At 43.7% G+C, this 70,086-nt stretch overlaps 4 protein-coding genes across 5 annotated transcripts; 2 read left to right on the top strand and 2 right to left on the bottom strand.

The window, feature by feature from the left end:
• Positions 1-13,672: 13,672 nt before the first annotated feature.
• RARRES1 (retinoic acid receptor responder 1) lies at positions 13,673-24,537 on the top strand (the record flags this gene model as incomplete). The annotated part of the gene is made up of 7 exons (XM_080349680.1): positions 13,673-13,827; positions 14,873-15,290; positions 21,739-21,801; positions 22,675-22,849; positions 23,506-23,642; positions 24,222-24,284; positions 24,379-24,537. The coding sequence occupies 7 exons, from the start codon at positions 13,673-13,675 to the stop codon at positions 24,535-24,537; spliced, it is 1,170 nt and encodes a 389-aa protein (XP_080205806.1).
• Positions 24,538-27,762: 3,225 nt separating this feature from the next.
• Positions 27,763-50,208, bottom strand: GFM1 (G elongation factor mitochondrial 1). 2 transcript variants are annotated; one of them, XM_080349427.1, is made up of 18 exons: positions 50,151-50,208; positions 49,225-49,377; positions 48,432-48,564; positions 48,004-48,208; positions 47,169-47,285; positions 46,598-46,748; positions 43,739-43,893; positions 43,048-43,132; positions 42,102-42,239; positions 41,337-41,438; positions 40,766-40,822; positions 40,218-40,355; positions 39,183-39,265; positions 31,991-32,153; positions 30,125-30,269; positions 29,518-29,678; positions 28,811-28,864; positions 27,763-28,035 (listed from the first exon to the last, which is right to left on the bottom strand). In XM_080349427.1, the coding sequence occupies exons 1-18, from the start codon at positions 50,199-50,201 to the stop codon at positions 27,904-27,906; spliced, it is 2,223 nt and encodes a 740-aa protein (XP_080205553.1). In that variant the 5' UTR covers positions 50,202-50,208; the 3' UTR covers positions 27,763-27,903. The 2 variants fall into 2 exon arrangements, with proteins under 2 accessions (XP_080205553.1, XP_080205554.1); XM_080349428.1 differs by lacking the exon at positions 50,151-50,208 and adding an exon at positions 50,017-50,070.
• LXN (latexin) lies at positions 33,690-39,013 on the top strand (the record flags this gene model as incomplete). Its single annotated transcript, XM_080349358.1, has 6 exons — positions 33,690-33,818; positions 34,521-34,583; positions 35,175-35,349; positions 35,763-35,899; positions 37,981-38,043; positions 38,876-39,013. 6 exons carry the CDS (start codon positions 33,690-33,692, stop codon positions 39,011-39,013), a joined length of 705 nt encoding a protein of 234 aa, XP_080205484.1.
• A 3,336-nt stretch (positions 50,209-53,544) lies between the features above and the next one.
• On the bottom strand, positions 53,545-67,240 carry MLF1 (myeloid leukemia factor 1; the record flags this gene model as incomplete). Its single annotated transcript, XM_080350071.1, has 9 exons — positions 66,647-67,240; positions 65,614-65,712; positions 61,876-62,038; positions 58,969-59,013; positions 57,082-57,171; positions 56,078-56,206; positions 54,828-54,987; positions 54,135-54,267; positions 53,545-53,641 (listed from the first exon to the last, which is right to left on the bottom strand). The coding sequence occupies exons 1-9, from the start codon at positions 66,784-66,786 to the stop codon at positions 53,545-53,547; spliced, it is 1,056 nt and encodes a 351-aa protein (XP_080206197.1). The 5' UTR covers positions 66,787-67,240.
• Positions 67,241-70,086: the final 2,846 nt, after the last annotated feature.

Genomic DNA, 70,086 nt, shown 5'->3' with positions numbered 1-70,086 from the left:
ACTGGCCGTGGACGTCTCCCACGGGCTCTGTTTGATGATACGCTGTTCAGATGTGCAGACACCCTGCCGAGCTAGAACAAGATGTTTGTTTTTTTGAAACAGAGCCCAAGACTCTAAAGAGAAACCCCAGAGTTTGGGTGAACACCAGCTCCCCGCTCAGAGTTCCCCTGCACAGCCAACGCTTCGCTCACACAGATCTAACCAGGCTCTGCATGGGGACCGGAGAGTCACAGAACCACAGAATCACAGAATCCCAGAATGTCAGGGGTTGGAAGGGACCTGGAAAGCTCATCCAGTGCAATCCCCCCATGGAGGAGGAACACCCAGATGAGGTTACACAGGAAGGTGTCCAGGCGGGTTGGAATGTCTGCAGAGGAGACTCCACAACCCCCTGGGCAGCCTGGGCCAGGCTCTGCCACCCTCACCAAGAGGAAGTTTCTTCTCAAATTTAAGTGGAACCTCCTGTGTTCCAGTTTGAACCCATTACCCCTTGTCCTATCATTGGTTGTCACTGAGAAGAGCCTGGCTCCATCCTCCTGACACTCACCCTTTATATATTTGCAAACATTAATGAGGTCCCCCCTCAGTGTCCTCTTGTCCAGCTCCAGAGCCCCAGCTCCCTCAGCCTTTCCTCACACGGGAGATGCTCCACTCCCTGCAGCATCTTGGTGGCTGCGCTGGACTCTCTGCAGCAGTTCCCTGTCCTGCTGGAACTGAGGGGCCACAACTGGACACAAGATTCCAGGTGTGGTCTCCCCAGGGCAGAGCAGAGGGGCAGGAGAACCTCTCTGACCTACTGACCACCCCCTTCTAACCCATCCCAGGTACCATTGGCTTCCTGGCCACAAGGGCCCAGTGCTGGCTCATGGTCATCCTGTTGTCTACCAGGACCCCCAGGTCCCTTTCTGCTACGCTGCTCTCTAATAGGTCATTCAGTCTTAGTTCAGAAGAAATAAAAATACAAAATTTTCTTCTTTTCTCTTATCTGGAAAGCAAATGCTTTTTTTTTTTTCTGGAAGCTTGAGCAGTCAGCTCATGTGCTGTATCTACAATGAGAGCCGCAGCCACACAGCATTCAAATACAACAAAGCAGGGAACTGCGGGGACGCTTCTGTTCCAAATATTGAACAACAAATGCCAAGCAACCTGTACAATTATAGGGAATGTAAAATGGAAAGAGAAAACTAAACTCAGGAAAGGGAATAGATAAAAATCGGGCTTTTGAGAATGACGCCAAGTAATAACATCCCATGCTGGCCCCCGTACAAGATCTGGGGAGTTTGCTTCCCTTGGCAAACTCTAGAAAATCACAGTTTTTCCAGCTTATAGTTACACTCTAAACAATAAGTGCTTTGGGGCTCAAGATCTCCAATTAAATGCCCTGCTATCCAATTTACATATAACCTGCTGGTGAACAAGAACTGACTCTTAATTTCTTTGGGGAATGTGTCCCTTGGAGTGGCTCCAGGAGTGGGTAACGACTCTGTTATTTTGGATGGATTTTCTGTGCTGCCTGGGAGCATTTGTATCACCACAAAAAGAGAAGAAACAAACAATTAGTGCTTTTATAACGTCTTAAAATCTGATTATTCCAGGGAATTAGAGAGTCAGTGTATCCATTGGAGTTAGAGGGGTGGAACAAGGAGTGTCATTAACAGTAGCATTGTCCTGGGTCATTCCTCAGACCAGAACAGCACGTATATACTTCCCAAATATGACATTTTTCTCCAAGAATTCAGTCCTGGATCCTGAAGGGCACCTCAGTGTGACTGAGGACCTAGACCTGTACGTCTGAATAAGATGTAGATGTTTTACTGTTTAGATTTAGATGATTTAGTCAACAAATCTCACAGCTACTCATGCTGAGCAAAAATGTACCTTTGACAGTCAGGGGTTCAAAATCTGCACCACTTAGGAGCCGAAAAGTCCCATTTTCCAAAGGGAGTTCACATCCACCAAAGTCACACTGCAAACTAATCAGAATTCCCCATCCTTGTATAAATTTTTGCCTAGAACCTGTATTTTCAAGTCTTTTCTTGTTGCTATGCCCAGCTCTGCTTTTCTTGCTGAGCACTGACCGAATTCCACTCGCTACATTATTATGCTCAAGCAGATCTGTTGTGATTATTAAAAATATCACACGTGCCAAAATATTTTGACTGAGAAAGTGAAAAACATTCCCAGCACCCCAAGCTCCCTATCTGCTGTACGTCTTGCAAAGAATTGGCCCAAAATAAAATCACATTGGTGGGATGGAGAGCTGATCCCTGGGCAGCAGCGACGCTGTAGACAACACGTGCACGACACACAGCACTTGGGCACAGGTGAGGTGACACTTACTTACTTGCTGCTGAAAATTACTTTGCCCCACAGGAAAAGAAAGCAAAGGGAGGAACACTGCACTCATCATAACAATAATCCTGTGAGGAGGAGGCTGCAAAGAGGCTTTAGGTGCACGGCTTAGCAGCAAACAGCCTCTGGGTTTAGGCTTCCACACTTTGCTTTTTCACGAATGTAAATAACAGCAAAATAAAACAGCTCAATAGAAGCTTTCACTCAAGCGTAACTCTTTATATTCCATAAAGGACCCTCCTGCCTCCATCCCTATTTGTCCCAACATTATTTCAGCTTCTAGTCCAGTTTTTCTGAGTCCCGGCTCCCATTTTACTGCTGTTTCTGCTCAACAAGCAAAATTAAGTATTTTTACTAGTTTTTTATACTGACACCTGAAAGAGCAGCGCAGCACATTCCCAATATTTATCCCCTGTGAATATTTCCCATGGACAGCTTTGCGCCCTGCGTCCCACATAGGAAAAGTGATTTTCCTCCAAGAATGAAGCGCTGGGATTTTCAAGGAGATAATATCCCGGATGTTATGCCCCAGAGATAACATTTCAATAAACCAGCCCTGGCGTGGCCCTGGAAGGCGTCCAGCGGTGGCGTGTAGCCCAGCAACCTGCCCCAAACAGCTAGCGCTTCCAGGAAATGGAAATGAAACGCAGCGATTTTAAACAACCCTTTCACAGGTCCCACGGGACTGGGAAGAACCAGGGGATGAATCACTGCTCACAACACGTCTTCAAGGAAGTCAACATTAAAAAAAAAAAATCACTGCCCTCCAAATGGCATAATTGGCTCCTTGGGGACCAAGGGGGACCCTTTGCTGGAGCTACAACCGTGTTTCAGCCTAAAATGGTGCCACCCCCATTTTGCTGGACACAGGAACTGGTTTAGTCAGAGCGTGGGCAGGGGGGTCTGTAAGAGAAGAAACAGCGTCCGGCAGTGGACGGTTTTGCTGACACAGCACAATGTGTTGAATCTGTAAGAATATCTTTGTGCTGTTGCGACGCCTTTCTCATTTATGCGTACACTGGGTGCTCAGCAAATAGATTTAGCAACCAGGCATTGTTAAACTCAGTTATGTTCCTCCTTCCAGACTTATTTTGTATGCGAACTGTTAATATCTGCCACAGTAACCTTGCAGTTTCTCTGACTTAGCACTAAGTTTTGACCCCAAAGTGGCAGTTTGAGGTTGAAAATGCTCTTTTCTTAGGATAAGCCACAGAGCTCAACGATGGTTCACCAAAAGTCCAGCTCCCAAACAGCGACTCACTCCTGGGGCTTGTCAGATTCTCTTGCACTCCCACCCGAGGAGCTGCTGGTTGTTCTCATTACCTCTCAGCTCAGGGATAGCAACAAACTCAGGGGCAAAATCGAGGATTTCATGTCTGTGCTCCATTTTCTGATCAATAACTGCAAAGCTGCTTCAGACCCTGGACACACACTGGCTTCATAAACATCTTGGGTTTAGTCGGAGAGAAGTCTATGCAGCCTGCTTCAGAAAATGGAAAAATATCCAACATCTTTTTCAATTCTCTGTTCTTAATTAATTAGATAGATTGATCAGGGAAAACTGAATTGCTTCCAGTGTCAGCAAGACTGTCCTGAACTAGACTGTCCTAAACGCGCTCCCTCTTTGCTTTCCTGGAAGAAGGAAACACATCGAAATTACCCAACAAACAAAAAAACATTTTCCTAACACCTCACAGAATAAGTAGCAAGTATTATATTCTAATACTCAAGGTGGATTATAAATGTCTCAATAGGTTAGATAGTACCTTTGCTTTCATATCTAAAATTTTCTTCTCAAGCTTTCTGATGACCCTGTGATTGAAAGCCAGCTTTTAGAAAAGGCCGTTGTCACACTAAATCCTCACAGCACAAACCTCAGGAATGAAACAGAGAGGGATTGTATTGGCAGGTGTGATAGCACAGAGACTAACAAAGAATATCAACAGATAGAGCTGCCTCCAGACTTGACCATTTATACCTGTAGCACCTCGTATAGAAATGTATGTATGTCTGCAAATGTGCACAAACATGCAGCCCACGCCAGAGTCACACGAATTGTGGACCAAGATCAGGTGCTGTATCATAAGTTAAGGTTTTTATAACTTCTACCCTGACAAAACCATGTTTTTTCCTGTGATAAACAGTGAACGTTATTCTCAGGAGGGTCGGTCAGTGAGACAGGGGCTACGTGACTTCCCCAACTCCATTCTGTGATTTTTGGTGCTGATCTTCCACCCTCTCATATTTTCTTAACATAACAGCAGATTTCTGTTTCCTTCTCTAGCGCAGTTAAGCCCTTCTCCAATTTCATCGATGCCACGTCGTGATACAGGCTCCTATTTTCAGGTACCTTCAGTATTTGCATAAGAAAATGTTCTTTGCTCACTTCTCCTGAGCAGTTGGATAATTCCTGCCAAAAATCTGTTTGAGTTAAAAGCAGGTGCCTGTGACTCGTTTGCTGGGATTGCCAGGCATTTCCTCTTTGGATCAATGTGCTGCCTTCAGACCTGAAATCTTTATATCAAAACCTTCTCCATTTTAAGTGTCTTGTTAAGAAACATGTTTTTATGCCCGAACTCAACTTACTCTGCCCCTTCCAAAATGCTGCGTTCACTACGCATGTGCAAAGCGGCTTATAAGAAACAAGAAAACTAGGAAAAAAAAAACCTCATTAAAAATAAATACCTAAATCATAACAGCTGCATAATCTCAGCAAAAACTAATCTACTCCAGTAGATTTTAGTTGAAAGGTTGCATCCAGAAAAAAAATACACACCAGAAGGTGGTAAGTGTGTCTAGTTTGTAACATTACTCCTGAAAAACAGCTAGAGGCATTTCCTTCTAGTTTTGTATGCAGTGTGTTTCTTCATGCCTTTTTATTCCTAGTTCCTCAGTTATGGTAAAATGTGCAGGATTGAGATTTCGCGCTGCCACTACAACCAGACCCCGAGCAGTTCTTTTTAAACAAGGTCGCACCTCACCAAGTTAATGCTACAAACCCACATCATTACCCTGGGCTCCACCTAGGAGGCCGAATGAAAGCTCTGATGAGTAATCGAGGTTGCATCTCCAATCTTCTGCACTGACAAATATTCCGAGTGCAAAATGGGGATTGCACGTGTGCCTGTGAGAAAACGCTGGTTAAAAGCACCATCCTCCCTGCTCTGCCATCTCCGCTGATGTATCACTGAGCAAAACTACGTTGCTCTCACAAGGGTTTTCTAAAATCCCCTGGCGTCTCCTCTCTGGCCACAAACACGTTTTGCCTTGTCTGTGCTTTCTCTGAGCAAACTTGCAGCCGCAGTTCACACAGGGCCAAGCGCTGTGCTTGCTGAAAATGCTCAGCTCCTATTAAAGCACGCTCTTTTTCTCCATCTCTGTCTGCATTTTGTATGTTATGGTGAAGTTACAACAGTTAAAAATACATGTTTAATCTTCTGAAGAAAACCTCTAGGTACCTTGCAGTCAACTTCTCAGTTTAAATCGTGACTCTGCTACATCAAGTTACTTTGGAAAACACTTTCACTTTGACTCAGGTCAGTACAAAGGTCCAGTTATTAAAATTAAAAGTGATCTATGTCTGTACAGAAGCCAATATATAGCAGATTTCTTGAAACTAACCTCACGTTTCCCTAAAATGTGAAGAGGAAAAATCCAAGAAGTCTACATTCAGCAGTGTTTTTATTGAAAGTGAGCATTAGCATTATTTAACCGAGCATTTATTAGAAATTAAACCAGAAGATGCTACTGAGAGAAACCTGCTGTTAAAAGTGAGCATGTCTCTGTCAGAAGCAGCAACTTATGAATGCATTTAAAAAGTGTATCTTAGTCCTGTTGTGATGAGATTTCATTGCGCCCTTAGATTGTTACCACTAGAATATCTATGTTGTTAATATTGACAGCAGTTACCTTATCGTAGAGGCTCATGGAACCAAGAGCCAGTAGAGACAAGCCAGAGGTTTTGCCAGGGGGAGGAAAAGGACTCGGAGGCAACGAGAGGTCATCAGCGTTTCCCATGATTGTGCTTCAAAGACGCGCAGCGTTCGCTCCCCTGCTATTGTTTTTACGTTCACCTTTCCAAGCAAGGTCAGCCAGGACTATTTTTAAAAAGTCAAAACAAAATGTCAATATGAGTTTGCGCTTTTTGCAAGGAAAACTCTGCAATAATCTTGATGTCTGACACAGAAAAAAAGTTCTCCCCCCTTTTTCTTGCATACAGTAATTTCCCTTAAATCTTCTCGATTTGTTTAGACAGGACCAAGAATGGAATACTACCCTCAATTAAAAATTCTTTCAAAGGGAAAGGGTGGATGCAGAGACTCAGGAAGGAAATCTTAAACGCAATATTCACAATAGTATTTCAGTGATGTGTGTTACACCTCTGTCTATATATATGTATATATTTGCTTCATACACATGTAGCAATATGTTCTGGTTGTGAACATTTTACAGATCTGAGGCCCACTTTGACCTGATAGAAGTTTATAGCACCAGGCTCTTAAACTGGCAGCACATCATTTCATCTGACATGTCGACACAAATACTTGAGCATGTTACAATATCACCTAATAACAACTATATCGGGAAGAATAGAATTCCATCATTGTGAATGCATTTTTTCTTTTAAAAAAATGATTAAAGCCACCCTGAACGCTGTAACGCAAACCACACATCTCATGCCAACTTTGATTCAGTACAGACACTCTGACATTAAAACCTTAACTCCCCCTTCAGAGGAAAACAGCAGTTTTGTTTGATGCATCGCATACGACTTCTGACCAGATCTTGCCCTATCCCAGGTTTTCAATGCAAATATATTAATGTCAGCAGGAGAACCAGAGATCTTCCAAAAGAAAATGTCAAATTTGCATCTGTAAAATAAAAATATATTAATCTGGTTTCTGCCAAAAATTGCATTTTCTTAAAGACTTGGGAGGGTATCAAACCCAAATCCCTGACATTTCAGTTTGATTTAGTGAAGTGGCAGAAGAAGCTTAGCTAATGAGGTAGATATATTTCGTGGGTGATAACACAGTGCTAGAAAGGTTGGTCACCAGGTAAAAAATGATCTGCTCTACAAAGTGCAGGAGAAGGCTGGTGACTGCTCAATGCCACTACATCTAGATTGAGATATGAAAAGCAACCAACCAACAACAAAACCAACCAACTAACACACCTGGACAACAAAAAACAGGTTTGTGGTTTCTGTAGTTTGTGCTGGAGCTGGGCATAAACTTCTGATCTGTGCTAATATGCCAATCATTTCCAGGCAAAGTGATTTAATATCACATCAGTATAAATTCTTAGGTCTTGACCTATCAATCTGCTGATGTGTAAAATCAGACATGAGGGTGTAGATTTCAAAAAAAAATCTGAAAAAATATAGCAAACATTTGAATATACCAAAGGCTTATTCTCCCAGACCAGAACCGCTGTTTTGACTGTGCATGACATTAAACATTTCCTATTTTCGTTTGCCCTATTGTTCATAGGTCTCTTAATATAAAGAAAAAATGCTAAACAACAGTGTCTATTTCAGCATTTTTGACCAAACGCCTAAACCCCGTTTTTACTATGGCTTGTAGCGAGGGGTGAGGATAAAAGCGGTGAGTTTCCTCCCTGTTGTAGCGCGATGCGTTGGGGCAGCGTTCAGCTCACGGCAGCGGTGGTTGCCAGATTACACAAACTCACTTCAATTTCACAGCAACGCAAGCTGAAGAACTTTCTCCTTGTAGTCTCTCCAACTGGAATGAATGCCACTGAAAATTACTGTTTAGTGCTCCTTTGCTTCACAAATTGTTTGGGTTTTTTTTTTCCTTCAGCTTTGAACGGTTGAAAGTCTTTAAGTCAGTCTTATTATGGGATCAAAGCTGGCACTGAGATCATAGCTTTCGGTTGTCACTTGGATTTTTTTCAGCATAAACAATGTTTCAATGGCTATAATGCTCATGAAAAGTCCCACATTGGCCACGCTGAAATCTGCGCTTTGTAAGCGATGTTATTTCTCCATATTTTCTTTAATCCTTAAACCTAACAGAGAGATTTTAGTTTTGACTCCACCATCTTCCTGCTGATTAAGCCCAGCTACGCAATGTGGAGAAATAGACATAATAGTTCTTATACATTTACGTGAGGAAACAAGTATGTATTTGTCAAAACAGTATGACTAATCCAGAAAAAAGATCATTTTCTCAGAAGTTCTGGGAACATACGGTGATGCAGAAAAGAACAAAGAAGGAATTATTCTAATCAGAACCGAGCAAGTGAGATTATCATGAGATGGAGCAAAGATAAGAAAACTATCATTGACTAAGGAGACACGTGCTGAGAAAACAAACCATTCATTAGTATGTAAAGGAGGTAATATCTATATGAATTAAAGAACTAGAGGCAATTGCTCTAATGATTTTATTCCACATTCATCTAATGCTCAGAGTAAATCTGGGTAATATCTACAACAACCAAATATGACGCTTGCAATAGGAAGTAAAAAATCATAGTATGGATTTTGATTTGTTCTCTGAGATGGTTTTAGAAGGTCCTGAAGACTAATCTGCCTTGATTGCTATCAGAGTGGTCAACCTGCCTCAGGGCTGGATCATCTGGTGTTAGAGGAAACCCTGCAGAACAGTAAAATTAGCGGCCTGGAGATCGTCACCACACCACTTTATAGGCATGGGCTGAAATTGGGTAATATATCTACCGACATAAATATAGATTGGAGTATTTAGCTCCGAGCAGATCTTAAAATACAAAATTCACTATGTGAAGATAAAATGCCACACATAAATCAGTCTCTGAAATGTCTCCCTCCAACACAACTTCTTAACAGAGAATTAAGGATAAATTCTACCTATTTTCCAGTGTAAATAACATCCCCAGCTCATGAAGGAAACCCTTCAATGAGGAATATTTTTTGTTTGTGTTTCATCTTTTGTATGAGAGATGCCACAAATTATATTTTTAAAAAAATAGGATCACCTTTTCTGTCTGTTGAGGAGTGAGAGTGTAGGACCAGTCCCTGGCTTCTCCCAGTGTTTTGCCCCTTTTGGTTTTCACCAAAGGAGCCAAGGACCCAAATCTCCTGTCCACGGCTCCTGCGCAGAGCAGACCCTGGAAACAGTTCCTGCAAAGGACAGAGAGAACAACGGTCACCAAAAATAAGGGGACAAATGGGAGGATATAGCGAGCAAGACACAGAAAATGTGTTTCCTCTCAACTGTTACTTCTGCTGCATCCTTTCAAACACGTCACCTCGCGAGAAAGACAGTTTGTGAGACAATGCTTTGGAATTTAGCATAGGAATTCACTCATTTGTCCCCACCTTTGTTAAAACAGTAACAGAATTGTGCAAATACTTAATGCCTTGTTTAAACATTGTGCAACTGAACAGTTCAAAAGTTATTGTTCTGTTGTAATAGTCAGTTAACAGAGACATACATTGAATCTTTATAAAACCATTGTAAAATAGCCAGTATTACAAGGGGCTTTTTATTGCCATCAGCTATGAGTAACTGTTAGCATCCAACAAATGAAAATAGTTTGTGTGTAGGGTGACAGGTTGTGACTTTGCATCCATCCAGGTCTGCCAGCAGGAATTTAATATAAACAGTGCTTTAGAGGCTTCATTTTAGAGCCTGGTTTTCTGGAGATCCAGAGCACTGTCCAGACGTCTCTGGAGAGGTGGCACAGCTGTGAGAGCTGTGCAAAGGAAGGAAAAACTCTGCCCAAATACCGTGGCTCTGCCCAACCTTTCGGCTGAGTTCCTCTGTGACAGCCATCAGAGTACAAAATACTCACATACGCCTGTATTCCCAGCAGCTTTTCATCTTTAAATGGCTGCTTTAATATCTATTTATTTTTAAAAAGGCCTGAGTATGTGTCCAAGATATATTTGTTATAGTTTTACAAGGCAGAATTGTGATTTCAGTTTATTAACAGGTATTATTTATCGCTTGTGCTTGTTTTGGGCTCTGTAGTGATTATGTCTCACTGGGCATGTAAAGGATTTGTTTGCTGGGGCCAGTCTATAAACTACGATTTCTCTGTTCCATACCTGTTCCGTAATCAAAAGAAAATTACCCAAATAGGTTAGCAAAATGTTACGTGTCTCCTTTTAATGTTAGAATAACAGTGCTAAAAATCTGCAATGCTTTACTCCTTCTGGTTACAATATACAGCCTTTCACTGTTCTTGGGTTGAGGTCATTTCATATATATTCCAATTTTCTAGCAAAATATCATTTCCAATTCCATTATTTAGTTATTCAATTCAGCCATCTGCTATAAACCTGTCTCATTTCTCAAGCCCAGCAACCCCCAAGCAAAGTCCATCCCAAGAAATACCCACCGAACCTTTCAGGCTGTTGGCTTTTCTGCCAGACTCCAGAAGTGCTGGCACCGCAACGCGTGTGAGTGGCATCAGTCCTGTACATTTGACAAAGATTAAGAAGCTGAAAATAGCTGTAAATGCAGAAAATCTTAGCTTTGTGACTATTCCCCAAGGTAGAAGACTAAATGTGGTCCTGTTATGAAATAAACCCTCAAGAAAACCATGAAGAATCAATGTAGCGTGTTGTGTTAGTCCCTTCAAACGGTTAAAGATGCAGCCCGGTGACAGGCAGTTTTGTGCTGAATTCCCCAGGTACGTACGATACCACGATTAAAGAGAGAGGATCCAAATGACACATGCCTTGTGCCACCAGAATTGCTGTTAGCACATCTCCACTGCTTGACAATAAAAGACGATCCTATAAATGCTCACGTGCTCGACAATTTCTGTGCTTCTCAGATTCAGTGGGTTCACAAAGGGCTTTTTCTGCGGTTAAATGTTTGACACTGTAAAAGATACTGATTTGATACACTAAAGCTATAGCAGATTGAGAGAAATGCCACGTGGCTTCAAACATCTTAGGGAAAGAGAGTGGAATGGGAGATTAAAGGTGATTTCCATCAGCAAACATCGCTTCTGAGCTGGAGGAGTCTCCAAGCAACAAGAGCAGAAGTCCTGAGGGACGGTTCACTGGAAGAGCTGCCCAACAGCACGGGAGCGGTGAAAAGAGAGCTCTCAAGCTTGGTCCTGACCGTTTCACTTTGAGAGAATGTTGGCGTGCATTTTAAAAGCAATATGAAAATATACAGAGTAAAGGGAACAGGTGGCATCAACCACTCTGCAGGTTTTTGGGGTTACCAGACTTTCTTGACTGACACAGATATCGCAGCCCCTTACATGTCAGGTGCTATTCCTGTACTGACCAAAATAACTTGAATTTAAGTGATGGCTTTCAAGTCTTTTCGCTTTTCTTAATTTCCTGGCTCTAACAATTCTGGTCAAAACCAAACCCAGAAGTCTAACAGGAGACCAAGTCAAAGGCCTTGAAGGTAATTCACGTCACAGCAAGTACTTATTGGCTTCAACTGCTTTCTCTCTCCTTGTTTATTTTATTAGTTCCCTATGGAACTATTACAGCTACACAGCAAACTTCCCCATAGGCCAATCAACACATATTACCCACAGGTTTTTAGAAAACTTGTCTATTGTACCCTCAAAACATGGGCAAATTAATTTTGGCTTCAATGTAGCCCGTCCTTTCGTAAAAATGCAATGTGTCATAGATTTTGAGCACTAACACCTGCAAGAAACACAGCCTGCATTGAGTTACATATATCAAATCCACGGGGAAAATTTTGTTACCTGGGTGTGCAAGAACAGCATCTGTCGCTGCTGACACTGAATACGTTTGCCTTCAAAAAAACTCAAACTTATCCATAAGCAGAAAGATTTAAAATTAGTCAGAAGCCTTCAACAGCAAATTTCCCTGAAAAAGTGAGCCACACTAAAAATAACACACGTATTTTTATGCCTATGCTTAACCATAGGCAAGGTCAGCCCAGCAATGCATTAGGAGATCACCTATTCAAAGCTTGGTTTATCCAGCATTAGGAGATCATCTATTCAAAGCTTGGTTTATCCAGCAAAAAATGTGGAGACTAATTACACAGAAAATAAGCTCTTGTGATTAATTATTGGGAATAATTCTTGATAGGGATGGGGGAAGCCATAAACAATTCACTTAAAATCAAGTAACAGAGCTTGTTTTTAACTCCAGCAAGATGTTGAAGTTAGAACTGGAGAAGTTGCAAGAAAGAATAAACTGAAGTTTGTCCAAATTCATTGTATTATATTACAGACATCTGTTAGCGATTATGAGCCAGTGAGGTCTGTTGTAAAATGCTTACAAAGGATATAGAAATAGTCTTCAAATATGAAACAAATTAGGAATAACTGGCCTCTAAACAAGCATTTGATGTATGAAAAAAAAGATGGTAAGCAAATGAAAACCTCAGAATGCTTTTTGGAGCAGCTGCCTGAAACAACCCTCATTTCCATTTCTAAAGGGTCCAAGTCAGATTTGACACACGCGTGATGCAAACCACAATAACATGGGAAATTTGCCATAATGTACAGTTTGCTAAAGAAGAACAGAGAAGGAAGAGTGAGAGAGGCTTATTAACATGTACCTTGCACCACCATTGCCCTCTGAATCTGGACTAAGTTAACTGGAATGAGAGGTAAAAACTAAAATTTATATGTCACTTCAAGTTAGATCACTCGCTTCGGTCCCTTTTCTTCAGATGTTACACGCTGTAGAGCTTCATTTTCACTGTCACCAAAAAGTCTGAAGCAAACAAGCAAGCATGGCTTGAGGCCAGTCTGCTGGAGGATGCACTTACAGGTTTTAAGGGCCACATAAAACGCAAACTTAAAATAAATGCTGGGGAAGCAGCAAATGCCTGTGTCTGTACATATTCAGCAACATTCCCCCAGCCCTGACCCGGAGCTGTTCAGCATTTAAGCTTTTATTTTCCCAAGTCAAAATGCTTTGTAAATTCAGAGTCATGTTTGATCAACAGCAAATTATACCAGCATCATCTCTGCAGTGATTTAGGAGAAGCACCATGGAAATTCCTTCTTCTCCCTGCTTTGTGCTGCAAGTTCTCTGCCCTTGTCACACTGACGCTCGGGTCTGGGTTACTCACAACCTCTTTGTTGCGCTCAGGAGGAAGGAAACAACCATATCACTGAGAGTGATGCTGACTGAGAAAGCAGGAAAAGGAGGAGAATTTTGTAGGGAAAAGGAAGGACATAGAAAGTTACAGATGGGGCCAAAGCCTCATGGCTCAATACTTTGACAGCTGGGGTTTGCAGGCTTTTCCAGCACGAGCAACAAAGTGCCAGATTTACAAGCTCTTACCTCTTCTTAAGCTCTTACCTCTCATTCAAGCCTCTGAAATCCCACAAAACCTAAGGCTTTAAAACCATGTCAAACTTCTACCATGGCTGGTCCTTCCTCCTCTCTCAGGGCATCCTCAGCCCTCGATATGAGCGGAGAGAACAAGCAGCATCAGGAAACAACGGGCACCGCTTGGATCTCCGATGTCAGCTGCGAATCACGCTTTGTATTTCATTTGAAAAGTAACATTGGAGCTGTCATCGCAGCAAGGATAAATGAGAAAAGACTGGATGTTGGTTTCTTCAGCTAAACAGAAAATATTAGAGACAAACATGGCAAGTGTCCCAATAAGGAAAAAATTAGCCTGCTCCCTCTGCAAAATTTTATGAACCCTTCCCCGCAACAAATATATGAAAAATGTCGTCATCCTCTAATAGGCAGCTGTGTGACTACAGATATGATATTAAATAAAGCGATGCATTGTAAAACCGAGAGAGATGTTAAATTAATCTAAATTTAACCTTTCTATATGGGATATAACTCAGGTACAGCTGAGAAGTTTGGCCCCTAAATTAGATAAAAGAAACTTAATTTGCTTCATGAGTTACTGACAGTGTCAAAAGGCTGAAGGGAAAAAAAACCCGAACCACATAGCTGCACGCTTACTCTTGGACGCTGAACTTACTGAAATGTCTGAATTTAGTAACACTTTACCACCTTCTAGTACGATTGGTATACGAGAACAATTTTTTAAAAGTATTTTCTTTGCTAATACAAGTGCTGGAGGAAACTGCCACACAGGTTACAAAGGCAGAAAGCTGAATAACGTCAAAGAAAGGGAGATCGAGGGGGAATCTGAGGGGAGCTGAGGGGACTTAAGCTCTTTGAGGCAAAAGCACTACCTTCATTTTGAATTCCATACAGCATTTTTCACCTTATCAACAAATCATGTAGTAATACATGTAATTGTTCTGTCCTTGTTTAAAATGTATCTATGTAGCACCTAGAAACCCCTGGAGTTGGATACAGCTGGCAGTAAACACGAAAGTGTAGAATGAAAGACATGGTTGCAGTGCAGCTGGCTACCTGGGCTCATAATAAAGTGAAATATAACTTGGTAGCATTTGAATAGTTCCAATCACAGGGAGAGAAAAACATTCTGTTCACTATGATTTACTTAGACTGGAAAAAAAAAAGATGATTGAAGAAGGAATAAAAAACCCCACAAAAATAGAAGAAGGGACTTAAGTCCCCTCAGCGCCCCTCATGTCCCCGGGCTCCCCTCAGGCTCCCCAGCCGGGCTGAAGCAGGTGGGAGGGCTGAGGAGAAGGGGAGTAGCCGAGCAGAGCGGAGTTTCCCTCAGCGCTTCCCGGCACTGACAGCGGGCGGAGGGCGGGAGGCAGCGGGCCGGGCCCCCCCTATTAGTACCGGCCCTCGGCGGAGCCCGCCTCAGAGCGGAGCCCGCCTGGATCCCCCGCCGTCTCCCAGCGCCATGCAGGGGGTCAAACCCGCCGCCTTCCTCCCGCTCCTCCTCCGCCTCAGCGCGCTGCTGCTGCCGCCGCCGGCGGGCGCGGAGCGGGAGCTGAGCCCGGGCAGCCCGGCGGCCGCGGGGGCGGCGCGGGTGGCTCTGCACCACCTCAACTTCCAGGCGGGCTCCCCCGGAGCGCTGCGGGCGCTGGGGCAGGTCCGCAAGGCCACGCTGAAGGTAGGGGGAGAGGCCGACCGGGGGAAGCGGGGCGGCTGCGGAGGAGCGCGGGGCGGTGAGGGGGGTGCTCCCCAGGCGCGGTCTTTAAAGGGACGCTGGGAGAAGTACGGTTAATAAGTGTTATAATAAAAGAGCGGGGGAGTGAGTGGTGCGGGACTGAGCCACCCTGAGGGCAGCACCAGACCGCGCTGGGCACCAAGCGCCTTCCCGCCTCCCTCAGGGGCTCCTGCTCCACTGTCCTCCCCTCAGGGGGCACCGGGGCCCTTCAGCGGCTGCTGTCAACCCACCCCTTCCCTCATAGGGCACCCGGGTCCCCTCAGGGACCCACTGTCCCTCCCTCAGGGGGTACCCAGGTCCCCTCAGGAGGCCACTGTCCCTGCTCTCAGAAGGCATCTGGGTCCCTTCAGTGAGCCACTGTCCTTTCCCTCAGGGGGTACCCAGGTCCCCTCAGGAGGCCACTTTTCCTCCTCTCAGAGGGCACCTGGGTCCCCTCAGGAAGGAGCACGGATCCACCTCAAAACATCATTAACTTACTAATAATTTAAACGTGTGTTGGTCGAGGTTGGTCCTGGCACCCTGAGCTGGAATCACGAGCAGCATAGAGCAGACTGGGGAAAGGGGAAACAAGCACGTGGCAGGCACACGATGGAAAGAAAACGGTTTGATAAGTAATTGCTTTTGGAGCAACCATCATCTACTCAGTGTGAGTAGGAATGGAAAAGACTTTGTCTGGAGACTGAGAGCTTCAACTAAAGGTGATGCAGTTCCCTTCAGAAGACGTACCTTTATCTTCCAAAAAATGTGCCAAGGTGACAGAAAGAGGCAGGACTCCTAGATGGGAGCAGCAAAAACTTCTGGGGAACATTTGCCCAAGGCTGTAGATCCTGGAAGGAAAGCTCTCCCTTCCTGGAGAGCTGAGGGTCCAGGCTATGGCAAAGGATGGGATTTAAATCAAGCCTCCTTAGCCTAGTCTGTCTAGGCTGGTGCTGGGCAGCTCCCTAAAGCAAGGGCTGGTTGTTTGGGATCCCAGTCTGAAGCACCAAGTGCAGCACTGGATTCCACTGGATCCCTTTCATGGCTGTGGCATCTGCAAAGGAGATCTTACCGCATTTGTCCTCCAGCACCTGCACAGCAGGTTCAATCCAGGCCCTCACTCCTGAAATTAAGAATAAGATTGTACAGTGTAAAATCTTCCCCTTCAAAAAAGAAGTTCCAACCCACCCTGAAGTGCTTAGGATGCACTATTGTGGTCCTTACAACACTGAACTTGAGCTTCAATCTTTCACATATATCCCAGTTGACAGTGGTTCTAAACCAATTTGAAGCCTGTTTGAGTTTCACAGAGTATTTAACAGACCAGAACAACTTCCAATTAAAAGTGACAAAACACTAACTATTGTATAAAACTTCAGAATTTGTGTATTACTTTGTGTAATGCAAGGCTGAAGGATGGTGTTGGCTGTGCTACCTGCTGGGGAATGCAAACACGATGTCCTGCTATAGATTTACCTGAGCCCACACCCTTTAGGAACTGCTCTCACCATCATTCCCTAACACGTCAGTAAATATCCAGTGTGAGAGGTGCTGAGGATGGATGTGCTAGTGCAGCCTCTCATTCCTCCTATGGAATTGCTGCAGACATCTCGCACAGAAATTTACTGTGATATTTGATACTCCTCTAGAAACCTACAAGCGCTCTTTTTATATTTACTGTGTAGTGTGCACATTTATATATATATATTTCCATATACAAACTCTTGTGCCTCTTTTAAGAACAACTGGCCCCTGGCAGCAGCCCATGCTGCTGGAAGCCCGTGCTGCGCTTGCTTATTAAAAGGGACATATCAGAAATAAGAGGTCGGTATAGATCCTCTTTGCAACCCCAGCGTAAATGAGTATTTGCAAGGTAGTTTTGGGGAGGAAAAGTGATTTTTTCCACCTGCCTATTAATATAGGAAAGAAAAATATTGGTTCATTACAGAGAAGTGAAATGCCTCGTTATTTCCTCGCAGCACTTGATGCTGTAGGAGGTTGCTGTAACCCCCTTCTGCAGTTTATTTACCCTTTTTCTTTGCACACACTGTGAAAACAAGAGAAGAAATGTGCTGAGTATGGTCACTTCCTTCTTTCCTGTCCTCCACTGTAAAAAAAATGGAAAGAATTTCCTAGAAGGAATGTGCCTTATTATATGAATGCAGGAAACCAAAATGTTTGAGTTCTGGGGTTGTTTGTTTGGTGGGGGTTTTTTTGGTTTTTAATTTTTATTTATTTATTTATTTTTAAGGAGACTAGTTTCCTATTGGTCAGTGTATTACCCGATCTAGTAAAAATAGGATAATTTTATCACGCAATTTAATCATGAGCATTGTATTTAAAAAGTAACATTATTAGCCCACTAGCCCATGAAACTGTAATAATTAGAAACAGGACTGAAGACTGTCACCAGTACAGTAACTCTGTTAGATGTGAAAGATTTTTCAAGTTCACGTAAAATGAGACATCAGTGCTTTTCTCTCCTAGCAACAAATCCCAGAGATAAGCGAAACATATAATAACTCCTACCTTGCCATTGGCCGCAGTTTTCTTTTCATCGTCCCTTCTCATTGATGTGGGTTTTTCTCTTAAGTGAATATCTTCTAGGAAATGGCAGCATGCACCTCATGGAATTGTTGACAGCTGCACTTTAAAACACATGTTTGAGGAGAGCAGCGTCAGTGTGAGCCAGCTGAAGATCCTAGAATTCAAGAGAGAAACATTCAAAACACTGCTGTAGCAGTTTCCTGTGCCCAGCTGCCCTGGAAAGCACAGCTGAGTGGTAGGGAGGTGAACTCTACAGGTAAAACTAGGTAATCTGTTGGTTAAGCTGCAGCTTTTGCTTAAATCAGACAACAAAATGCCATTTTACAGGTGGACATTTCACAAGCTCACCTTGACGCCAAACAGTGCCGTATCAGGACTGCGGTCTTAATATTAGAAGTCAGGTAAAAGATTTCTACTTGTTTCCAACAGTCAGGACCCCACGTTAGGGTGGGGAAGGTAAAATCAGTGAAAATCTAGGGAAAGGCAGAGAAAACAGCTGCCTCTGCTGGATTTTTCCCCCTGCCTGGGCAGCCCGAGAGCTCACCTGGCTGCTGGCGGGTGTCCAGAAGCCACGGGCCACCTGAGCTGGCTTGTGGGGACAGTGGCAGGGCCACACAGTGGGGATCCCCCCAGGGACCCCTCTCTCAGTACCACCTTCTCCCTGCCTGGTGATCAGCTCAGCTCCCTGATCCAGCCACCGAAAACTGGTCCCCGTGCCAGAGAGGAGTTCGAGCAGCGTAAAGCAATTGCGAAACCACCTCCTTCGGGACCTGGAATGAAACTGCTCTTAAATTGTTATCCTGGCCTTCGCAGCACTAAGAATTTGTCATGAAAGCTGTATTAATTTTGAGCCCTGAAATAAAACCATCCCGTGACCCAGATAATCAGTGGAAAAATGAATTACTCACTTGTTTTCTTCTCTTTTGGACTCATTTATCTCTGGCTGCTTACAGCCAGCCATCGCTGGGCGATGTCAACTATTCCTGAGCTCTTATTCAACTTGCACTATGTGATGGTTTACAGTGAGGCATCTTGGCATAGAAAACTGGAAATAAAAGCGATGTTTTTCTTAGAAACTAGAAATCCTTCTGTAAAAGTTAAAATTATTTAATGCCAAATGTACCCTCTCCCTGGTGAGATCAGAGAAGTCCCTGGTACACGTACCTAGACTGAATATATATTTTAGCCATGTAGCACCACTGGAAAGCCTTGTAGGTGAGTACTACAGCTATGGTGGGGCTGTTGCAAATTAAGAGAGAATATCTACTTCAAACACCACATAAGCACAGAATTATGTATTTTTTTAAAGCAAGTACTTACCAGCTCATTAATCATGAAGTTTTTCTATATCCTTCTACTGAGAAGAATCAGAGGCTGAATAATAAGTTCAAAATAAGTCCCAGTTTCTTTTGTTTTCTTCATTAGTGCTCAATATCAAACAAATGCAATGAAACCACTGAGATATTTTGTCAGAATCTGATTACTCTTCTCAAAGTTACCACAGCTATAAAAATGATTATTTTTTTTCTTTAGCAGACAGAAGCAGTGACACCAATGCAAGAACAAATGATATTGGAAGACTAGCTGAACATATTTTAAATGGCTGAAGATGCTGGCCAGAAAAGATTTGGTTTAAGTATAAAAAAGCTTTGGTTACAGAGTGTCAGACACTGAAGCTGTGATGGGAGGGGACGCTCAGGCTGCTGCACTGTGCCCCTTGAGGAAAAGGTTCGGCAGGAACCTGCGTCACTGGGCTTAAAAAATACCCATAACTGATCAAATGAATGTTGGAGACAACAGCGGTAACACCTCCTGGGTACCTTTACAATAATTAGAAACTTCAACTTAACTGCACTGATTATCACGAGAGATTAGACCCTTCCTCCAGCACCACCAATCACTGATTCTTTTGTAAACATATATTTCAGAAAGCTACTTTTTACCATTTTGCTATGGTAAGAGTGTCATAGTCTCAGTCATGTTGAGGACGCTGTAGCCAAGGCACAAAATGGGGGCAGCAGAGAAGGGGAGAATGAGGAGGCAGAGTATATATTATTAAAGCCTGAACTCATCCTCTCTCCATCTCCTCCATTCCCTTCATGGTGTGATCTGGGTCCAGCTCCACACTTGCATCATTGTAAAACTTCCAGAGGGGATTTTCTAGAAGTCGAGCAAGTGACTAAGCCAATTTGTCCTCTTATCTGCAGCGAAAAACTCTGTGTATGTACCAAAGGCAGGTGCTGGGCTGATGACCTTGCCCAGGGAACGAAACTTTGCTGACATTCTGCTATTTCCTGGAAGAAAGCACGAGAGGAACACAAAGACCCAGGTTTAGAGGAATAAAACACATGCGCACTTGCTTTGGGTTCTAATCTTCAAAACGATGCTGACAGCCAAAATCGCCCTCCTGCTTGGCTGAAGAGTATTGTATTTAAAAACCAAGTCTACTAAATCAGTGCTGTGGCTGGAATACAGCAGTTTGACTTAAATCTGTATTTGTAAAGGCAGCTTGCATTCCCCAGTACCATGCATTTTCTACACACTACCTCACACGTGCCATGCAAAGAAAACACTGTGTAATGATGTATCCTACACCAGTAGCAAATGGAAGCAAGAAGAGGTTTATGGGAAGGGAGAATCCCTCTCATTAACCACATGACATAAGCAAACGAACAAGCTTTCCGACACAGAAGTGCTTAAGTTAAAATATAGCATATAAAAGGTCTTATTTTCTTTCATTTATTTCTGGCTGATTTAATCAAAGGAAAGGCTTGGAAATGTACCAAACAGCTAAATGACAAAAACTCTATCATTTTATGAGGAATTAGTTGAATAAACACAAAGTTTTCCACACTATTTGTAACTTGGACTCCCTTCTCAAAAGAAATATAAACATTTCAAAAGTTAATATAAAAGCTGGTAGGAAAATAAGAGACTGAGTGATGAAGTAAAGAGCAGATCATGCAAATACTTTTTATGAGGCTCCACTCTAGCACTATTAAATGAGACATTAATCCTGTTTCAGGGCAATTAATACTTTTTTATGGCCAACATTAAAAGCTAGTTTCTATCTCAGCATGTGTGGGGCTGGGACACTGTGATATCCCACACCAAGAATACAATTCCTTACCTGAACCATTGCTTTTGGTAATATGAAAATAAATCCAAAACAAAGTGGAAAAAGGTCCCAGAAAATGACCTATTTCAAAGGTTTGCATTTCTAAGGCTTTTCTGATGTTTTGTGCTCCAAGAGCTGCTACTGGCTGCTTCCCACCAGCAAGAAATATTCTGTTATTTTTCCGTAACAAGGTAGATCTGGGACAGCTGGTTGGACAACGCAATGAGTGGTATTTTCAGGGTGAAAGAGAGCAGACAGATCAGAATCCCGCTCTACATGTTGTGTAGCAAAATCAGTCTCCTTCCAGTCATGAGGGAAAACAAAACGAGCGAGGTTACCAACCCTGAGATGAAATTAGCCTGTCTAATTCCTGTCCAACTGTGGAGCAGTCAGTGAGTTTTGATTCATTTATATATTCAAGGGCACCCCGATAGCCTGTGCAAAAAATAACCTCCTTGGAAGCCGAACATGGATTTGTAACTTTATTCTTTTTCAAGTTACTCAGTATCAATGTGTCCTGTGAAGGACTTTGAGCTGTATTTTCCTTCTTGCATAGCTCTGCCAGGAAAGGCTTTAAAGCATCCCTTAATCTAAAGGTTATTTATTGTCCTTAAGAGCCTTGGTGCTTGCCGCTGGGATCATCTGGGTGCGTCTCCTCTGATCCACGAGGCCTGAGTTTGCTCCTCAGCGCTCATGATCCAGCACGTAAAGCTGTAGTAACACTGACGGCTGAACCCTTTTCTCTTCCAGAGCATCCCAGACTCTGGCCACAAGTATTACCTGCAGTTCACTACCGAAGACTACAGAACCGGGGTGAGTTTATGGTCCCCTATGTTTATTTCTGAGACTGTGAGTTAATTTAATTTCAGCATCTTCAAAACTGTCATAATTGGATCTTTCGCAATGGAAAGACCTTTACGCTTCTACCTGCCCATCCCGCCCGGGACATGATTTGTTTTTAGCATCACCCAAGTATTTAATCTAATCAGGTCCCTGCTCCGTCAAGGCCCAATGGGTCCGAGCGCCGGAGCCACCGCGTCACCCCGTGCCCGAGGACTGGCTGGTTCAACCCACATCGGGCAACTAAGCGCCCGAGGGAAACTTTTCAATGCCCCAAACTCAGTGCAACGGTACGGTCCTGGTTATCCACTCGGAGCTCCTGCCGGGTCCACACACCCGAATGAGAACGAAGAGATGACAGTTGTGTATTCTTTTTAATTATAACCCCCCCATTCATTCCACCAGACAGCTGTCATCAGCAATTTTCCTGCAAGCAGCTGCTTTTCCATTACACACACATTTTATGAAATTCAGATTATTTTCAGAATTTAATATGAAGCATTAGATTATTTTTGGTTTAAGGCTGAAGTATCATACAGTGAAAGTCCCTGTTGTCAATTGAGAACTCCCATATTTTCAAGATGACTTAGTGCATTTCTGCTACACTTCAATTAAAACTTCTGTTTAATGACTTTAGCCATATGGTTTTAACCTATTTACTTTTCTGGAAAAAAACCCTATCCTTCTAAAGATTTTCTCGAGCCCTGTACAGCTTCATAGAAAGCATCCCATAAAGACATGTATGTACTCCACGTATATACTTCACAAAGAGCTTTTTAAAGAATGTGTTGCTGGTAAATAAAAAGTCTTGATTAAAGATAACAGTCTTAAATTCTCCAACGACAGGAAAATGCTGGGAGCTGCCTTGCTACGGTGTTGTACCCGAAGACAAAGTCTCCTCCTGTCGTCAACATCAAGTGCACGGACACCAAAGACCAGAAGCAAATCCAAGAAGAGGACAACAGACTTTACCAAAAAATTAGGCGCCAAACCAAACCGATAATTGGAAACAATATTCCAGGTATACTCCAAACAACTCTATTTCATTTTATCTCAAAGAGCCCAGGTACTTCTAAGAGCACAAGCAAATGTACACGCATTTTTAAAAGTAGATACATATATTTACCGTAGCAGCTTAAAACCATAGAGCTAGCTATCAAAACAGCTCCACACGGACAGCAATTCTCAGGGAGAAAAAAACCCGATCTATTTAGTAACAACGGTAGGCAGTGCCACGTTGTGAAGGTGATTTGGGTTTAAAGCCCAGGCAATTTTATATTCAATAAACACAAAACGTCCTCAAAGCAACAACTGCCGTAACCCACACACCCTCCCCAGCCACGGGTGGAAATTCGCAAGGGATGACTCACGGGATTTTTCCATCCTGCAAACAGAGCGCCACACTCCCTTGTTTCCTTGAGGATATTTTGCGGATGTTTTCCTCATGGGTATTGGGTTTCTTACCTCGCCGTGGGGACCCTGTGAACAGCGTCTCTGGGCAATTCCAGTTCTGTCACACTTGCAGGTATCATTCTCCGTTCCAAGGCTGTAACTCAACTGAGGGAAGAGTCACTTTCAGGAATAGCTCCACCAGGAAAAAACACTTGGTTGTTTGTCATTTTTCTACTAAACAGCCACAATTAATCATTTTCATATTATTCCTTTTCTCTCTTGCAGACAGCTACGGAAATATCGAACCGGCCCTGGAGCCCGTGTGGGCTTTGGCTGTTGCCGGCAGCAGTTACATGATGTGGGAAAAGTCGGCGGAGAACCTGGGTTACTTTATGGCACAAGTCAAGTCTGCGAAGCAGTGGGTGAGTGCAGTGGAAATTACACCTCTGATCCCAGAGGCCAACAGAGTCTGCTGAGCAGCAGAGAATAAAAGAGCCATAAACAGCTTACACTCTCTGTAATGGGTGCAATTCTCCCAAAATCCCAGACTCAAAGGTACCATCAGTCTGGTACCTGCCGTACGCTCTCTGGGGAATGTATCCCACACCTGGAACATGAGTTCCCAAAGCTTTGGTTCTCTCCGTGCTCGATATACTGTGTTCGTTTTTTATTCCCAACTTATTTAGAATGAAATTTCTCTGCAAGAGGAATTAATAGTCAGGTAAGATTCCTAAATTTGAGGGTTAACTCTATTAATTAGTATGTGAGCCAGCCTAGTTAGATTGGCAGGGAAGTCAGAGCGCAGAGCCACGCCACAGTTAGCGCCTTCCAGCTTTTTATGCAGGAAGAACTCCTAATTCTCCACATAGAAAACCCATCTGACTGCACAACCATCTCCAGCCCTGCTCAGCTAAATCCAGTCCAGTACATCACCGCAGACTCTACACTTCAACAATAGAACTTGTGTTCTTGATTCTTTTTTCTCTTTGCTACATATCCAGATAAGGAAAGATGATTTTATCGAGTTCGACTACACTGTCCTGCTCCACGAAATTCCAACACAGGTAAGAAAGCGTATGCGTTATAACAGCTCCTTTCATCAACAGAGAAACAGTATAAAGATCATAAATGACGTGTATTTTTATATCTGTTCTCCAGGAAATTGTCTCGTGTCACATGCGCCTCACTTGGCTTCCTGGTCACCCTCTGAAAGTGAAATATTTCTGTTCTTCAGAGAATCAGAGGCTCGAAGATGGATCTGGAATGGAATCTGGATCAGCTGCTGGCATTTTGGATGAAAGGGGAGCAAATTTTTAAGAGAGACTGTCAGCTTTATGTATATGGATTAAATGAGAAAATCCTTGTGTTAATAGACCCGGAATTGTGATAATTTTTCTATACAAGTCGCACAACGGTGAATTTGAACGCTTTCACTTGTCTGTTTTGTTCCAAAACTAATTCCTCTGACTTCTTAAACTGCAAGACTCGTATGTTCTATAGTTCTACCAAAAACTTCGCTACTACATGTATACACTGATCAACATACACAACTTGATTTTATGTCACTAAACTTAGAGTAACTTAGTTTGTAAACAAAGTTAATATATTTGGATAAAAAATCTTGAGAAAAGTATGAATCTGTCACCAAGAAATATTTGTCTACTAATTTTTGGGGGAAGTTGATACACGCTGGTTTTTAACTTACACCTCTAATAAAACAAATACCATGGCGCAGGGTCGGGTTTTCTTTCACGACGCTGCTGTTTGACCCCAACTTTCCATCTTCTCTCAGTTTCTGGCCCTTCAAAGGACGCGGACGAGCGGAGGCAGCAACACATCTCCCGCAAGGCAGCGGTCGCCGGCAGCCGCCCGGCCCTGGTCCCGCTGACGTGCCGCCGGTCCCCGCAGCGTGAGATTACCTTGCAAAATAAGATTTTCTCTCCTATTTCTGAAAGGCAACTCGGAAAATATTGACAGAGGGGGAAAACAAATGTGTTTTCTTGTCTCTGCTAGCAGCGCGGAACACTGCAAGGTTTGTCAGAGGGAACTCAGGATGTTGTCTTTGTCTATTTGCAGTTGTTGCTGTTTTACCTGGAAGGAAAACAGAACAGCAGGCAGGAGGGCTCTGTGCAGATGAATTTCCACGTGTGTGTCTGGCGGGGAACAGCCGTGCCAGGTACCATCACACAGCTCCTCTGTTCACCGCCGCCGGCCTAAACACCTCCAAGGCTGGTCGCAACAACACCTTTTTGTCCTTTCCCACCCAGTTCTCCATTTGTATTTACAGCAGAGCCGCTGTCATGCCTTTGTTCACTGACATCGTGCCAAACTCTCTCGCATTTCCCTTTTCTCTTTCCCCATTAGCAAGATTTCTGCCGGGGTAAATTAACTCAATAATCGCCCCTTCCTCAGGAAAACAGGCGATGGTCTCTGCACCCTGGGGTGCTTTTGTTAACTCGTGATATATCGCGCTATCATTAATCTGTAACCAGGAACAATCATTAAGGTATTCAACATGAAAACTTTAATTGGGGGATATTTGGGCTGGCTGATCTGTTAACCCCCCAAATTAAGGCGTTTTACACAAGTGTATTGGTCTTTTTGCTGACTGAAGCTTTTTATATCAGCAACGTAACAGGCATTACAATAAATTCAGTGAAGCAGCATTTCACATGCCCTTGGTGTTTTATTTTGTGCTGGTAAAACATTTCTCATCATCAAAAGCATGAAATCAGAGCTTATAATGCCAATGTTGCTTTAAAAATTGGTGATGAGAATATATTTTTAGAATTAAACCAAGAAAATAGCATGGATTTTGCACTTTGGGGTCTACTTTAGCAATGCATTTAATCACAGGTTTAGTTTCCTTACCCTGTTTTTGTCACCGCTCTCCCGACCTAGAACGGAGGATCAGGCGCTTCCAACTGGCCAGGTCGGTGTAACTTGGACTCTCAACGAGCAACATAAATTTACACCAGTTGAAAAACTGCCCAACAATAACTTCTGGACAAGCAACAAACCTGTTGGAATTCACAGGCTGAATTTCCACTAACTTCTTTAGGGTCAAAACTTCAGAACCTAAGATGACACAGATTTGACTCAGAATTCTTGGTTACCTCAATGTGGTCATTGTCAAGTTGAGGCTCAGATGGATTCATAGTGAATCATACACACTAAATAAACCCCGTGCGGAGCGGAGCTGCAAGAGGTTGTGTAGACAAGAGCTGAACGATTCTCTTCCATCTTTGCTGCTAGGAAGCGTTCGAACAGCCGGCTAAGATTTGATTAAAGAAAAAAGAACCAAAACAACACACACAAACAAGCAAAATCCAAGGTGTCCCTACACTAATAAAGCCGTAAATGTAAATACAATAATAACCACCCCTTTCCTTTCTTGCATTCATAGTGCTTTTGCAAGACATCTTTGGATTTTGGTAACCGTGCTGTGTTTGCTTGTCTAAGAAATTCTCCAAAAGTCAGCGAACCCGCGGGGCTTTTCTTGCAATGGGTATTGCAAGAAAAACAAAGCCACGAATGTCAGGGACTCAAGAAGGATTTGGCTCAAAGCAGCGTGGTGCCTGTGTTTAGTTGGCCTTTACGCGCCCCTGACAAATCTCTGGCACTGCACTTTTTCCAAGGTTGCAGTAATTCTCCCCGTCGCCGTGTGAAGGCTGAGAAGGGTCTGTCTGCATCTGCTAAACATCAACCACGGGCCTGCGCCAGGAATGCGGCTGCGTTTGAACTGCAACTTCAGGCTCTGCTTACTGGAAATCTGCAAAAACGCTGCTGAGCTGAGCAGGGAGAGGCAGCACGCAAAGAAAATTCAGCGTGGATTTCTGGTAGTGATTAAAAAGAAAGCGATCACAGTATCGTCTCTTTCTCAACTACCCATACCACCCGTGTTTTATCTCTCTTCCGTGAACGAACAAGATCTATTCAATCGATTCCCCAAGCTGAGCATCATCAGCAACACACCCTCTTGATTTTAAGATCCTGAGAAAAGGAACCTTCTGTTTGGTTTAACAAGGAGCCAAGAAAACAAGCCCATTATAAACCCATATTGTTCACAGGTCTGGAAAGACTGAACTACATACATTATCAACTCTTCCTAAACGCCTCGTGCCACCAGCAATACGAAAGTTGCACGGACAGACTTTGCGCAGCTCGTCGGGATTTTGGGGCTCCTGGTGTTGTTTCTGAAGGATGTGGAGGACGAAGCGACGCGAGTTCTCTGGTCTGGATGCATTAAGTGCAGGAGCCGGGCCTGGAGCACGGATGGGAAAACTGCTCAGAACAGGATGGGGACCCATCTCCAGTGCCCGGCCCGTGAGTCTCCTAAATGAACATGTTTAAACTTTCAAACCCAGAGAAACAGTAACCAGCCCAGTCACAAAATAATGGTGTATCAAGTAAAAACAAAATCGAAAATTATTTTAATACAAATGAGTTAAGACAAATTTCAAGACAAATTATCACCAGTGTTTTAACTTTTATATATTTTGTTGCTGAGCAGCATTTACACATGATCGATTCCATTGTAACCTCCTGGTGGCATCTGAGAATACCACAAAGGAAGGATATTATGATGAAGTGACAAGTCCAAGTCCCAGCCAGCCCCGATTGCTTCTGTCACTTTCAGAGTAGACTGTGAAAAACTGTTCAATGTGCTCAACGGGAAAAAAATCAGCTCTTGGCTTTGCCCTTTTTCGCAGGAAGTCGCCCCGTTGCTTCGAGGTATTTGTTAATTATTTCTTCTTGAGTGCTGGGCGAGCACGGCTGATATTTACAGTATTCCATTGTATATTCACCCTTTCCCTGTAGAGTTGGAGAAAGAACAGTCAAGGTGAGGATGCTAAATGTGTCATAGCGTTTAGCAGCAGCACATACCCTCGTCTGTGAAATAAGATGCAATAATCATTTATGAGGCAGGAGACAAACACGGTGCACTGGGGAGATGAGACAAAACCACACAAGCCGTGTCCGAACCCTGCTCTTTGACGCAAGCCCACGGTTCCCACCTCACAAGTGTGACAATTCTGCTTAAAACCTGAAAATGACGACGGTATTAGCGCCAACCCATTTACGTGCTCACAGAACACGGCACGAGATGTGGAACAGCAAATTTTATGTAACACACAAACTCGCTCGATTCAAATTCCTTCCAGGAGCACATAACTACAGACACATATATTATTAAATATAATATCTTCATAATGTGAACGCTGCTGTCAAAAATCTTCTCTACTTGCAGACGTTTGGAACGTACAGAGTACACCTCAGTTTTCCAGCCTGGGAATTTAATACCTTCACTGATACCTGTTCACTTTGGATTACTTACGATTTTGAATCTCTACCCTCTTCAAAGCATAAAAGACCTTTCTGGGCAGAAATGACACACCTAATAACAGCAATGTTAATTAAAACTCAATTTAGGTAACAGTAAAAATTCTAACGTTATTTTCCTGTCCCACATTTGTTTTGATTTTTAGCACTTTTACTGCTGTGTATGTTATGTACGAGATGATGCAAATTAGCACAATTGATTTACACAAATAACTGTGTTGTAGCAGAAAGTACCGAGCGTACTCACCTCTGTGCAAGACCGCAGCTCGGTGGCGTATCCAAACATGTCATTCAGCGGCACCTGCAATCCAAGCAAACTATTCTTGTAAAAACAACATCTTTTGCCATCAACTTCAGGTTATCATCCAATTAATCTCAATTACAATCTAAAGAGTCAGTAAAATCTGGTGCTCTTTGTAATCACCACTGATCTAATGATCTAGTTTTTTAAAGTACCTCTCGTTACAACTAATTCACATTCACAACGTGTTTTTAGGAGGAAACACCAAAGTTTGAATATCCCATCATCAGGCAAGAGATCGTAATACTTGAAATATCTCAAGATTGCAACGCTAGACACAATTTGATGCAGAGAATAAATATGTTTTTAGAATGGACATAGAAAAAGGGACATTGAAGACAAGTCATGTGCATTTATCTGCAATTATTGCGGGTGGCAAAAAGCTCTTTCCCCTGTAGTGCTGCACTGCTGGCCCATCGAAGAAACCTCAGTTCTGGTCCTTCCTCTGCCACTGTGTGATTTTGGGCTTCTCTGGAGCAAGATGGATTTATACCAGATTTATTAAAGCTGCATAATATGCTGCCACAGGTTGGAAATTAACGTTGTGCTTATCCACAGGAAAATCTGGCTACAAGTTTACACATACCAGTCGATAAGTAGAACAGTGAAGGAGTCAAAAGACAACGCAGGAAAAGGTCAGAAAGAACACAAACCTCGGCGTAGAGAGTGAAGTAACCTTCGGTGCCGTCCTGCCCCGTGATCACGCCGTGCCGGCGATTAATCCCAGCGATCACCGCTCCCTGGAACTCCGTGGGCGCCATCACCTCCACCGCCATGATGGGCTCCAGGAGACGCACGGCCGCGTTCTCCATCGCTGCAGAAAAAAACTTAACTAAAGAATCAAAGGACAAGCCCGGCGGAATTCAGGATGCCCCTACGCAAAGCACAGAAGTGTCTGATGGTTAATGCTACATGTTTCTTACGTCACTGGGGCAAAAAAATAATCAATTATGTGGAATTCCAGCTCCCCAGCCTGGTATTGCTGAGATCGTAACGCTGGGAGGCACAGGATGATAGAATGTTCTTTCCATACCTGTGTAAGGGTGAAGCTGTTGGTGTTTCTTTATTCTAGGAAATATTATTAATGTGACTAAAAGAATTATCGTGCCTCCTCCAAATTTCTCTTGTATTTATTCTGCTCCACACAACCGCCCAAACTTTAAATGGCAACAAACCAAGCTACAGAGAGGAGGTGGTTAAATTCAGCTCCAACACTAATGCATCCAGCACGACCACACATTTGAACGATGGGATTTCTACCTTGCTTGAGGGCTCCTTCTCCTGCTCTGATGAAGGAGATCTCGTTGGAGTCCACCATGTGATGAGCACCATCCTCCAGGACGAACCGCACCCCGGAGATCCTGTGCCCCGACACAAACCCCTTTTCACACGCGTCTCGGAATCCCTGGCAAATCACAGCTCCAAGTTAGCAGGTTTTAGACCAAAATCACAGTATTACAGTATCACAGTATGTTTGGGATTGGAAGGGACGTCAAAAGATCATCGAGTCCAATTCCCCCATGGAGCAGGAACACCCAGATGAGGTTACACAGGAAGGTGTCCAGGCGGGTTGGAATGTCTGCACAGAAGGAGACTCCACAACCCCCCTGGGCAGCCTGGGCCAGTGTCTGTCACCCTCACTGAGAAGAAGTTTCTTCTCAAATTTAAGTGGAACCTCTTGTGTTCCAGCTTGATCCCATTACCCCTTGTCCTATCATTGTTTGCCACCGAGAAGAGCCTGGCTCCATCCTCATGGCACTCACCCTTTATATATTTATAAACATTAATAAGGTCACCCCTCAGTCTCCTCTTCTCCAAACTAAAGAGCCCCAGCTCCCTCAGCCTTTCCTCACACGGGAGATGCTCCACTCCCTTAATTATCTTTGTTGCCCTGCGCTGGACTCTCTCCAGCAGTTCCCTGTCCTGCTGGAACTGAGGGGCCACAACTGGACACAAGATTCCAGGTGTGGTCTCCCCAGGGCAGAGCAGAGGGGCAGGAGAACCTCTCTGACCTACTGACCACCCCCTTCTAACCCACCCCAGGTACCATTGGCTTCCTGGCCACAAGGGCCCAGTGCTGGCTCATGGTCACCCTGCTGTCCCCAGGACCCCTAGAAGCTTAAAAAGACAACCAGCATTAACAACAGCCTATAAAGGACACAAAACTTAAAAAACCCAAACCGATAACAACAAAAACCCTTTCACAATTATTAGCAGCAATCCCTCATCTACCCAGTGGACCTTCTTGCTTGATAAGATGATGGAAGAACATAACAGTGGGGAAAACTTTTCATTCCCAAGCGTTTGAAAACTTTGTACTATCATTCTTTGGCACCGCAGTTTGATCCTGGTATTTTTTTAAGAACAGAAATCATGAAACAAGCTCAGAAAAAGAAATGCCCTCAGGATTTTCTTCACTAAGGGTCTGCACAGCCAAAACCTGAGAGAATGATCTCTGTGCAAAGAACCACTCTCAGCACTAGACTGAAGAACGAGATTATTTGAAGACTGCATGCTTTTTCCAGGATTTGGCAAAAATCTTGATATGTTGCATCATAGAATAATGAAGGAATTATTTTAGGTTGATCCACTATTGTAAGAATTCAAAGATCGTGGTAGGTACTAAAAATAATAGGTGATAAATCATATGGTTACAGAGAGACAGACACAGGAATCCCACAGAAGAGATTAAAAAGAAAGAATATTTAGTAATTTATGCAGGCAATCCAGCTTAATTACAGTTTCCTACACCAAAAAAAAAGTTACATATTTCAGGGTTAGAGACGAGAGCCACAATTAAAAGCAGAAAAGGGGCAATTAAGAAGCAGAGGCAGCAGCGGGAGGCCTGTCCGGCCACAGCAGCGGGCAGCCCACCCTCTGCCCCGCTGCACGAATGGAACACGCACGCACACCAAGGGAAACAAACAGCAGCTTCATCACTAAGCGGAAAACTGCGGAATGTCGGGTATTAAGCAAAGCCCCACAAATTTGGTTCTGCTTCCCCCGAAGCAATGGGAAAAGCCTCCTCGCCTCGGGCAGGGCAGTCACAGCGAATGCTGGTGGTACAGGAGGAAAACAAGAATTGGTATTTCTTGTATCATATGCATACAAAAACATGCTTCGTACCTTTTCAACAGCAGGCACGAATTGTTTTGGAATATTTGTGCCAACGGTTCTGTCTTCAAATTCCAATTTTGTGTAGTCCTCCGGATCCAGGGGCTCAAGGACGCCGATGACTTTACCATACTGTCCCGCTCCGCCCGTCTGCTTCTTGTGTGTATATTCAAACCTACAAACAGACAAACCCATTACTCATTACACAAACTGTACTGTAACCACAGTGCTCTAAGGAAAACGTTCCCAACCTGCATTTTGCTTTATTCCATTCGGCTATGTGTAACCAAAATGTCTAAATGCCAGGGCAGCAGCTGAAACATCTGAGGACATTTAATGCCTGAAGAAGCAGCATCACGATTCTTCGCCTTGCAAATGGGAAGCCGAGGGATCGCGATGAGTTAAACTGCTCAAAAAACAACCGCAAAATCAAGCGGCAAGCAAAACTAATAAAGCCTGCTTACCTTTGGGCTGAATACTGAATAGCAGCGTTTTTGTTGCTGTTTTCTGCAAACACCTACAGTTTCCACCCACAAAGTACTTCCATGTTAAGTGTAGACCCTGCGCAAGGGGATAATTAGGGGGAAAGCTTGTGAATATGAACTATTATAAGCTTTTTTAAGTGAAACTGAAGGGATCTGAGGTCTCTGAAACACAGAGGTCTCTCCGGGCTGGGGAACAGGAGGCTGAAGGGAGGGAGAGCTGATCGCTCTGGAGCTGGAAGAGAGGAGGTTGGAGCCAGGGGAATTGGGCTCTGCTCCCCACGAACAAGCGATGGGATGAGGGGCAACGGCCTCAAGTTGCACCAAAGGAGGTTTCGACTGGATATTGGAATAATTCCTTCATTAAAAAGGGCTGTGGGGCATTGGAACAGGCTGCCCAGGGCAGTGCTGGAGTCACCATCCCTGGAGGGTTGAGCAGAGATGAGGTTCTCAGGGACATGGGGCAGTGCCAGGGGTGGGGAACGGTCGGACTCCGTGATCACAGAATCGACTGGGTTGGAAAAGACCTCAGAGATCATCGAGTCCAACCCTTGGTCCAACTCTAGTCTGTTTACTAGATCATGGCACTAAGTGCCATGTCCAAGCTCACTTTAAAAACCTCCGGGGCCGGTGAGTCCAGCACCTCCCTGGGCAGCCATTCCAATGCCTGACCACTCTCTCTGTAAATAATTTCTTCCTAATCTCCAGCCTAAATGTCCCCTGGCAGAGTTGAAGCCCATGGCCCCTTGTCCTATTGCTGATGCCTGGGAGAAGAGCCCAATCCCCACCTGGCTAGAACTGCCCTTCAGGTAGTTCTAGAGAGTGCTGAGCTCAGCTCTAAGCCTCCTCTTCTCCAGACTAACCAAGCCCAGCTCCCTCAGCCTCTCCCCATAGGGCTTGTGCTCAAGTCCCTTCCCCAGTCTTGTTGCTCTTCTCTGGACCCTCCAGCCCTTCAATCTCTTTCCTGAGCTGAGGGGCCCAGAACTGAAAACAACACTCCAGGTGTGGCCTCCCCAGTGCAGAGCACAGGGGAAGGATCCTGAGGGTCTTTTCCAACCTAAACGATTCTACACGCCCCCCGGTCCGGTCCCACCCGGCTGTGGGCGCAGCCGGAGCCCCGGTGCCGGGACAACCCGCGGCTCCGGGCGGGCTGAGGCGGCCCCGGCCCGTCCTGCTCCTCCCGCCCCGCCCGGCGCTTCCTGCGGGAGGAGGAAGCGGCTCCGCCCGCCATGGAGGACCCGCCGAGCTCCTTCCGATTCCGCCGGGCGGCGGTTGCGGCCGCCGGGCTCATCCGCTACCGCCGGGGGGGCCCCGGCCGCGGGCTGGTGCTGCGGGACGTGCGGCGGGGCCGCGGGCCGGTGAGCGCCGGGACCCGGGGGGCGGGATCCGAGGGGATCGCGGTGGGACCCGGTTCTGGGGGTGGCAGCGGCTCTGCTTGTCTTCCCCCGGGATTTAACCGCGGCCCGGTCCGGCGGAGCCCCCCAGCCCCGTCCCTCGCAGGAGGACGCTCTGCTCAGCACAGACTCACCACGGACCTGTTCTGCGTTTGTTGGCAAACCTGCTAGAACAAGGTTATTACAGCAACACCAACCTGCTGGTGCGAGTCGTTCTGCTAGACATCCAAAACACAGACAATATACATAACAAAGCGCAAATGGACTTGGTCTAAGAACCCGATTAAGGCTCTTCGGTATTTGGCCAAGCGGCACATTATTGGACAGAATCACAGAATCGTCTTGGTTGGCAAAGGCCTTTAAGATCATCAGTTGTTAACACTGCTAAATCCACCTCTGAACCACGTCCTGAAGAGCCGCAGCACACAGGGAGCCCAAACACAGCAATTAATTAAGTGGATACAAGACTGAAAATGGGTGAGGAGGCACCAACCAAACACTCCCCCAGGTGCACATCAAATGAGCGATCTGAACTGTGCAGGGAGAACTAAAAGCCTTGTCCTAGCTCGGAACGGACCCCACCGCAGCCCTTTCCACAATAACCGCAATATTTTCCGCAATTCAACGTTCTACAAAATCAATGCTCTTAATGTTTTCCTTATTTAGGACATCGGTGATGCTGGGCATAAGTACCACCTGGAATTTGTGCTGGAAGACTTGAATGACAAAGTGAGTTCAGATTTATTTCATTTATGTGCTCTTGTGGGCAGAAGTTGGCAGCACTGATGGGTAATAAAGAGCCAACACGCTTTGCTGCTGCTCCTGGCCGAGGGCGGTGGGTGCACCACTTAATAATACTTGGTATCGTGTTCTGGATTTTTCTATACTGCAAATAGGGGAAAAAAACCAGAAGGCTCCAATTTTACCCAATGCAAAGCTCCATTTCTTATACCGTAAAAGCCCCAAACATGTGGTACCTACCACTGTGGCACAGAAAATGCTGGAGGGATGACAAGGACATTTCAGTGTCACTTGATTTTGAAGTTATTTGAAGCCATTACTCCAACTGAAGAGCACGAGTGGCACTGTGCACCACAAACACTGCCCTTCCTGTCACTGCAGAAAGAAAACTGCCCTTGTAGCATCTTCACTGAAATACTACGAATTTAACCTTGTCTTAAATAATCACAAACCTCTACGGGCCACGCTCAGAGAAAACAGCAACTACATATGGGAAAAAATACATTTTGGAAGCGCAAATTACCAATGTTGCATGTGTATTTAATCAAATATTAATGCACATCCTTAACTCTGTAACAGGACAGTACTGTTAACTGCACTGCCGAGGTTCTTTATCATCCGGGCAACAGAAACACCCCTCCCGATGTGCAGTTCGCGATTGAAGGAGAACTCGAGAGCAGCGATGAAGCAGATCAGCAGTTCTACAACCAAATCAAGAGCCTGGAGAAGGAGCTTGTGGCAGAAAACATACCAGGTACAACAAAGGGCTTTGGGCGAGAAGGACGTTTTGGAGACGAATATATTGCTTCCCTTTCTCTTATTTAGGGTGGTGCGTCAATTACAACGCTACTAAATTTATTAATCACTTCCAAAATCCAGAACTGAAATGTGATTTGAGGGTGGTTGTTCTTGAGAACAACCTGCTACGTCACCTCTCCCTTCACCAGCACCCTGCTCGCTGTGGAGTCCATCAGACACCCCGACTGCGGCACCAGGGTCTGCTCCTCAGAGCAACCCCTGCCTTGAACACCCTATAGAACATATACGAAGAGTAAGCAGGAGGAAAACAGACAGTGATGGGAATGTCTACTAGTAGGTGATGAGGTTCTGTTAACAGCCGCAACTCCATGCGTCTTGCTCAATATATATTATCTGTTTTGTTGCCAGACAGCCACGGGAACGTGCCCCCGGCGCTGGTCCCCGTGCGCCTGCTCGCCTGGGCCGCCGCTGGCTACGTGATCTGGCAGAACTCGACCGAAGACACCGAGCTCCATCTGGCCCAAATCAAACACGTGAAGCAAGTGGTGAGTTACCCACAGTGGCCGGCAATAAAACTGGTATTTAGGAGCCAAGCAGTTGTGTGTGTACTAGACTATGGCTGAAGTTCTTAAGCAACAAACCTCAATTGTGTCTGAACTCCTTGGTCGGGTTCATTTGTAAGCCAACATTTGCTTTTTGTTCCACCTACAATCACGAACACCCCAGTTTTTATTTAGACCGCTCCTTCTCTTCATAGATTTTGCTTGTAGAAGCTGTGTCTTCTTGGCAACACTATTATATGCTTATTTAGTTAAGAAAATCGACTCTCCACTTGGAGGTCACAACGTTGATTACGGTTTTATGTGATTTCATTGCATTTAACCCATAGTTAAGCCCAGCTTACAGTGTTCTTGCATCTGCATAACATGCACTGGATTATTGTCCTTCATCTCCTGATCTGCACCATCACCACAGTAACACCGCTCGACATCTCGGCAAGAGCCACGTGTAGACAAATAGCAACGGGCTGCGCCTCAAATTCAATAAGACACAATCTGCATCGCTTTGTTTGCAGTATTCCAGTCTCCACCTACTTGCTAGTTCACCTCAAAATGCTAATCAAGAAAGAAAAGACTGATTTAATTTCACTGTCAGTATTAACATTTTTTACTTTGTTCTTCCCAAACTTACTTTTAGTATTTTTTTTTAGTGGTGAGAATATCTTAAAATTAATTTTCAGTTGAGAAATTAATATTGCAGAAATGCTCTCTGATATTTTTAAATGACCCAGGTAACAGTTGCTGTAACACTCACTCAGGAGCAGCTTTCCCCCAAGCTGAAAAATTCAGTCCATTGGAGCAACGCTTTCAAACTTATATCAGCATGATGAGCGCCAATTAAGTTTACGATAAGAAAACTGAATTCAGGAAAACACATCACAAGGTAGAAGGGGAACAGAACACTTCAGGACAACATATTTTCCATTTTCACTTATTTCTGGGCAATCTCCAGTACAGGGTTTGTCCTGAGCGGGTCTGGATCTGCCCTGAGCTAAGAAGTAAATACGACTGTCCAATCTCACTATAGCTCTTCAAATTAATCGGGTCATTAGCTGCTGTTACCAACAGGCCTTGCAGACTGCTTACCTGGGACAGGCTTAACGGATAAGCTTGGTTTTGATGAATTATTATTAGGGCAAAGTTTGGTGAATTAATAGAATTCTATAGATTTTCCCAGTCCTTCTCCATTCTATTTGCAGAAAACATACTGTGAGTTAAGAGTAATTCCTAAAAAGATGGTCAGCTTTAATTCAAGGAAGTTTAGTATGTAAGCTAGAATAGAGAAGTGGGACTTCACGTTTAGAAAACCCCAAATATCGCATCAGGAGCGTTCAGAGCAGCCTTTCAGAGCCCTCATTCGGCCACCCAGAACAGCCAGTGAATTCCCATGAGTTCTGGGTGTGCAGGAAGGGCAGAAACGCTCTCCGGGCACAGGATTCGTTACCGTTTTGCTCCCTCTGATGGCTGTCGGAAAGCAGTTCACAGGGCTGCGCGCAAACAAGCTTTTAAAACCCTCTTTAACGAAGCAGAGCAATAAAAGGATAAGGCAGACAGGAGGTTATTAAATAAACCTTAGTCATTTTGTTCCCTTTCCCTGAAAAATAGGTACGTAAAGAGTTGGTTCCAAAGGCCAGCGTATTTTCTGTCGCTCACACAATCACCTATAACTTGTTATCCTCTGAACAGCCTCTGGAGTGTGTTCCAAGTCTTATCCTGCAGCCAGACAATTTTATTTAGGATTATTTAGGTTAAGTTGAGACCTCTTCGAATTAGGTGTTCCCACATGAGTTTCTCAAGTTGAGCTCTATCCCGCTTCTCTTAAAGAGGAATTAACACCGGTTTAAGTTTCACTTTGAGTTTCTCAAACACAATTCTGCAGTTCACAGAAATACAAACGGTATTTGTTTTGTTATAGTGACTAAGCTCCATCTGCTTTATTTGTTAACACAAGCTGCTAGTTTTAGAAATATATTGGAGAGTTTTTATGCTAACCAAAAAGAACCGATTCACTACTTCTAAGGCATGGGGAAGCCCCAAATTCCTCCCTTTTCACTTTGTCTTTCCAGAAGAGAAGCGACGAGCATCTTGAATTTGACTACGTGATTTTACTCCACGACGTGGTATCCCAGGTAAAGTCTTATTTCTATAAACCCTTTTTTTGTGTGTGTGTGTGCATGTATTTTTGTTTTTGAAGCCTGCAAACTGTGTAACCTCCAGCTCAGACACACAGATGGTTGGGTGTTCACAGACCTGATGCCAGGAGCTCAGTTAAACAGGGTGAGGTTTGGGCAACCATCACCCACCCATCTCAGCATCACCAGCTTCTGCCAGCAGACACTCATTTTCATCTATTTCTGGGCCTTTCTTTGGTTCCCAGAACAGTATTTCCATTGCGTGCTATTGTCCATCAACATTTTGCGATCTGAGCAAGCGTTTTCATAAGAATAAAGCAAAAAAATGGGGCTGGTATTAAACCAGAAGCTCTCGACTATGCCAACCTCCTGTAACAAATCACCCACCGATAACAACGGGAGATCTCGTCCCACTTCCAGCTCTGCTGCTTCCTACCCCACTGCGCTCCCAGTTAAACTGGGGCATCTGTAGTGGTTTTAGTTCCTACATTTTCTATTCCAAATTCCTTGGAAGTAGTAGCTAAATAACTGCAGAACAAAAGGTTCTTCATTGTTTGGTGAAGGGCAGGTGTCCCAAAACATCAACAGCACTAACAGTAAGAGGGGTAAAACAACACAGATGTGCTAGATGGAAGGAAAATGCAGCAGCGGGGAGCACAGCACAGGCTGACAAAAGCTCACAGGATGGTGTTTTATCACACTTGCACCATCACTGCTGCGTGATCAACCTGCTTATGATCAACCCAGGTATTACAGTGGCCAAGTCCCGTTCAGTATCATTCAAAGAAAACACCCTTTTGCTTCCTATGGTTTTGTTTTCTAACCACAGAACGTCATTCCCTGGCGAATTACAGTTCTCTGGCACCCCCAGCACGGTGTTCAAGTCACACGAGCCGTCAACCAAGACACACACCAGTGGAACGGAGCAGCGGGTGGCACCACGGCAGCAGCTCCAGCGCCACAATGAGCAGCTGAAGGGAGGACAGAGAAGGTACCAAGAAAAAGTCCTTCCTCCAGTCAGCTTTTCCTGCACATCACGCTTGGATCTGATCATCCCAAATGCACTTTCTCTGCTACGTAATCGAATTCTGCATCAAAATAGATTGAAAAGAACCTCTGTCGCCAGAGGGACTTACGGCACAGGCGCGGAGATGTTCTCCCTAAAGGCGACTTTTGGCTTTCCCATGGTGCAAGGGCAACCGTATTCTCTTTCCATCCGCTGCAGGAAGAAAAAGCAGAGTGAAACACAGAGTTGCTCCATCGGAACAATACACTGGAAACAACTTTATTTGCAGATCTTGCTGACACGAGAAACTTAATCAGGGTTAATCAGTTTTTCGGTTTGGGGTTTTTTGGTTTTTAGGGTCTTGGTGGTTTTGCTTGTTTGTTTTTCTTTTGATGTTCTGAATTTTCCACTGTCATTCTGCAGTCATCCTTGTTCAGGGGCTATCGCTTTAGATGCACTAAGAGGGAACAGCAGTCATTATTTTACTCGAATTTAGGCTTTCTGACAAAAAGCCATCTTTTCTTCATTCTGTCAACATTTCAGACGCATCAACTTGAAAGAAAGGAATAAATCACTGTAACTAACTATTCCCTCCTGCCTGCATCATCTCTTATTGTGGAAGCATACATTTAAAAACACAGAAACGGAATACTTCTCTCTCCTGTAGGAAACGGCTACAGTAAAATCCATTCTAAGCAAAGGCTGCTAAAGCAAAGCGTACCACTTAATACATCAATTTTAATTGAACATTAAAAATATTCCAGGCAGACCTTTCGTTTAAATAGTTCACAAGCCTTCAAACTAGAACCACTGGAGAGAGAGAATCTTCAAAAGTTGACTAAGAAATGAAGCTCCTCGCTGAGCTCTAGTGTCGTTCACATTAATGTCATGGTGCTTTCTGCTGGGAAAATCTCAAAATAGCTGTCACACCATAACCCACATTTACACAAAAGCAAGTGGAGTTGTGCACCTGCAAATAGCCTGTAAACCTGACATCAGCTTAGGCAGCCAATTACAAAATGAGGCCTAATGGCTGGCATTAATTAGCCCACCTGCAGATAGATTTTGGTACAGCAATGCTGTACTCCTCCTCTGCCAGAAAGGAAAGAGAATTCTTGGGAAAACAGGCAAAAGCAGAGTCCGCGGAATCTGCTTTCCAAATTACCTGGGCATAGATCTCCAGGTGCAGCTCCCCCATTCCAGAAACTATGGTCTCTTTGCTCTCATCTTCAAAATGGGTTCGAAACGTGGGGTCTTCCCTCGTGAAGCGGCTCAGGCCTTTTGCAAATTTATCAAAGTCATTCTGAAAATAAAACGAACACAGGCAAGAAAACGTTATTTCAACACCCAAAGTCACACAACAAAAAGGCCTCAGATTTTCCCATCAACTGCTCAGCGCTTCTGCTCTCGTGAGGTTGTTTTCTGAAACGCGGCCATACGTTTATAACTGTATAATATTTATTCCTCCAGTTACTTCAAGCTCATGTTCACCCAGCTCAAAGGCAATTTTTGTTATGGCCACGTGATTCCATCTGATGCAGTCACATGCCCAGTTATCCGAATTATTTCTTCCTAAGTACTTTGGATAGAACATTTTTAAACACTGCTCGTTTAGTCTGTGGTTCCATATTTAACCACTAAGCTGCGTAAAATTATAAAAGCAGCAGAGGAAAGGTAAGTGAGTCAGAAAAAGGTTGATTTATAGGCTCCTACCTTGTTGGAAGGCTTCATAGCTACTGAAATGACGGGATCGGGGATGTGAATTGATTCCTGCAACGACCATAAGGGAAGAGATCATATTAATACAGTTGGGTTCAGTATCCTGGTGAGGTAATTCCTCCAGAAAAGTCTGGTCACAAGAACTCAGGGTTACAAATGGGGATGACTGTTTTACTTATCTATCTTGTACCTGATATCACAGCACTGTCACCTGGATGCAAATTGATTTCCCGTTGGATTTCTTACTAATTAGAAGACTCTGCTTCCTATCAGGTTTTGTAAATGTATTTAAATACTAACACAAATACATAGCTTAATATTTTGGGGTAACTGCATCCACTTTTACCAGCCCAGAAGAGTTTGCTAACAGATGCGTGTCTCTCCCACACATACCACACTTCTGGATATTCAGGCTTCTTGAGGTATAACAAATGATCACAAAAAATATTTGCAGTTGCATATGCATCAAAAAAATCTCTAAACTGAACAAATGATGACAAACTTTTACACCAAAATCCTGGTAAATTCCAATGCACGAGGCACCCAGATGAAAAGGGTCACTCACCATGGAAATGTCAGTGCTGGTTTTATCGGTGAACGTATCCCCACTGGCACAATCGATTCCAAACAGCGCACATATGTCTCCTGCGTAAACCTCATTTACATCCTTCGGAAAGAAAAGTTCGCTGTTTAGGTAACACTGAAAGGCATATTACACACCACACCTGGTTTTAGAACATACATAAATACTGTGTTTAAAAGCTTGAAGTTAAGCTCCTGTGAAAACTCCGGCTTTGATAAAATGCTCTGTGCATCTTTATTCTCTCTTTATTCCAAGCAGAAAAAGGAGACCTGAGCTCGGATGCTGATTTATTGCAGCGTAAGGATGTGGGCCAGGCCCAGCTGTGCAGCTCAGGAGTCTTAAACAGGAAAGGGTGCTATTTGCAGCTGTTTGTGAATTAATTTTAAGAACTGTATTCAATAATCATATGGAAGAAAACTTTTTGTGTGTGTTTTGTCAATCCTATTTCCCCTCTCCCAGAAGTAGGGAAGATGGGGATAATACCACAGCTGGCTTTCTTTAGCCATCACTTCAAAGCTACTTTATAATGCTTCTTGGGCAAAACTCTTCCACTTGAATGGAAATAACACACTAGAGGTCATTTTGGTTTCTTGTAGAGCTCTATTAAGTGCCACAGGCAAGTATGAATTAACCGCAAAAGGAGGAATTTGACATATCACATCGTTCAGAGACAGCTGAAAAGCGAGAAGCTGGTTTAGCAAGAGCGGCTCCAAAGGCGATCGCATGGATTGTACATCCCACACTCACCTCCATGTTGTCCGAATGCATCCGGACGAGCCGTTGCACACGCACTTTCTTCCCCGTCCTGGTGTTATAGATATAATCCGATTTCTTCAGCATCCCCTGGTAGACCCGAACGTAGGTTAACTGCCCAAAACGGCCAGCCTGGAATCAAAAGTCATTACAAATCAGGTAGAAGCATTCTGGGAGCCGAGAGCACTGCGACTCAAAGCACCATCTGCACAGCTGAGTAAATGTTTCTGGTTTGAATTTACACACTAGACAAGTCAACAAAACTTTCTGCAATATAATCTCAGCTTTCACTTGACCTGCTGCTCTCTAGGTAGCAAACATGTTCGGTTCAAACGGAACTTCTTCTGCAACTGTTTTGTGTTCCATTGTTTTCAACTGCAAACAAAACCAGGATTTTTCTCTGAAAGTATTTAAAATAAGCCCCCCAACCCCCAAAGTGTTCATGTTTTAACTAAGAAAGTTATGAAGTGTTTGACGCTCATAACCCGCTTTAAAACTTCCATCTTGGCAGTGTTTGATACCCTGGTGGTTTCTATGGTTGAAACCAGTTTTTAAAAATAAATTTAAATTGAATTTAAACATAAACTGATTTTAAAATTCCTTCTACATAAGTTTTGGTAGCACCATCGGTTTGGTCTCACTCTATTTTCAACTCAAATCACAAACAATGAATTTGGATCCCTTCCTTTATCCTTTAGGGTTAACACAACGTGAGTACAACTTGTGTTGCGAGGAATAAAGTCAGGTAGGTAATGTTCTGGGTGTCTGCTCTCCAGAAACTTCCAGTCTAGCTTCAACACACACAGAGTGACCAAGGGAAAAAGGCACCACACGCAAAATACAAAGTTTTAATTGTGCGCTTTTCCCGCAGCTCTTGCAGGGAACACCCCACTTCCCTCCTGGTTTTGCTGCATTAGAAAGGCAATTGGGACCAGCTTACCTCCAGTTTAAAAGCAAGGCCTATAAAAGGTTGGGAATCGTCTCGAGCAGAGTTCAGTAGAAACTTGGTTTTGTCCTCAGAATCCCTTAAAAACAGGGATGGAGACAGAGTTTATGTCATGAAGTGAACACGGCAGCCTCATCAAAAATGTGAGCCCAAACTCAGAAATTCCCCTGGGCCTTTAGTTTCACAGCTGTATAACAGAGACTTAAAAGTCACACTCAGAAATTATATCAGAGAAACTGCAGCAGATTCCAGATAGGGTGTTGAAACTGTGACAAATATCACTGGTCCTTCACACCATCCAACTGTTTTGCTGTGAAATCAATTCATCAATCAGACACAACTGAGGAGCGAATCCGCCTCAGAGGGACAGCACGTCCACCTCGACAAACACGGCCCAAGAATAAAACCTTGTTTACACATTTCAGACGTGCTCTCTACTGTAGGCATGGTTTGAAGAATTGCCATAAATGTCTAAAGAAATCTCATCAGACAATATCTTTTTCCAAATTAAACATCTCACGTGTGTTTCAAATACCACCATAAGCAGTAACCCTCAAACGAGAGATGAGCTTTCTTAGTTTTGGAAGTTTGTGCAAAAACAACTGGTAAATGATGGTGTATTTTGTTAGTAACAGTTACCGCTACCCAATTCCAAGACCACTCTGTCTGCTCAGCGTATACTCACCCCTGGTTGAGGATAGCGTAGTTCTCCACCTCCGAGGGGTTGGGGAGGTATTCCAGGACGGCGTCCAGCAGCGGCTGCACCCCTTTGTTCTTTAAAGCGCTTCCCACAAGCACCGGGGTAAAGGATTTCTTCAGTGTTGCTCTTCTGATGGCGAGCTGGGGGAAAACCATCAAATATTAGCGCATTCCTCTCCTGTAAAACCTTCAGGAGTCCGACACAGAACCCACCAAGCGCCAGGACAGATTCCTTTTCTCTCTTTACTCCTGGAGTAAAGCAGCTGCTGCCACAGTCTCCTGTACAACCTACACAAGAGCTTCCCATAAAACCTGCTCACCACAATCCTACAAAAGTGCGAGATTTATTTTTTTTAATGCCCTTTCATCTTAAATTCAACTTAAAAATGAAAATCCCCAAGGTAAATATACACTAACCCCAAAATAATTTATTGATTCTCTGCTGGTAAAGTCAAGATTCTTCATTTCTGTTTTAGGTGCCTCATTACCCCCTCTTCATTTACATTAGGAAACAATATACATTTAAATTTGTGACAGCAAGATGAGACGCTTCAGTATTTTAAACTATGGAAAACTCTCCTGGAAGAAGTCAGGCAGGGAAGGGATACGTGGGTAAGTGTCATGCTCAGTGAATCACCATTTTTACATGACAACAGTTTTAAAAGCACCACAGAAGAACATAATCATCTACGGACCTGCTGAAGCTGCACCATCCTGGGAATCTTTCCAGGACGCCCCAGCAAAGGGAGCAAGAGGAACAAGCTGTACAGTCACCTCGTGCTTTCATGTGGCGTTGCAAAGCAGAACTGAGCATAACCCCGCGATCACAGCCACCTTCCGCACCGCTGGCAGCGGCTCTTGGTCCCCATAATCAATCAGTGAAGCCAAAATTGCCACCTGGGTCCCATCTCTCCATGCCACTAGAGGATGTCACCTCCCTGCGCCCAGCCAGGCCCTCGCTCCGACCCTCAGTCGCTCCTGTTGGCTTTGATAAGCCAAAATTAATTAATTCTCCCTGATAACGAAGCCAGTTAACCACATGATCTAATCTGGGAGATACTTAATGTACCCAAAGAGAGAGGGCTCAGCTATCTTCATAATTAACAGAACAGTTCTTTTAATTTGTTGTTGTAATGACTTCACAAACATAGTAAAAGGAAAAAAATGAGTGACATCGGCAATTCTGCTGCTCTAGCCCAGGACTGCTGGACAGACAGATGTGCTGATGCCTCGTGGTTTTATTCATCCACGTGTCTTCCATGAAGCAACACGACTGCAGTTTATCCTCATCCACAATTACTCTGGGGAAGAAAAGTAATTTTACTTTCACGTCAAGACAACCATCATGAGGTGCCCACCGAGCAACTGGGGCGCTTTTTGCGCAGCATTATGGATGGTGGCAAATCAGGGGATGTTTAAGCAGCTGATCTTCAGCAAACATCATACGCTACGACTGTGGCAACCAGGAGTGATGCTTCGCATCGTTTCCACAAAAAGATATTTTCAGTGGAAACTTGGCTGCTGGCCACTGAAAGAAAATCCATCTTCAGGGACGTATTAGCACAAACTAACCTGCATCTGCAACGCTATCGCCATTAGAGCTGTAATTAATTGGCTTTCAGAAGTGGGAAGCAGAGGTATGCTGAATAGGCAGATTTATCTCGGTAACAGATTTCCTTCCCAGCAGGAGCTTATCAAAAAGAGCTTCCTGCTCAAAATCTCTCACCTCTTACATCAACCCAGTGTATTCAAATTGGTATTGTTCCCTCTGCCCTGCGAAGGACAAATCCTTACAGGCCTCTAGAAGTGCTGTTACATCTCTATCAAAGCGAGAAGTGCTGCTTTGTAACAGGAATAGCTCAGGCTTCACAAAATACTATTTAATTGATGGAGTAACTGAATGGCTGGTTCTAAGAGATACATTTGATCTGTAAAAAACTCTTGTGCTTTCATCTCAAGCCAAGTTGGGATATAGATTCCTGCCTACTCTTCCTCGAGATATTAATCACCAGTAAATCACCTTTACAGCCAAGCCAATTAAAAAAACCACCATAGCACAGTGGCAAAGATCTGCATGAAGACTGTACCAGTGCAGCTGATCTTCCCAGAGCTCCCCACCACCTTTGACTTTGTGGACGTGCGCTCGAAGAAACAGCGATACCCAGCTGTCAGCACAAAAACCATTTTCAGTGATTACTTCTGTGAGCATCCCTTTATGTTGGCATGCTCATAACTAAAGTATTTCATTAAATAAATCACATAGCTATGTTTTTAATTGCATTTCTTGAAGGAGGGTTATCTTCTTTTTTTTGTGGCAAACTGCATTTTGACCTGGATTCTTTTCCTCTGGAGTCTCCCAGTAAAGCCGCTTCAGTTCCCTTTTAGTGTATCGCTCTTTCCACGTTTCATTTTCACATTTTCTCATTTCAGATGTAATCAATGCAAACACAAAACAAGGCAGGAATTCCTTACAGCATCTCAACAACCGACGTGCTGTGGGACAGGATGCAAGTCGCAGCCATAAAGCCGTAACATGGCAAGGCAAAAGAACGACAAAAAAAATGACTAAATGTACCTTTGAGTCATTGCTGGTCACCCAAAGGGCACATGCAAGCTCAGACCTACCTACACAAATCAAATCAAATAAATACATTTGGAACGGGCCCTGAGCAGGGAGTACAGTGGGAGTTCGCCTCTGGGAGGTGACACTTGTATTGCAGAACTCAAGCGAACAAAATTTCCTCAAGAGTTCAAGAAATTTTCATTGGGGGATCGGGGGAAAGGCAGGTAAGGACCTAAGAGTGAGAGAACAGTGCCACAGGAAGAAGAACCACAATGAAGTTACCTTTAACTCAGCAGTCGTAGGAATCTTTTCTTCCAAAAACAGCTCCCCAAGCTGATCATCCGAGTTGGCGACACATTCAATCAACTCCCGACGTCTCTCTGCAGCCTCGGCTCTGAACTCAGCTGGAATTTCGTCATACCGAAGAGTCTGGCTACACATAAATAACACACTCAAGCTAAAGAAACGCCACATGAAACAACCTTCCGCCCACTAATCACTGCGATGATCAAGAGAAATTCACTGTTGATATGGACATTGACAAAAAATAATCACATAAGAATATCGACAAGTTATCAGTGATGCTTTAGCAGGAGAGGGTTTCTTCCCAGTCCTGGTAGGAGTTTGTGAGGACGCAGGACAACCTGTTCAACACCTGCAGCTTCCCATTGCTAAACCCAGCCCTGCAGCATCGCTTTGCTGGAACCTGGAGAGTGATAACGCAGCCCGAGCACAACCCACATCCCCAGCTTCCCAAACAGGAGGCTGTTGCACCTCTGAACAGAAACTACAGGTAGCTTTACTCCTACAAAGAGTCGCCCCAGCTAAGAAAAACCCAAGTTTCAAAACTTACCCAAGTGCACCGTCAAAATAGATAGCTCTTTCTTCAATAAGATCTATAATTCCCTTGAAGTTCCCCTCCAGCCCAATGGGGATCTGAACAAAAGCTGCGTTGTGTTTTAACTTGGATCTGAAAAAGTGAGCAAATCTAAGTTAGTTTAAGGAAAAAAAAACCAACCATTTCTATATATGTGACCCAGATGGTCTTTGAACAACATCCCATTCCTATAAAACCGTTATCTTCTGTTCTTTGGACTGTGCCAAAAACCCACCAATTCTGATGAGAAACGCCTGGGTGCATTTTAAGGTGACTGCCAAGCCCGCGACATCCCGCAGGTACAGAGAGCAGCTCCCATGGGAAAGGACGCAGCACAAACTGGTTCCAGATTAACCACCTGATTTGGGGAGTTGCCGCTCCTGTATTGTATAATAACGCTCATATCTCTCGGATCAAATCGGGCACAGGTAAGGAGTGAGCAGGACTTGTGTTGTTTGAACGAGAAACTGTCCAACCCGTCATCATCTCCCTGCTGTGACCCACAGCACGTTTGCCACCAGCATCCAGGAAAAAGGCTGTTTTCAAAGGGGCTCCAAATATATTTCAAGAACTCAAAAAATACTAAAAGCCCAACTCTTAGTCACCGCAAACCTGGGCTGACACTAACATTTGTTTTTCTTGAGAAAATGGAGACTTGCTATAGGTCAGATTAAGATTTAACCTCAAGTTTGGTATTATCCAAAACTGCAACTACAGACCCCACAAGAGAAAGCTTTTCAATATTCTTAGTATTAACATCCTATGTGAATAGTTCTGAATTATCTCCCAAATGATTTTAAATGATAAATACCTCAGCTGTTGTACTGCTCTGGTTGGACTAGAGCCCAGTCTGTCCAGTTTATTGATGAAGGTTAAAAAGGGAACGCCGTAACGTTTCATTTGCCTGTTCACGGTGATGGTCTGGCACTGAACTCCTCCAACAGCACACAGAACCAGAATAGCTCCGTCTAGAACTCTGAGAGATCTCTCCACTTCGATTGTGAAGTCTACATGTCCTGAATAACAAAAAAACACCCAAACATTATTCATAGATGACAAAAGGTAACGAGGAATTGCTTTCTCATAGCTGCAGGAAAGAGCAACCGCCAACAGAATGAGTCTCCAGGTCTATAGAAAGAGTCCTATTAGCTCAACCTGACTAACAAGCATAAAGACGGCGCCGCACGCTGTGTATAACCAAAGGAACAGCAATCGTAACGCGTTCAGAACTGTCGTTACCTGGTGTGTCGATGATGTTGATGTTGGTGTCTTTCCACATGGTGTACGTGGCCGCAGACTGGATTGTGATCCCGCGCTGCCGCTCGAGCTCCATGGAATCCATGACAGCTCCGACTCCATCCTTACCTTTCACCTTGGGAAAATAGAATTAAAAAATGTAGTTCCAGAGAGTCTACTAAGAATTCTGCATGTGCAGAAATGATGCTTTGTATCCTGAGCATCATCCTTCACACAGTGAAGAAAAGCAGACATGGCAAAATCGCTTGGAATTATTGAACTCCAAACAAGTTTGGTTTTGTTTTTGCAGCTGCACCTGCAACTCGAACGTATTTTGCTCTCCTGAGGTTCATTCCTGAAAAAGGTCATTAGAAACCTGGCGCAAATTATGCTTCACTCTGAAGCTAAAAATCATATCCCTCTGTTCTCCGATTCTCAGTCATCTGACTCCACCAAAAGAAACACACATCTTCCATTGTACATTTACCATGGAGATGGTAAGGGAAAAGTAAGTCTTGAAATGAGATTCAGTGTTCTGCAAGAGGCGGAACACCGCAGTAAAGGAGGGATCGCTCTCTACCCCCTCATCCTCTACTTATTTTTAAAGGGGTGCTGGTGAAACCAGCGGAATTCAGAATTCCTTCTTCAGAAGAGCCGCACTAGGGCAAACAAGCGTTGCTCCCTCAGGCCATGCGCTACACTGTGCAGAACAACAGGTCACAACAGCATCACGATGGCACCCGGGATGCTCAGCCCACAAAGACCAGCTCTGCTCTGGAGTCCTCCGAGAACCGACCTCGTGCATTTGTGCGATCCTGCCCGTATAGAAGAGGATTCGCTCTGTTAGCGTCGTCTTCCCCGAGTCGATGTGGGCCGAGATCCCGATGTTGCGGATCCTCTCATTGGGAAGGGCTCCTGTAGAACAGTGTCTGCAGCAGCTCAGGAGGGACTGAAAGGCAAACGGCGATCGCTGGGTTAGTTTGGAGCTGCCCAAACACAGCTCGCTGCACCAACAAGTGAACTCCCGGTCCATCAGCTTTTCTATGGCAAATGGGTTGTAGAATCACAGCACGGTTTGTGTTGAAGGGACCGTCAAAGCTCCCCCAGTGCCCCCCCTGCCATGACAGGGACATCTGCACCAGCTCAGGGTGCTCAGAGCCCCGTCCAGCCTGGCCTGGGATGTCTCAGGGATGGTTCATCCACCATCTCTCTGGATACCTGGGCCAGGCTCTCACCACCCTCAGGGCAACAATTTCTTCCTCACGTCCAGCCTGAATCTCCCTCCTTTAGGTTAAAACCATCACCCGTATTCTAACACAATAGGCCCTGCTCAAAAGTCTTGTTGTCCACGTTTATCACAAAACTGGAACACAAGAGGTCACCTCACAGCCAGACAAGACCTCCCCACTAAGCCTGGCTTTGCCAGTCCCGCCTTTAGGTTCCCAGCGCGCTCCGCTTTGCCTCCCGCTCATCTGACCGAACCGCTGCACACCTTCCCGCTTTCGGAGGGTCTGTCCTCCCCCAGCTCGCTAACGGGGATGTCGACCCGACCCGACCCGACCCGACCCGACCCGCCCGGGACACCGACCCGCCGCGTCCCCTCCCGCGGTCACGGCGCCCTCGGGCCCTCACAGGCCCGGCGGGGCCCCGAGCGGCCCCGTGTTCCCCGCAGGGCGCCCGCGCTGTCCCGCCCGCTCCTCACGAAGCGGTGGCGGCCGGTACCTGCTGCCGCAGCCGCCCCGGGGCCAGGCCGGCCCGCAGCGCCCGCAGCATGGCCGCGGCTCCCGGCTCCTCACGGCTCCCGCCTCCTCCCGCCCCTTCCGGGACACCGCGCATGCGGAGCGGGGCCGGGGCGGCGCGTCCCGGGTTATCCTGGGCGGGAAATCGCGCTGGTGGCGGGGGGACCCTCAAGAAATGCCGGGTCACGGCAGAGAGCAGGGGAGGGAAGGTTCTAGTCCCTCGTTCTCACCGGGGGCCACGTCAGCCTTTGAGGGCCGAAATGTAATTTTAGGATTGTAACTACTACATTGATACAAAATCCATTTATACCAAATGCGAGAACTTCTTTCAGCGTGGTGGCTATAGGAGGGATGTTGTGCAGAGTAACCATCAAATTGTTTGTTAATCTGCCACACTGACTTTACTGCACCTTTCCTGTTATTGTAACACATCTGGAGTATTGTGTCCAGCTGTGGCCCCTCAGCTCCAGCAGGACAGGGAACTGCTGGAGAGAGTCCAGCGCAGCCACCAAGATGCTGCAGGGAGTGGAGCATCTCCCGTGTGAGGAAAGGCTGAGGGAGCTGGGGCTCTGGAGCTGGACAAGAGGACACTGAGGGGGGACTCATTCCTGGGGATCAATATGGAAAGGGTGAGTGTCAGGAGGATGGAGCCAGGCTCTGCTGGTGACAACCAGGGACAGGACAAGGGGCAATAGGTGCAAACTGGACCACAAGAGGTTCCACTTAAATTTGAGAAGAAACTTCTCAGTGAGGGTGGCAGAGCCTGGCCCAGGCTGCCCAGGGGGTTGTGGAGTCTCCTTCTGTGCAGACATTCCAACCCGCCTGGACACCTTCCTGTGTAACCTCATCTGGGTGTTCCTGCTCCATGGGGGGATTGCACTGGATGAGCTTTCCAGGGCCCTTCAACCCCTGACATTGTGTGATAACACACATTTCCAGTCAGTGTTTCAATGGCACCAGCTTTTAACCCTTTACCTATGCCCCACAGCACATGAAGTTTCTTTTCCTTTCCTTCCTCACACAGTCCTCCTCTTTCCAACTCTTGTGTCTAATTAGCCAACTTCAGCTGATGGTGAAAGATCATTGATTAAAATACTAATTGGACTCAGTCCCAAGCAATCCTTAGGGCAGGGGTATCAAACTGTAACTGCTCCTACACTTACACAGCCCTAAATTACATTCTGCCCTTTGAAGGCAACCACGAGACTGGTGTGGCCCCTGCTGAAAATAAGTTGGACACCCCTGCCCTTTCCTTCTACCAAATTTTTGGTGATAAATGCATGTTTTCTTTCTAGAAACTATGGGGCTGCTGCTATTGGTGTCACATACAAGAATGTTTGAAAGCAGCACAACCTAAATGTGATGTCGAGTAAGCCAAACAACCATAAATAATAAATAACTTTAATAAAGAATTACAGTTGATGTTTCTACGTAGAACAATCTTTAGTGTTATATTTTAGAAGGTTGATTTACATAACAAAGTCATCTGAACTGAGTATTAGCCTCTTTCCACTATAATTTTATAAAACATAGTATGGCTGGGTTTATTGATTATGCATATATGTATTGTGTTTATCTCAGTAAAACACAGATCAAAATATAAGCTGTCAGATGAATACTATTTTCTGTTAAATATCAGCATCTCTCAAATCAAAGATTTCTGAACTTACAACATGAAACACTTTTCTGCTGTTTATTACTGGAAATTCAAGTGACATACCTGGAAAACACCTCCACAGCCTTATATATTAAATATTGCAAAATCAACAGTGTGTTCAGGCTGTGGACGGTCAGGCCCTTGAGTTGTCCATCGCACTTTCTCAGAGCAGGAGCAGCATCCCGTGGATTCAGGGTTCCACAGGCGTCCTCGAGGAAGGTGACCGTGATGTGGCATCGCTCCAGCCCGTCCTTCGGTCACCTCAATGGCTCCCGGAACAGCTCCACAGCACCCACTTACTGCCACTGGTACTGGCTCCAATAATAATAAGAGGCCATTACATTGCACACACAAAGAAACAATGGTCTTTCCCTTGTTAAGAGTTCAACAAAAGTACTTCTGATTATTTTTGCATGTTAATAAACATAGAATTAAATAATCTGGGGAATCTGCAGAAATATACGATTTAAAGGCTGTTTTAGCCAATTATTACCTTATCAAGCCTATTCTATTTTATATTATAAATAGTGCCTTTTTTAAGGCTACACTATAATGTTTTAGCATTGAAATAGATGCTGTAGCGCTAATGCTGCAATGTTAGAGTCTACAGAAATTAAATTACACTACGACGCAGGGATCAATTTGTGTAACAAAACAGCAAATAAATGTAAAACTTCTAACCCAAAGACCCTTCCTGTTCTCAGCCCCACCATTGGCTTTTCTCTAGAAAATCAGAACCTTTAACCAAACAACATCTAGGGAAGTCAAGTGTTGGATTTAGGATCATTCTACAGCCACTAAAACAGGACACACAAAAAATACAAACACGGCATCCCAGCTGAGGTGTAATCATTCATTATCCAGTTCACCTACTACCTGCTCAACCAATTTCTCCCACATTTTTCTGATTAAGAACTAATAGTTAGAGCTGGGTTTGAGGACACAGTGGTATTATTACAGAATGATCAACAGCTACTACAGAGGATCTTTATGAATTAAAAATAACAGGTCACCTCCAAAGGAAATACACGAAGGATCAGAAATACAAAACTGACCGTCCAGGCACAGAAATTAAGAGATGCAAGCACAGCTTATGAACATGAGAATGCCAATTAACTGAAGTTTAATGTTTTTGTCATTTTAGCATTTCCTCTGACTTTTCTTCATGTTAAATCAACGTGAATCTGGGGATTCTACAACAATTTACAGTAAGATTTTAGAGGGAAATACAGATAGTGGGTATAGTGTATTCAAATTACTATTAATTGCTGTTGTCACCTAGAAAATTAATAATTATTTCAGCCACACAAAATGAGATAATTTACTTTCTGTGCAAGTCATAGAGTGTGGGGAAAAAGTAGCTGCATTATCAGGCTTAATAAAAAGTCAGATTGGTGCAGTTGTAGCAGAAAATTCAGGGCAAATCAGGGCATTTTAAAAAAAAAAATAGAATTAGTGATAATCCATTAAAGTGCTTTTAAGTAGAAAGTTGTTGGGTTTTTAAGTTTACTGAAACTAGACTGGTTAACCAAGGATCTGGAGTTTTAAAGAACATTTAAAGAACAGTCAGTTGTCAAAGGATGGGAGTAGCAAGGCACGCTAACACTCCAACAAAAAACAGAGATTGGTCAGATATACGTGTATACATATATGAACATAAGCAACGCAGCACCATTATCTTCTCTGAAGAAACTCCATTCAAATGGAGAACGGAAACCGTTTATTTTTTGCTGCTTTTGATGGGGACGTGTGTTCCTCTCACACTGAGATTCTCCGGAGAAGCTCTGTGCTCCCTGGAAGCCGCAAGCGGTTTCTCTCTGAAACAAAAACCAACAATCACAACAGCCGTATGATGTGGGGGGGAGAGAATATACATTTTGTTAGTTCCTTATGTGGAGGTATGGTTGCGGTAATGCTAACACAGATTTGCCTCTCCCTCCAAAGCTATTTCTATTGTTACCACCATAGAGGATTAAACCTTAACGCAAAGAACCCGGTTTAATGAGCGTGGGGACGCCTACAACACTTGGACATCGTTGAGCTAGGATCAGTGGGTTATTTCTCTAGAAAACACACTCACCGTTGTCATTAAGAAATTTTCAAAGTCAAAAATCACTAAATTTGTTCAATATTTAGTTAACAAAATCCTGCCTTACCCTGTTTATTGTGGCACTGTAAGAAAAGGAGGAATAAAATGCCATTTCTCCTCAGATTGCCGGTAAACACTGTTTGTTCATAACCAGATTGCTTTATAATTGAATTCTCCTCCTCCTGCGAGTATTTCCATATTCTGGTAGGAAACTGCTTTACCTTTTTGCCCCATCCTCCTTGGGTATGTGATGAATACTTCTGTACTTTGGAGCTTCCAAATTGCACCTAGTTCTGGATGGTCTGAACTTCATAATCTCTTTCTGCCACTCTTCATCAAAGGTCTGGGCCTCGGCTGAAACACAGTTACAGTTTATTCTTTAATAAATTCAAATAAGATAGGAAAAAACCCACACGTAATGGAAATTAGAGGGTTTTTTGGAACTTGTGGTCCCTGATACTCCACATTGCCTGCAAACTATTTCCAGGGGATCTGGAAAAGACAACTCAGTTTGCTGAGAGCAGGAGGATAAAACTAAAAGACCTCAAAGTCACCGTGTTGTAAAAGTATATGCACATTTTAACCACGCATCTCTTAAATATGTATTTTATATTAGCCACAAACATGCAGCAAATGGGAAAAGTCTCTTAAAAGTTTGCTTGAAACTATAATTAAAATTACTTTCAAATACAAGCAGCTGCTGTCCAAGCAAACAGTACCCACTGCATGACAACACATTTTCAAGTCTAGCTGGTTACTTTAAGTTGTCCAAATTTATATCGACAAGGGAAATTTTATTTGAAGACTTCCCACTTTGTGGAAAACAGGCCCTTTCAAAATGTCTCAAGCCGGAACTTCAAAAATTGGTGTGTGTAACAATGTAAAGCCCATGAGAGTTGCACAGAAAGACATACTTTCATCCAAGTTGATGAACTCTTGGTTCAGTTCTTCATCACCGGTCTTGCTGTTCTTCGATTTTTTAATGACGTGGGCCCGATCGTGAATGTGATGGCCAATAGCCATTTTTTCCAGTCCGCTTTCAGAATCTTTAAGTGCTTTTCTTGTCTCCTTAACCTGTGCAAAAAAAAAAGAAAATAATTATCCTTCCAACTAAAAAAAGTTGTTAAAATAATTAAAAAAAAAATAAAACTTTCTTCCCCAAGGTTTTTATATATTTCTTCTGAAAAAGTTTGTTTTTTCAGGCTTTTCCAAGAGTCTCATTTACTGCGTTGGCTGAAAATACACCCAAGCAGCACAGATCGAGTCTATTTTCTTTTTGCCAACAGACAGGAAGATTAAACGAGGACACCTGGAGCTTCTTAAGTAACATACATGTTGTACATTAACTGTTGCGTAAAAAAAAGCCTCATCTAAATATACTACATGCAGACAAGTCTTCAACCTTCTCCTTCACAAGAAGGAGTGACAGCCAATGCCAATATTCTCAGCACCAAGGGATAACTAATTACAAGGTTGTCATGTTGACCGGCTTGAAACCCCGGCAACCACTTATCACATTGTTCACAGGGATATTATTAGAACCTTTTTGATAACCGAGTGTCTGCTCGAGCTCGAACGTATCCCACAGCCAATCGCGTTCGGTGGCCTTTACTTCATGAACCTTGCTGCAGGGTTCAAATTCAAATTCAAATTTCTTAGCAGAATTAGATGCAACAGCTGCAAGGAAGCCGATGAAAGGGCATCTTCAGCTGGTAAGTTACGTAAGGATTTCAAAGTGCCTGAGTCAAGGGCACGATTTGAAGCCATGTTTTGCATAAATAGACCGTCTCTTGCTACCTTGTACATTTAAAATTCTGCCTAAAATATAAAACAAGGATTCGTTATAGCAAAGAGAAAGATGTAGGAGACCGCCTTGAAGAATCAGCTGTTCTGGCACTCCATTTTTCCGGTTGATAGGCATACAATTTATTTAGATGTATACTTAGAAGCGTACCAATTACAAGGAAGAAAACAGCACTTTAGCTTAAGAAGCCTTTAATATAGAGCAATATTTAAACAGACATATATTTTTCTAAATTAGAAGAGTAACTGACTCCAGTCAAAAGAACCCGAAGGGAACTGTGGTTTGGCAGAGATGAACTCTACTCTCTAGAGAGTCTGATAATTACACATCACCTTCTTGCTGCATCTCAGGACTACTTACGCCTCCCGGCGCGGTGCGTGTCTGAGCTGAAGCCTGGAAAACTTTTGGTGGTTCATCCCCCACTTTGGAGTATGTCATCACGGAGGAGGAGCTGAACGTGTGGGCGTCTGGATGGATGGACAGGTCATCCTACAAGCAATGTAAACTTTTATTAATAAAAGTTTAAACTTGTGGATAATAGGTACTTCTTACAGTACGAACAAGAATGAATACCCCTCTGAAAAATGACCCCTCAGTCCTGGCACCACAAAACGTGGCCTGTTGGGAAGACAGCTTGGCCTTTGGTGTCTCCCCAGCCCAGGAAACACAACAACAAAGCATTGACAGCAATAAGCAACTCTGCTCCAACGCTTGCCCTGGCATAGTTTAGTGATGAAGATACAACCTAGAGCATCAGTCTTGCCACATCCAGCATATAACAAGGTGTGTGCAGAGTTTGGGTGAAATAGGACTTGAGCAACAATGGTTACAAGCCATTTTACAAGCTCAGTAAAACACAGTAAATACACCCAGCAACACCTAATAGATACCGGTGTTATCTTCAAAGGCTGCGAAGAAAGACACAGCGCTGAAAATATAATCAGAGACAAGTCTATGTGCAGGGTGGCTTTTAGGTGTTTGAGGTTTTGTGGGGTAAGTGGCCAGTAACAATTTAAACTGCTCCTTCACTTGAGCTGTCAGCTCTGGCAAGAGCCAGAGACCAGATAACTTCGAGCAGTTCTAACCCCTAGAGAATCGAGCACACATTTAACGTGCTGTTATTAGCAAATAATCAGTGACTGCATAGAGAACTATCACCGCAATATCAGCTGGGGAAGAAAACAAACCCAAAACAAAGCCAAGCAAACCAAAACCCAACAAAACAAAACAGAAAAACAAACCCACCCCAATTTCCTGCTCAAGACGAGGAACCTTTTTCTTAGCAAGACATTCTGAGTAATAGTTTTAAACACCTGTTATTCTCCAATACAATTAATTAAAAGAAAACCAAACCAACAACTTACAAATTTCCTTTGCATCTCCAGCATGCTGTTCCTCATGTTGGACATCATCCTGTCCATTGCAAAAAAAGGTTCTCCAAAATCTGCATCCTGCTAAAAGAAAAGGCACTGAAATTAAAGCAAAGTCGTCTCATTCTTCAAGTTCTGAAGTAGTTTTGTTTTCTTCTTCATGCAGTTTTTAATGCAAATCAGACCGTCACGAAGGTTTTCACAGACTACAATCCACAGACACAGGCAAGCCAAAATGCATCTTTTCGAATGAAAAAAGATTGAAATCCAGTATGAGGAGCTTGATTGTTAAACTGGAGATACTGGAAAGACAGAAGCAAAGGACTTGATGCTCAAATGCCAAAGTAAGTTTACATTGTGGCCAATTTACTATAATTATTTTCACATACCTTCTAACTTAACGAGCTTCTGCTTTAAGAAGTACTATATATGACCCTCTATGTGTAATAATCTATTGAAGATCAAATTATCTCTATTATCTAAATGCCTTAATGCATATGGAATAACAAGAAAAATGCAGCCCAGCAGACACAGCTGTTCCTTGGCAGTAATAATGCACATTACTCAGAAAAAGGCAGCGTGAAAAATAAAAAGAGAACTTTAACGTGGTATTTTAATGGCAGCTTAATTACCTGATGCTATAGATGCACTCAACATTCATTTTTTAATTGTTCCATGAAAGCAGAAGATCCAGTGTTGCACAAAGATAATAAGACAGGTTTAGATGCACAGAATTTAATTAGTAGGCTCTGTAGCTGATGGCATGTACTGACCACATTGATGAAATCTCCCTTTGGAAGGAAAAAAAACCCAAAAATAGAGACAGAAAGTAAGGACAGAGTGGGCTCTGCCCAGTGACCATCTGGGAAGCCAGCAATACCGTCCCAAACGAGCATCCATCCGAGCAGGTGGGGATAAAGACGATTCTCACCCTCCCTTTCCTCTCCTACTGTGAACTTTTCCTTGGGACCTTCTATTTGTTTCTTGAGTAGCAAGAAATCTGAATCTTCAAGAGCTATCGAAACCTCTGGGCAATAATTATAGACAAATTAGGGCCAGAAAACTGCCTTCTACACTTAAAAATGACATGACGTGGTAATCAGCTGTACTATGGAATTACATGCCATAGATCAGGGGCTAGGGGAGTAAAAGCCACAGCCTGCATGGTTAATTGCAGACAAACTCTGATTAGCTAATGCACTTTTTGCACACAGCAAGTTGCCAGTTTGTGCCTCTGGAAGATATAATTAAACAAGTAATACCTTCAGATCTGAAAATTCAAAGACCCATGCTTATTTTTATCTGCTCTGCAAGAACCACCCTCCAAGCTGCTGGTTTTCAGTCTGAGGACTCTAAAGCATCCCGAAGGAAGGAAAATGCTCCATGAGGGTCATGGCAATAAACTTGGTTTTGCTCAGGTACTTTTTACAGATCATGACCAGATATTCCAGACCCCCAAAATCCAGCTGGACACCATTCCAAGCCCCATTCCATGGGCGATGCTCTCAGCTGTGACCAGCGCTACGACCTTGTCAGCATCGCACCCACAAGCACCCCAAGGCGCTGGTGTCCGTCTGCGGGCAGCACTTGGCATCTGGAGTCTCTATCCGGGGATTATTCAACTTATATCCATCACAGATCACACACCAACAGATACATCACCAAGCAGAACAGCCAGCTGCTAAGCAGTAACTTTTCCAATCGTGCTATCAGTATATTTAGTCTACCCCAGCATTTCCTTTTAATAAGGAAAAATTGATCTTCAATTATATTGTTCCATGTATCTAAACACCAACAAAAGCAGCTTGCAAGCACATTGTCCATGCTTTAGTTATGCAGACAGTGTCCACACACAAGGGTTCTTGCTCCTGGGATACCAACCACTCTCCCAAAGCCTCCAAAGGGCATGAGGGAGCAGCTCGTTGCCTGCAAGAAAAAGGAGCAGCGACTTTTAGTCATTATACCTGTTATCAGACACAGCAGAAGTAACTTCCATAGCACTTCCATATGCAGCAAGTGATGTTAAACACTTCCGATCAAATAAGAACACTCACAAGGACCCTGATAATTCATAGTGTGCTAGGACAATGTAATACAGAGTAGTCTCATAATATATAAAATATATTAATGATATTGGAAAGCAACAGCTGTCACCACATTTAATAAGTTCTATTTATATGTATGTACTAGAAGCACTTCAAGCTACAAGCTGAGAAACGTTTGTGTAGCATAGTAACCTTTGTACTAAAATGAGTTAAAACTGGCACATGCTCCAGAGATCACCCACTTCTCCCAAAACACTTCAAATCACAAATCAATAGGCACTTTAATGAATATTTATGCAACTAAATTTCAGAGGGCTGGCAAACAATTTTAGAGCTTGAAAAATGAAGTGATGCAGCTGACCTGTCCACAAGCACCCTTTATGTATTACAAGAGATTAGTGTAAATATAAAAGATATTTCTGTAGAATATCCATACATCCCTCACGATAAACAAAATTAAGTCTAACTTGTCAGCACTTTCAAAGGTCACTGCAAAGAAATTCCGGGTAAATCTATCATCATACACAGAGCCACCCCAAGACAAATCCCCCAGGAGCAAATTATATTCTTCTGCAGTTGTATAAATAGATGTAGCTATAAACACCAGCAAATGCAGTTCCTGTTTGACCAGCTGATACTGAATATCCCTATATGACAGGGCAACGAGATGCTGGAAAACAAATTGATGTTTCCAGGAAACTAAGACTGGAGAGTTATATAAAAACCTGCCTAAAGAAAGACTGGCCACAAGTACCAATCACTTCACAGTCATTTTAAGTAAAAAAAGGAAGAAATTAGCCAATTCTTGAATACCTTCATGAACCCTTTCAGATTGCACTCCTGGCTAATATGTACTGACAGAAAATAGTGTTATATTTTTTCAATATATATCAAATGCAAAGGGATATCCTCAGAAATAAAGTTCCTAATCATTAAAAAAATATAAACACTGTTTCTTAACACACACTGAAGACTGTTAAATAGTCACCCAATATATAGGGCAATCAGATACCCAAACAAAACTTAATGACAGCATCTTTTAAGATGTTTTACCCCATTCCTCCCGCTCATACCCTTTCCTTCTTCCCTCCCTCCAAAAACCTAAAAACTGACACCGTGAACCTGCTTCAGAAAGGAAAAGCAGTTTCAATCTGAATGCCACATTGATGCATGTTGAGTTCGTGCAACAAATTCTGTTCCTCGCACAGGATTTCTAGGCATTCCACGGTTTACTTAGACAATTATGATCTCAGTAATCAGTATGGGCAATTTATTTTACATGGTAGTAAAGATTTCCATCTTTCCCTACGTAAAGAACTAATGATTTAAGGTGTCTGAAGCAGTTTGAGACTACAAGAAGGCTCAAGTAATGGGTGCGAGTCTTCTGTGACATCTGACAGCTCTCAGGTGAAACACAAGGAACATCAAAAGATACTGGCAAGATTTTAGCAGGTGGGGAATTCTTTTGTGCTTATCAAAATAACACAGCGCGCTTGCACCTTTAACTTCTTTCTGTAACCACAGATAAAGGTTTTCTGTGCCTATCGTTTATCCCTCACTGCCAAGAACAAGGGATGCGAACCCCTAAGCTACTAGGGTAAGGCTTAATAGATTACTTTTCTAAAGGAAAAAAGCCTGACCTGGGTTTAGGCAGCTACTGAAGCAAGGCCTAAGAATCTACTGCAGCAGATCATGCCCTAATTAGATCCAGCAGCATCTATATTTGAAACTAACTGGCAACATATGAGCACAGAGGAAAGAATCTGACAGTTACCCTTTTGACTTGTAGGTGCTAGTCTGTGTTTCAGCCATGTTTATTAAGCTCTGACTATCTAGGTTTGAACAACCCCCATCAAATCTGGCCGAGTTCCACACGCCCCTGTCATCTGTCTTGTCTTCCAACTGGTTTTTAAAAATCAGGTGTGATTCATTAAAGTCAGAGATCACTCAGCTGCAAAATATTTAGCCTGGCAGAGGGAAACAACCAACTTCAAACGTATATCCTTTCTAAATACAGCAATTAGATAAGGTTTAGCTACAGAAGCATAAGATATAATTGTCCCACATGCCCAGGGAGTCGTATAGATACTTCATGTATAACATAGGTCACTGCCAACTTCTCAGTTTCAGGTTGTAATTCACAGAAATACCAGGTTTCGTACCAATTTTCCTGATGTTTAATCACTGTTATATCAAGAAGAAACATTAAGAATCAGACCCAATACAGAATGTGAAGCTTTTATTCACAGTTGCAAAGTTGAAAGAGGGTTTGAAATGTCTGTGTAGATACTATTTAGGTGGCTGAAACACAGGTTTGTGTTAAGTCAAACTAAATAATAAACTAAATAAACTAAACACAAGATACTAAAGTGCAGAGTGAAGGCACAAACATCCCAAGGTACCTTTTCAAGTAAGCGAAAAAGGAAGCGTTCAGAGAAGGCTCTGTCATTTGGCTTAGTTTATTTCATTAAATATTGTATATTCAATGTTCAATAACATACAGACTTGTCAGTAGCCCTAACACAAGTTTGTCAGTGTTAAGTAATAGGCCATTAAGGAACCAAGAGAGAGATTATGCACATTTTACTCAGCAACGGAACAATTAGGCCAAGGCTGCAATAGCTGAGCCAGGCCTTGGTTTCCACTGGACCAAATTTAACAGATATGGAAATGAGAGGCCAACTATATTACCAGTAAATGTAAATTCCACGTAGCAATCCTTGGAGATTAAGAAAATACTTACTCTGCGATTTCCTCTTCGAGCAACCTGAGAGTCCTGGCGCGCTCTTCGATCTCCTGTTCTCTCCCCACCATCTGTTATGCTGAGAAATGGATCTCGGCCAAAAGGATCAGAAAAGCTTCTCATCATCTGCCGCATGTACTCATGGTGTGCAGCAAAAGGATCACTGAAAAAGAGACATTGCGCATAGAAGGTCATTGGGGTTTATTCCAAGCTATGTAAAATGGCTCCGAAATTTTTGAAACTCAGTTTTTTAATCATTCCATATGGTTCTTTATTATTAAAATTCTTTATGTTAATAGGACTCAACTGGGCCGTCTCCTGTTCCTCCCAAACTCTCATTTCTTTCTTTTCTCTTCCACCTCTCAGGTTGGTTGGGTGGTTCTTTTGTCTTCTTGCTCTCCTGTACTCTTGGGTGTCCGTGTTGCTTCTTCTCCTCCCTCATATTCTCCAAAACTATTCCATCCTTCGCAGCCATCTTCCCAGCCTATGTTTGCTATCTTCCCAGAACTAGAAAACCTACATGACCTACATTTTATTCACCATTACATCTACCTCCAACCCCTGATATTAAAATATTCCCCCCCCCCCCCCCCTCCTTTTTTCACTTTCATCTTCCAAAGCTTAGCACAGAACCACTCACTGAACTCATCATGTCCTACTGGATTTCCAACCCTCACCCCTCAAATAGGCTGCTCCCATTCTACTTGCCATCCTCCTTGATGCACATGCTCAAAAATGTATACTAGCCTCTACATTCAAGCCAGCTCCATCTCCTTTAGTCACCCACTATTGCATCTTTGCCTTCCCTTTCCACCCCCTCCACAAATCAAGTTCTTGCATCCCTTTGCTTAGGAAGAAAGACTTACTGGCTTTTTGCTTCCCTGTTAGTCTTCCCCCTCTTCTCTCTAAATACTCAACCTCCAGAACCCCACCAGTAACCCCAAAGCTTGCCTTGCAGCTAGAACATGAAGTTGCTCTCCATTTATGCTCAACTCTTGGCATCCTCTAATTGGGACAGGAACTTCATATTTTTAACCAAGACCAAAAGAGGAGCAAAACATGATTTTGCCAGAAGCACAATATACGATCAGTACTGTTGCCTGTGGTCTACGGCTACAAATTATTACTTCATACAAAAAACATGCTTCATTTCCTCCCTTCACCTCCAGTCTCATTTTTCCCTTTGCTATTCCACTGAAAGGCACTTCATTAGGCTTGATCATTGCCCAGGTATGTTTACATAGGTGCAATAACACCTCATGCTTCCTTCCAAGCAATGTCCCAACATTCCCCAGACACCTCCTGCCCTCGTTGTCCCCAGGACACCACAACCCTTCCCATCACATCTCATGTCTCCATGCAGAAAAGCTCCAGGCTGTTCCTGACTTTCGCAATACCCGATCCTCTCTTGAAACTCTTCCCAAACAGCTTTTCTCTCTCCACCCCTTAGCGCCAGTCCCATGAAAACCAGTTTTCACACCACGTGGCCACTTGATCTCTTCGATTTGTACTCCTTTCTTGTGCCAAAGTTACATTTATTAATTTTTCTTTTAAGTGAAAAAGAAATAAGGTTACAAACCTAATGCTGGATTATTTCCCAAACAAGATTTTTTAACATAACAATATCCCTTTAAGCTACACACATACTTCACTCTCTCCAGTGCAAACAGACTGTTATAGTTCAGAATTAGTTAGACCATTGTCGTTAAGCAGACCCTAATCTACCCCACTCACATGACTGCTGGCTTTCATTTCAGTCCTAACGTGATAAGTGGCTCCCACACAGCAAGTGTCCCCTTGCTTTTCACAGGATGAAGAACAGATGGAAAAAGTCACTGCAGAAGCCAAGCTGAAGAAAGCAAACACTACCACAGCGTATTCTTCCATCAAATCTATTTTGACACCAAACTTCTGATAGGTTTGGTTATAAAAACACAAATAAATATGAAGTGTGTTCCACCAGTAATTTATGGATAACAAAGCTTCTCCCCAGCCCCTTCCAGTTCAAAGTAAGTAGGACACTCATAAGTTACCTATAACACATCATAAACAAAACAAGATTTCATAGGTTTAATGCAGATCAGAAAAAGTGGTTGAATTTAGTGTGCATAACATGCTGTAATAGATCTCACCTGACATAAAATAATGCTTCATCCCTTGTGAAATTGGGTTTTTTTGCCTTACTTCAGTTTCTTTGGCAACTCCTCTTGGCCATTCACCCTCCACTACACCCATTTAATACACTCATACCTGTGTCTAAAACTGTGGGTTGTTTTTGTTTTAAAAAATGAAAAGTCTATGAAACAATTTAAAAAGACTAGCTTCTTATAACATTATGAGAGACAGGGAAGTAAGATATATACTGTGGATTGCCAGATTTAGGAACAGAAGTGAGGCTTCCCCATTCCCTAGGGACATTTCAGAGAGCCATTCAGAAAATGATCTAGTGTTGTCAAGCCTCAAAAGAAATACCACAATTTTGGTATGCTCTAAAACAGGGGAAAAACAATGGAAAGTGATCACAGAACCTGCCCAGAACACAAGGGGTCCAGGGAACTAAACCTACTGCCTTGATGGCTCTGATGATTGAAACTCAAATCATAGCTACAAAAGGAGTAGGTCACTCTTACAAAATATATGTATATGTATATAAAACAAGTAAAAGTCTCTCCAGTAAAGATGCAAGACCTTAAGTCCTTTGCTCAAATCACAGATTTTATGGGATGGCAACAGGTAGAGAGAGCACTCTAGTTTAACTAAGTACCATTGATCACACCTGACTTAAAATCTCACCTTTTTTAAGGGGGGGAAGATCCTTTCGATGACACAGCCATGACTGCTCCACATTATCACACCATAAAAGTGATGGGGATAACGAAATGAGGTTCCATAAGGGGTTTACACACAGAATTTATGCCCTTTGCATATTAAGCACCAGAACTTCATTTTTCAAAATCAAGTTCTGAATGGAGTTTCAGCTGAAACCCTTCCCAGAGTGGTATAGTAAAGGTATAATGTTACTCCTTACTTCAGTGTATGTTTCTGGTCAGTTGAAAAAAAAATCAGTGGCCTAGAACAATATATTCAGTTCATTATTTTTGAAAACAGTACTTCATAACAAATGCACCTTTTTTTATTTTAAATTAGGAAGTTATGTAAGCCTGAGGTTGCGAAATCACACTGGAGATAACACCTGGAACAAGGAAAAAAATAAATCTGTGGATTGGTGCATTAATACCAGAAGCCAAGTGCGCTTGGCAGCACAGACACAGCTTGTGCACCTGTCCAGGCTGTGTGGGGTGAACCTCGGCTGCTCACACACCCAGGCACTATTCCCAGTTCAGCAGCCAAAATCTCTCCTTGTGAGGCAACAGAAGCTTATTATTACACTATTTTGGAAGCTAATCTTATCTGAAGTAATAAGCTGATTTCCTTAACTATATGCAAACCAGATTTACAAGGCCAGTGCCAAGAAAATTAATCTCAATATCAGTCTCATCTCTTTCACACACACTCCTTTCCTCTCTCTTCTGCAATCTCTTTTTCCCTATGATTTTAAACTTCATCAGTGCCTACAATAAACATCAATAAAAGGAAAGCAACTGGTATCTCAAAAGCACGCTACAAATTACTATAAACAAGATTTCCATTATTATTTTAATTTTATGCAGAAGATTTGATTAGCGAAGTTTTCTGCACAGTATATCCTGCGTATTCCTAAAAACCGAGCGTACTAACCCATCCTGCACAGCTTTAGAAACTCTCCCACCACCAGGAACAAGCTTTTGCAGCAGATTCTCCTTTAAGAGGTAGGAACTCAGCCTCAGCTGGAATATCCTGTAACCAAGAGATACAGTCAACAAACCCACATCACAAGGCCCCATGCGTTACCCTTCCTCACCCACACTGCCCCTTATCTTTGCTTGTAATTAAGCTCCACACAGTAAGTACCGCACCTTTAGAAAAACTAAGAGTTCTCCAATCCCACTTCAGCTTCTGACAAAGCTCATAAACTGGGGCCAGAGTTGATACTTCAGCAGTTTTGGGGGAGCATTTGCACAACATGCTATTTAGATGTAGGTTCAAGTGGCAAAAGATTCCCACGGGAAATAAACTTGAACACATGGACGTACTCTACCCTGAGCACCATCACTGTGCTCGGGGTATAGAAACCAAAAACCCACATTTGCTGAGCTAAAGGATCAACATCCACTCGGGAAAGGAGAACAAGGAGACAGAGTTCGCCTTTGCTGATCTCACACAAGGTTTTAATGCACGAACACCTGGTGGTGTCTTTAGGGGATGTATCAACAACAGGGGCTCAGAAACAATCTACAGAAAAAAATAAAAAAAAGCAAAAAGCCCACACCAAACAGAAAAGCTAAAACATCCAGCACCTGCCCACTTTTTAAAGAAACTGAAGGAAAAACAAAATCAAGAAACACAAACCAACAGAGATGTAGATTTCGCATTCGATGTCACAATGAAATTAGCATTACGTTCTTCACGGTGCTACGAGAGTAAAAACCGCAGGCGTTACTGAGGAGGGGAGTAAGAGACAAGACCCTGGTATTTAACATCACCGGTAACAATGTAAACCCCGACATGTGGGGTAACCGGAGGAGTGGGGCTGTGACCCCACCGACCGTTACCCCTCACAGACCCGCGTCCCCCGCGCCCACAGGCGCCTCGACGCGCTCCCTCAGGCGGCGTCTCCCCCGACCCCTCACCCCGAGCCAGCAGAGGCCGCCAGCCCGGCCCGTGCCCTCACCGGAAGAACGGATCCTCCTCGAAGCAGCGGCCCAGACCCCCGAACATGGCTGCAGCTCCCGCCGATCTGAGCCCCGCCGGCCCCGCCAGCCCCTCACGGCGGCGCCCGCCGCCCCACGTGACACCTCCCGGCTCCGCCATTGGCCGCGGCGAGCAGGGCGGGGCTGCCCGCGCGCCGCCGTTGCCGTGGCAACCGGCAGCGCAGCGCGTTCCCGCTCCAGAAGGTTCGCGGCCCGGCGGGGAGCGGCGATCGGCCCGCGGGGGGAGCCCCACACTGTCCCCGGGCTCCCGCTGCCCCGGCCCGTCTTTGCCGGTCGGCCCGTCCCGGCGAGCAGGCGCGGCCTCCAGCCCGGCTCCCGTCAGGCGGGTCGGCGCTGTCAGCGCGGCGCAGGCCGCTATCCCGACCTTGCCATTTAAAAAAAAAAATAAAATTAAAATATTTTTTCCAGTAGATGGCAGTAAAATAAAGCAACCGTGTTGTGCGAGGCTGGAAACGAGGCGTTTGGCTGAGCGGGAGCAGCGGCACCTCAGTGGAAAACACCAGGGCCTGAGGTAAAACCCGCCAGAAACGGCTGTTCAGAGAAATACAGCAGCGGGGAAATCTGAATATAAGGAAACTGGACCCAGTCGCTGCTCTGGCTGCGGGTGCCGTCAGGATCACCTTTCACACCAGCCAAGTACGAGGTGTATCCGATTTCTGAGGCTTTACAGAAGGTAAAAGCGCTTGGTTCTGTACTGCTGAACCACAGCGGCTCTGTGAGGTGAGGATCACTGGTTAAAGGGAAAAAGAGCTTTTTGTCTTCTTGGCACAAACCCCTCAGCAAACCCTGTCATCAGAGGGAGGTTTCAGTTACAGAATGGAACAAATACACGGGGAGCGTTATCTGGGTTTCCTGAAGAGCCGAGTGGTTGTGAACATGTAGGGGTGTGTGTAAGAACTGTGGTTATATATAAACTCACTTCTGTGGTTATATATAAACGGGTTTCAAAGAACTAGGGTTATAGGAATCTCACCTTCATTCTTCATAAAATGGGGGAACTATGGAGAAGAACGTTGGTGTGTTCGGGAAATTTCTCATGGCAGTTTCTTGGGGCTGTGAGCCAGGGGGTTGTTTTCTCTTTTGTGTTTTCTCTTTTTGTGTTTTCTCACATTTCTTTCAATATCCCACTTTTTAGGGGGATTAGAGAGCATCACAGTATTTATATAGTATTTATATATTTATATAGCAGTCGTGAAAGCAGTTCCTTCGTTCCAATAAGCTCCATCATGCTGCAGAAGCAGCTCTGCTGATATTTGGCCCAAAGTAGACAACTGACATAAAAGATGAATGAACGGAGCCGGCAATATTTTTGAAAAATATCTGTAATCGGGTGAGCATTGATTTTGCTGTCTCCTGATGTAGACTTCTCTTTAGATCCCGGCGAGTGCTGATATTGCAGCCTCAAGATGCACTTCAAGTTTGAGCGGTTGTTATGGGGAAAATGTTTATAGTGACTGACTGGTGGGCAGGGAAGCGTGACAGAAACCGGGTTCCCCATTGATTACCCAGGTGGAGTCTGTGAACTGTTGGTCCATTTCTGATGAAAGATTAGCGAATAAAACAAATCAGGCTGTGGTCATGGAAGTGAACTCCGGTGCTTTGGGGCTGTTTATAACGAAATCTTGTGCCAGTTAGGATGTTAGCGAATAACTTTTTTATTGTTCAGAGGCAGAATTCAAGCGTTTCAAACCACACGCAAAAATATTAAAAAGTTGTAGTAATATAATTCTCTGCACTGTAGTTAGCCTTTCAATCCATAAGTTTTAAAGGTCTTTAAAACTCCTCTGGAGCTGGAGTGTATTCATACCAGAAATGCAATAAGCAGGAGCTTTACTGTAGTGATTTATTAATTACTTGTCATCGTATTTTGATTAATAGACAGAAGCCCTGGATCAATTTGAGTTTGCTATTATAGCAGTTCATTAATACCCATGACATGGAATGCTAGAACATTCACTTATTACAAACCAGCAAAGTGAGTTTTCTTTAAAGTAATTAGCATGTCAAATACAAAATCCTCCAAATTCGTATCCTCCTGGAGCTTTACCTTCTCAAAACGTTCGTTTCAGTGTGGTTAACTTGTTTGCAGTCTTCTACCAAAACCTGAGTATTTTTTTACAGTATGTATTTACATTTTCTGAACACTGATACAAACCAGACTACAAGTTCCGTGAGTGGAGCCTTTGGATGAATTTGACCTCGTGAAAAGAAACCTGTTCTGTACAATGGAACAGGAACGTGGAGCCTTCCGACAGCTCTGCCGAGTCTCTCAGATCATCTACAGTTTGCTATTCCATTTTATGCCAACTCCAACTCCAAAAGATGAAATTTCTTTCCCAGTCAGAGCTCTGGATGACTGTGCAGATAACTAAGCAACGCGAGTTGTAGTTATTGTTAATTTTTCGGCTGCTGGTGGGAAGATGGGCCCCGTCAGAAGCGAGCTCATTACGAGCGGCTCGCTAACGCAATCAAGTCAGTGCTCTGTTTGCACAGAGTGATATCTCTAATTGCTCAGGCCTTCTTACGGTTTGTGTCTGCTCGAGTTAGATTTCTTTTGTGCAGATAAAAAGACTTCTGTAAGAAATCACCTCGGTGCTGCAGCACTGTCAGTCTGGAGGGCATCTCCGATGAGATTAATGATGTCTGCCTTAATATAAGAAAACTTTGCATAAATGAGATTATGGTTTCTGCTGAAACCTGCCAACTCTTATTCATTTGCAGTAAATATTATCTTTAATTAAAAGTTTTAAGGTATCTTGTTCCTGAACTAATGAGATCTACAGTGATTTCCCTTAGGAATTAATTTACCTTCTTAATTCTTATTCATTTTGGTGATACGACTGTTTAAATCTGATTCAGACTTCAGAGCTTTGTTGAACATATTCATGTAGAACAAAAGGTCATTTTGCCATATTGACGTTTTGTTGGTATTTATAATTCTCTGTTCTCTCTCGATTCCGAAGATACATGTTGAGGTTCCTGCCCCAAACATTTTCTACTGACACTTCTTCATGCCGAGTGGCTCTTCTCCACAACTATTTCACTTTAGCTTATGTTTTGGTTCCATCCAGAGTACAAATCAATCACAGCGATGCTGAAAAAAGATCCTGATTGTGATCAACTTATTTAGAACAGTAAAATATACTAAAATATGTGGAAAACATTTGGCGCAATTGCTGAGAAATACAGGAATATTCCGGCCTTTACATCTGGGTCGTCATCAGCTACAGTTTCTCTACAAGGATTATTTTTAACCAGTGGGGATGCTTAACACTTGGAGGTGAAAATTGCATTCCTGTGTACATGTTTCAATAGGCAAAGCGCCAGCCAGCAACTGGTTTGTGCGAACCAGAGCCAGAACCGCTTTTCAGGTTGAACACCAAAGGACAATTTCGCGAGC

Source organism: Nesoenas mayeri (assembly GCF_963082525.1).
Source record: "Nesoenas mayeri genome assembly, chromosome: 9".
In the NCBI taxonomy this organism is placed as follows: Eukaryota; Metazoa; Chordata; class Aves; order Columbiformes; family Columbidae; genus Nesoenas; species Nesoenas mayeri.
The sequence above is the reverse complement of the archived record's forward strand: the minus strand, read 5'-3'. Positions and strand labels throughout refer to the sequence as shown.

Coding starts and splice junctions, on each gene's coding strand:
- GFM1 (XM_080349427.1), bottom strand. CDS start 50,201: ATGCTGCGGGCGCTGCGGGCCGGCCTGGCCCCGGGGCGGCTGCGGCAG. Junction 30,270..31,990: donor TCGTGCCTGCTGTTGAAAAG/GTACGAAGCATG, acceptor GTGATTTGCCAG/GGATTCCGAGACGCGTGTGA. Junction 29,679..30,124: donor AGAAGGAGCCCTCAAGCAAG/GTAGAAATCCCA, acceptor TTTTTTCTGCAG/CGATGGAGAACGCGGCCGTG.